This window comes from Phocoena phocoena, chromosome 4 (genome assembly GCF_963924675.1).
Source record: "Phocoena phocoena chromosome 4, mPhoPho1.1, whole genome shotgun sequence".
NCBI classification, from domain to species: Eukaryota; Metazoa; Chordata; class Mammalia; order Artiodactyla; family Phocoenidae; genus Phocoena; species Phocoena phocoena.
The window spans coordinates 87,155,168-87,217,410 of NC_089222.1; the positions used below are offsets into that span (position 1 = coordinate 87,155,168).

At 41.6% G+C, this 62,243-nt stretch overlaps 1 protein-coding gene across 1 annotated transcript; it reads left to right on the forward strand.

The window, feature by feature from the left end:
• The first annotated feature begins 18,520 nt into the window (after nt 1-18,520).
• CCDC80 (coiled-coil domain containing 80) lies at nt 18,521-52,803 on the forward strand. Its single transcript, XM_065876190.1, has 8 exons — nt 18,521-19,261; nt 19,676-21,576; nt 29,710-29,866; nt 40,575-40,711; nt 42,303-42,451; nt 48,558-48,661; nt 51,121-51,201; nt 52,300-52,803. Exons 2-8 carry the CDS (start codon nt 19,687-19,689, stop codon nt 52,635-52,637), a joined length of 2,856 nt encoding a protein of 951 aa, XP_065732262.1. The 5' UTR covers nt 18,521-19,261; nt 19,676-19,686; the 3' UTR covers nt 52,638-52,803.
• Nucleotides 52,804-62,243: the final 9,440 nt, after the last annotated feature.

Consider the following 62,243-nt stretch of genomic DNA (forward strand, 5'->3'; position numbering starts at 1 on the left):
GCAGAGTTAGGTGCTCTCTTTCCTATATTCTCCAGGCAACCTTTGCCAATTTCTATTGTAACAAACTTTCTGCCTCTCCAAACACACTGTGACCTGAGAAAAAATATTCTATCAGTATTACCACTGAGCATAATTCTGGTAGAGAGCTATTGTTGTCCACAAATATAATTATGGAATTTAATATAGGATAATGGTTTTTTTCTGGATGTTGAATTTAATCTTGCCTGAGTTTGTATCATAGAACCTCCATTTTCTGAACTACACCAGTTTTGTAACCTCTCTAAGCCTCAATTTCTCTGTCTGTAAAATGAAGTTAATAATCATGACTACCCCTTAGTCTGTGTGAGCATTAAATAAAATGTTGACTGTAAATGGCACAGTGCCTTGAGCACAGTGTGCATTCCATATTGTAATGCAGGGACTTCCCTGGTGGTCCAGTGGGTAAGACTCCACACAGGGGCCCTGGGTTTAATCCCTGGTGAGGGAACTAGATCCCACATGCATACCCCAACTAAAAAACGATCCTGCATGCCACAACTAAGACATGGAGCAGACAAAATAAGTAAATAAATAAATATTTAAAAAAATATATTGTAAGGCAGGCACAGCTGGGGATAGAATTTGTTTTTGTTCTCTCTGCTTCAACAAGAAAGAAGCTAGAAAAGCACTTGAACTCACTGATGCCAACATTTCTTAGAAAGAGGTTGAGATAGGAAATGTTCTCTAGAGTCTCTGTAGGTGGCTACCTTTAGAAGGTGACTGCCTCATTATCTGGGGAAGAAAAGATGGAATGAGACTCTCTGTTTTGACGCCCAGACTCTGGGCTAGAGGGGAGGAGAGGAAGATGGGTCCTGCGTTGGCAGACTTGAGCCAAACCTAACTCTGTGCTCTAGGTCTGACTTATGGCTAGAGTGGGCTGTGCCTAAAAAAGAGAGAAGAAGCACTGATTGAAAGATGCTGAAATAGAGGCCGGGCCTTGCAACCGAGTGATGGCCTCACTTCTTCTTATTTGTCAGTGCACAGAGCTCTGTGCGTGGTCTTTGCAAGATGCTTCCTAAAACCCACATTTTGATTTTGAAACAGTTAGTGGTTAAAATTAATTTACATAAATGAATGTTTGTATGAAATTTGATTATACCTTTCAACTGGTCTTCATGGATTTTCTGGCTTATTCCTCATCAATTGAAGGTATCAGAATTGTTCCCTTGGTATTGGCCTTGTGGTTTTGTTTTATCTCTTCTCTTTCACTTATTCTGATTCATACTCCTATATCAAAAGAAGAGTAAAGCAAAAAAGGGCTGGAGACACACAGAGAATAAGAGAGAAAGACAGAGCTTATAGGCAGTATAGGCTGTCTTATGATATTAGTTAGACAACTATTGCCTTCAAAAATCATTATCTCCATCCATTATAATGTGCACTCACTGGGTATATCTTGTCAGAATCTGAAGGATGAACTTCTTCTGTGTCAGTCACCTGGGGTTATATCTGCTTTGAGTGGGAAGAGGCATTAAATAGCTATTATGGTGGGAAATTCCAGTGGAAAAAGGGGACTAGAGAAGTTTACAAAATAGGCAGTAAGGATGAAGTAGGCCAGAGCTCTACAAAGACCAGAACCAGACAACTGAAGAGAAATGATGTTAAACTTGATGGCCAAGAAATGACAGTTAACATCAAGGTGTACGATAGTTATAAATCCTGAGAGGTCAAGACTAAGGACTATGGTAAGGAAAGAAAATGGTGCTCATCACATTCAGCCACAAGTGGCAGGGGTGATGGACAGAGCTCTAGAGGCATCTGCAAGGACGCCTTCTCTTGCCTTGTAGTTCTTGAAGGATGCTGATTTCTCTGGACCTGGGGACTCTGCAGAACTGACCTGGAGCCCTGGAGTATATGTGTGGATATAGGGGCCCATCAAAGAAAAGACTACTTCCCTATCTTCAGAAAAGGAACGTCTGTTTCTATTTAAACTGATGCAATTATTTAGAAAACTCTAATTTAGAAGGTACGTTTTTATTTTTTTACAGTTGGCATTTCCATGTCCCAAGCTCCCTTTGCAGATGTTTCTTTCAAGGTTCTCTTGCTATAAAAGGGCAATAAATTTGAGGTGAGACCATGAAGGCAGTAGTAAGAAGACATGAGATGATATGGTTTCAATAGTCACTTTGAAAAATTTGGGTTCACATAAGCATTTTGCACTGCAAGAATAGCTACAGGAACAGAAATTTCTATAAAAGATTCTCTGTGATGTCCATTTTGGATGCATTTTGAGAGTAATGGCTCCATCCAGGAATGATTAGATGTTGCTAATCTGTCATGTTTTTAAAAGCTTTCTTTAAATCCATATCATAATAAGAAGAACATGCTGTGGAAACCAAGCAGGCTCAGGGGAATATGGTGTTAGAGAGCAAAACTTTGGCCTTAAGCTCTTTTGTTTTGATCAAATAGACTGTGAAAACTAACTGCTTACCAGTAGTCTGGTAATTGAGGTCTGCACAGAAAAAGCAGAACACTCTGTGACTAAAGACACATTAAATATTAAATACTTATTAAATATTAAAGATGCAAATTAAATGATGGGTAGTAAATATAGATTAACGTAGATTTGTAAAATATGAATAAACTGAACTTCCTCTTAGAAATCATGTTGAAACCTTTCAAAGCAAGTAGTTTCAGTCTTGACTTCCCAAACGTGGGTTGAGAAGGAGAAGCTAAAGAAATATGCAGATCTTATGACAAAAAGAAAACAAACACATTAACTCACTGTCATCATCATCATCAGACATTACTTAATTCCATTTTTGCAGGCTTGTGTTAACCAAACACAAAATTTCGAGCCCAATGGCTTAATCACAGTATTAAAACACTATGAAAGAAGACTGAAAAAAATACAAATTTAAAGTTTCTCCTTTTGATTTTAGGTATGAAAAATGTTTAATCAGAAGAAAATCTTTGCCCAAATTTCACATAAAGAGAAAGCAGTATATTTGGACAATTGCATGATTAAATTCAATTTTTTAGTTGAATTTTAATAGATATGAAAATAAACTGTGCTTAGAAATAAAAGCAATACTGTCTTCCCTTGTAAAATAGAGGAGATAATAATACTTACTCATCAGGTATTAACCTAAAGAAAGTCCTGGCATGAGGAGATTGCTCAATATATGTTCATTTCCTCTCTTCAGTGACAGTGATCAAAATGTAACTATGAATATTCCTCTGGATCAATTAGGACAAAATAAATTGCGATGGGGATTTAATTATGTTTCATTCTTAGATCAAAAGAAGGAAACTACAGAGGCAGAGAAATCTGTAAAAACTTATTTCCTCCCTTCCAAGAGTGAACTCCCATCTACCCTCAATGATACTGTTGAACTTGGCAAGTGACTAACACACTATCCAGTATTTTGTAACTGTTTATAATTAACAGAGTTAAATATTTGAGTTAAGGTAATTTAACTCAAATTACTTTGAATTTGAAATTTCTTTTTTTTTTAAATTGAAATTTCTTTTTTTTTTAAATAGAATTATAAAGCAATTAAGGGTGAAAACAACAACAGCAACAAAAGAAAGACAACCAAAGGCACTGATGGTGTCATGATAAACACAACACCTATAATCATGAGATCTGGGTTTCAATTCTATTAAGCCCTGGAGACTTAATTTCCTTGCCTGTGCGATAGAGATGACATCCGCTGTGAGAGTAAAATCGTTCATATAGAACATTCAGCCCACTGCTTGTCTCACAATATTGACTCATTCATTCATTCAGACATGTTCAGTGAGTTTTTACACTATGTCCGGCACTGTGCTAGGCACTGGAAATACAACACTGACAAAACAGACACAGCTCTGCTCTCAAGGAGCTTAAAAATGTGGCAGAAGAGGGCTTCCCTGGTGATGCAGTGGTTGAGAGTCCGCCTGCCGATGCAGGGGACGCGGGTTCGTGCCCCGGTCCGGGAGGATCCCGCATGCCGCAGAGCGGCTGGGCCCGTGAGCCATGGCCGCTGAGCCTGCGCGACCGGAGCCTGTGCTCCACAACAGGAGAGGCCACAACAGTGAGAGGCCCGCGTACCGGGAAAAAAAGTGGCAGAAGAGGCAGACATTAAGAAAGACACAAATAATAGTTTGATAAATAAGTAAAAGTTAATTCTGACTAAAAATTAATTCCCTTTCCTCTCTCCTCATTTTTAATAAAGGGAACACGTGTGCTTTCTACTTTCACTTATGAGAATTAAGTGAGTTAATGAATCAAGTGAATCCACTCCGGAAACTTCAAAGCTCTCCACAAATGTCTATGGCTATCTCTGTAACAAAAATTTATCAACTATGCACTAATTGCAAGGACCTAGGGAAGGCAGAAAGAGTAACGGGATGCAGGTTCTCCCTGCTTCTGCCGGGGGAGGTAGGCAACTGGGCACTGTGAGCTACAAGTCCAGACATAAAGTATGCGGTAGCCAAATGGTTCATTCGGGTTTTTCTGTAACATGTTATGGACAAACCAGAACGAACTTTTTGGACTTCCCAATACTAAAATGTGCTTTGAGAGAGGGCGGGGAGAGTTATTGGATATCTGGAGGTGGCAGAGGTGGGCTCAGCTGGGAAGACTCTATGCAGCAGGTGCATTTGGACTTGACAGTTAGGGGACATCTGGACTTGAGATCAGCCAACAGAGTAAGCAAAAGTACAGAAGGGGGAGATCATCAAGGGGCAACAAAGAAAACATATGTGGTGTATTTTGGCTAGATTGAAGAAGGCACTAATGGCAGTAGTTGGCAACAAGAATTCGGACGAGCGGTTTAAGATCAGATCATAGAGGACTTTGAACGCCGAGCTAGAGTGTGACCTGTATTGTTGGCAGCTGCAAGTCATTAAAGGGGTTTGTGTAAGACAGTAACAAGACTGGAGCTGTGAGTCAGAAAGAGTAATCATCCTACAACAGTGTGTCAAATGGATGGTTACGACTACTGGTATGATTTGGCTCAAGGGTTCGGGGAAAGAGCTTCAGGGTCTTATACTTTGGTCCTCTTGAAAGCCAGGGTCCTGAAGCTATCAGAGTTGGAGTGGTCTGTGGAACTTGAAGCATTTGTGTATTTGCTGGTGCTGAGGCATAAAGAAAATAAACTTCCTTTTATGAATAACATGGAACTCATAATGTAGATCCAAAGAGCATATTTCCTTGGTGAAAATAAAGCACTCATTGCAACTACATCTCTCATTTGCCTTAGCGCAGGTCACATTATCTATAATGTATATCATAGACATAGGGAAGAGAGACACCAGGAGGTAAAAACAATTGCTCTGGGCTTCCCTGGTGGCGCAGTGGTTGAGGGTCCGCCTGCCAATGCAGGGGACGCGGGTTCGTGCCCCGGTCCGGGAAGATCCCACATGCCGCGGAGCGGCTGGGCCCATGAGCCATGGCTGCTGAGCCTGCGCGTCCGGAGCCTGTGATCCGCAACGGGAGAGGCCACTACAGTGAGAGGCCTGCGTAATGCAAAAAAAAAAAAACAAAGAAACAATTGCTCTAAGCACTAAGCGGCTATGACCCACCGTTTTAAAAGGCACAGACCAGACCCTCTGCCTGCTTCACATACACACAAAGTCCAGTAATGGCTGCTCAGAGCAGCTTAATTAAATATCCCCGCTCCTGGAACTCCCATGGGCTACAGGCACAGAACAAACTGACCCTGACTCCCTCCCTCCCCACCCTGGAGCCTCTCAGAGCCAAAACAGCTGTGGGAGACGAGTGGTGGCCTGTCAGCCAATCAACAAGCAGCTGACAGATGACAGGCTCCATTTGTGACTCTGCAGAGGTAGTGGAAGAAGCCAAGCTGCCCTGCCCAGCTGGGTTCAGAACCTTTAGACTGAAAGAGAATAACAGATGTTCATTTAAAAAAAAAAAACAACGACAAACCCCAAACATAATTTTATTACGCAAATTCATGCCAGTGAATATTTGGAGAATAAGAACATTTTTGCCAGCCCTCACAGGGTGTCTGGAAGACAGCACAAAGAAGGGTCTACATATTTCTAATCTCTATCACATTTCCATGATGAACTCCAGAAAGTGTGAGACACTGCCGTGGTATGTCCCACAGAGGAGCTTTCAGGGTTTGCTCTGGGTTTATTTAGAGCCAGGAGGAAACAGGGGACTGGGTTTCCCATTCCCAACGCAAGGAGATCTAATTAAGTAGGAGCAAAATAGGTAGCTGAAGACTTTGTCTTATTACTTCATGTAAAAGTCATCACATTAAATAAACACATTTGGCATGAATTTACCAACATAGAGGAAAATGACACTAAGCCACCCAGATAAGCTTTTAAAGAATTCAAAGTCCAGGATTTAAAATTCTCTTCATCCAAATAAGCAACCAGCAACTAGGTTGGGCCCTCAGTGATGAATGGATTATGTAATAAAGGAAGGCAGCCAGAGGTTAAACCCTTTCTCCCAATGATGAGCAAATAAGCGAAAAACTCCCACAGAGAACGCTACCTAAGGGCCCTTTTGCAAAAGCCTCACCTTGCTGCCTTGGCCCAGAAGCCAGTGTGTTTATGGCCAACATGTGAGGTCATAAGCTCTGTAAAGGGCAAGGAAGGTGCCTTGAAAGGCTGTTTGGGCTGGTCTTTGGGCTCTTGTGTGCATTTGAGGCTCTGTCTTTTCTGACTCTTCCTCCAAAGTCTTCCTAGCTCAATTATGAGAAGATCTAAATGTCCACCTCAGTACCAGGATTTCCTGACCTCCCAACTCTCTCCTGGGGTGTTACTCTGTAACTAGGAAAGAACCAAATTGGCTTCCGGTAAACTAGACGTTGTGCCTGTCCAAAGCAGTCTTTCTTGATAATTTACTGTTAAGATGGAGCCTTGGGGTAGAGATAGATTTACTTTAAGAACCCTAGGTAATACCGGTGGAAGAATTTAACCTGAAACTGGAGGATAAAGGGAGAATCTCACACACATGCCCTCAGGAAGACAAAACTTATGAACTAAGAGACTAATTTCCTATAAACGCCTGATTTACAGAAAACTGATAGTGTGAGAATTCTCTCAGATGATGGGGGTTGATCAGAGGTTGTCTCACATCAACCGTGAGAAGTTTTGCCAAAGGCACGAACAAGAGATGACCCAGGTCGTGTCAGTCTCACAAAGTGGGCTGGATCAAGCTTTGTTTGTGTGACTAGACTGATTTTGTCTGCTCGGAAGTTTTCAAGTCTGGTCTTCGTTTGTTTTTGATTTTAACTGACTCTAACTGAACTCTCCCCTCTACATCCCCTGCCTACAAATACAACCTGTTACAAACCCTCAACTGACTCACCTGTAGCTTGCTGTAATTTGCTTGTCCCAAATTGCAATTCCTCCACTATTCCCAAGTAAACTCATTTTTTTGAGTTTGCCTCAGTTTACCTCTTTATTTAGGTCAACATACCTGTGAGGATTGTGGCAGTAGAAATTGACTCTAGTAGGTACTCAGACTGATGTGCTGGACCCCGAAACCCCAGAGGTAGGTCAAGAGGCCAAGGCAGGGTTCATGGAGCAGAGGTCACAGGCAGAGGGGGGACCGACCTAGTCCAGGAGAAATACCTGACTGTAGGTATGCTGAATCACCTAAAAATATGAGCCATAGTCATTGCATTCAAGAACAGACATCCCAGGGGATGCTTCCTGCCTTGCGCAAACTGTTTTTGGTATAATTAATTAATGGAATTATCTTAGATTTCCAAAAAAGCTTCAGATTAGATTTTTTTTTTTAACAGGCTTAGATTTTTCCCTTTGAGGTTGACATACATCGGCTATTTCTGCTGTAGATTTGTGTACGGTAGGAAACTTTAAATAATTTCCTAAAAATTATTAGTACAATGCATCTCATTTTACATGTTTGTTTTCAGATTGTTTGGAGGAGCTCTTTGTGAAAGTGCAGGAGGTCCATGTTACTCAACAAAAATTTAATCCTGAAAAAAAGCCATTAGAATCAACCCATCTCAACAGGTACTAAATGTCATAGCAAATAATTTAAAGTTTGTTTGCAACCTTATCTTGAAATCTGAAAGGAAAATATGAAGTTTATTTCAGCTTTAATAAATTGAGTTGTAATTGCAAATGTGCGCTAAATTTCTTTTCTTTTTGGCTGCGCTACGCAGCTTGCAGGATCTCAGTTCCCCAACCAGGGTTGGAACCCAGCCATGGCAGTGAAAGCCCAGAATCCTAACCACTAGGCCACCAGGGAACTCCGTGCACTGAATTCTTAGGATGATGGAGTGACTCACCTATTGATTTGGGGGAGAGTAAGATTTTCCCAACAAAACTGCATAATGTGACCTAGTACCCATCACTTTACAGTTGGACTTTTACAGCACGGTCCCCATGAGGATCACATTTTTAAGCTTATTCAATAGCTTTTCAATGGCTTAACTGATATTCTAAAAGACTTAATCTGTTGATATCCAAATAATTTTCCCTTGAGGTACCATTTTTTTTTCCCATTCTTGTTGATTTTCTCTTCTGCCAGATCTATTTGTTAATATCTCTGCATGTAATTTCAGCAGTTCTTTATCACTTCTTATTAGATAAAGGTGCTAATTGATGGGCAAAGTTGTTATATGGAGAAAAATGTTTTGGAACTAACTTTGTAAGTGAACAGCCCACTAGTAAATATTTCTGTGTTATGATGACACTTGCTTCTCTACCTTGTGCCTTTAGAGGTAAACTCTGATGACAAACATTTCAAGTAAATTTTTCTCAGAAAGAAGCCAGGGAAATTCATCAGTTCATACATAGTAATCATAGTAACCGTAGACTCCTACAGGCTAAACTTTCACCTGAGTTAGCCACTCACCTAATGCTTAAATTCTCTGCTAAGGAGCCCCTATTTTAACACCTCCAACAGGGAGCTTACTGCTTCTGCATACATCTCTCTTCATCTTTGAACAGCTCTGACACTTATAACATTTTCCTTCTAGCAAGCCAAAATATTATCTAGTATTTGGGCATATGAAAGTACAGCTATCAGGATGCTGGAAAAACACAGTGGGGAAAGGGAGGAACAAAAAAATCAGTTGGGTTATTTTTTCCACTGAGATAAATTAGTTTGAAAAGTTGGATGAACATTTAGCTGGCTCTACTGCAGTTGAAAACACAGGAAAGAAATTGGTTCTTTTAAGCATTGGTCAGATTGTCATGCTCTGAATATCTGTGAAACAGGTAGTTTCAAATCTCTCACTAAGTACTTGTGTCATTTGAATAAACTGGGTGAATATTACTCATTTACACATAATAAAATATTTGTTTTTCAAAAAAAACCTCTTAAAAATAACATCTGGGTTTAAAATATTGTTTGATGCTATATTTGTATTTATAATCACTTATACAGAAATCTTGATAATTTAGACATACTAGCTCACCATGAATAGTGTACATATGTCATGTTATAATGTCCATCTATTTTGAGACATTAAATTAAAAATAAAAGTCAAAAATATAAATTAAAAAAAAGTCACAGTCTTTTAAAAATAACATAAATTATTTTGTTTATAAAAATAAAATTAAAATCACAGTCTTCTTCCTGCCTTTTTCCTTTTTCGAAGTTTTAAATATAGCTAGGTTAATTTAGGTCTACCGTGGTGAAAATAAATTATTTCCATCTTATTCCAGGTTTACACTCAGGCAAACTTTCTTATAGCCAAGTCGTTAAGACCCATAATTAACGGAATCAGTGCCCTTCAATTTCCAAATCATGCAGTTGAGCTGCTCTTTAATTGGAAACAGAGGCTCTGTGGCTCTGCTTTCCCTTCATATATGGTGGTGTTCTCTATTCAATTTACCCTGTGAGATGTGTCTCTAAGGGGTTTCATAGTTCCAGTAAACTCTGTGCCACTCACACTCAAAGTAGCAAGTGGTTTTTTTTCCTGAAGACCATGGCCTTGAGGCCATGCATTTCTCTTGCTCCTCAAGGCATCTTCTACACCATATTCATCTGTTGGTTAAAGTTCAAAACCGTCTTTGCAGGAGGAAATCTCAGGGTGCCAAGCTCCACTCGGGTGTTACATTGCAGGCATGAAGTCTCATTCCTCCTTTCAACTTGATCCAACTTCACACCACCACCAGTTTTCCATTGTTACTGCTAGCATCAGTGCCTACTTTCCCGTGTCACTTCTAGGCCAGGGGAGCCTTGAGCTTTCTCTCTGAAGTTCTCTGCTCACTGTTGAGGAATTTGCAGCAGGAATGAAACGTTGATGTTTGAAGAAAATTATAGTGACGATCATTTGGAGGATGGATTGGAAAGGATGAGTCTGGTGGCCAGAAGATCAGTTGGAAGACTATTACAGCCTTAGAAGTGAGAGCCAACAGGAGACACAAAGTGTAAACACTGCTCCGGCTTCTGATTTCATGACAGATTGGCACAAAATACACAACAGGTGAGTCTCCTTCCAATGCTTAGTCAGCCCTCTTTGTGTTTGATGCTTACCACCTCTGTCTGACCCTTTAGCTCCTTCCCACGTTGTTTCATTTGCCTTTTTCCTTAGGCTAGAAGTCTGAATTTATGACTGCTCTTGTGTGGATACCATTTCCCCCACCATTAAGCTGAGTATTACGCACGTTTCATACATTAAAACTAGCCATTCTCAGTCATAGAGACAGATTCATAGAGACAGAAAGTAGAAGAGTGGTTACCTGGGACTGAGGAAAGGGAGGAACAAGCAGTTATTGTTTAATAGGTACAGAATTTCAAATTGGGAAGATGCAAAAGTTATGGAGATGGACAGTGGTGATGGTTGCACAACAGTGTGAGTGTACTTAATGCCACTGAACTCTACACTTAAAAATCATTGAAATGGTAAGAGTTGTGTATATTTTACCACAATAAACAAACAAACAAGACTGAGAACTTTTGAAGCAAATCAACCCAAAAGCTCGCCGCACTTCAGGATGTTTTATTTGTGTGAGCTGACAAATTTCCTGTCATTTACAGCAGCGAGCCACGAATTTGCTGTTATTTGAACCGTGAAATACTGTAACAAAACCATCTTTAGAAAAACAATTGAATCCTATTATTTATATAAAAAATAACCATTCACATTTTTATAGATGAAGAAACTGAAGTTCAGGGAGGTTGACACTTTGCCCACGTCACGCAACTAGTAAACAGTGAAACTGGGATTCCAGTCTGAAGTTTGTTGGGCTGCAGATTTTGTGCTGCTTTCTCAGAGGCAAAACAAATCCTATCCAATGAATGAGTGAAATCTCCAAACATGGAAACTGTTCTCTAATTAGGAATTTTTTTTCAATCTAAGCTGTTCCTCTCATTTTGATGCAGTTACTAACATTTACTTGTACTGACTGAATTTTCCCAATAGTTAATGCCAAGGTTTCTGCCAAAATCCACCATCACAAATTATTTGTAAAGGGATCACATGATTTTATTTCCCATACTTAACTTGTAAATAAAAATATTATTTAAAACTTTAGAATGTTACCTGTTAACATATTCAGAACGAATTCGACTTTGAACTTTTAACTTGCTTTGAAGACCACATCGTATTTGATCTTCATTCTGGAGTTTTTGCAAGACTTTGGTTAAAAGCATTTAAGTTAGAACAATATCATTTTTTAACAGATTTTTGAGATGTGATTACAAATGAATGTGACTTTTTTTTTTTTTTAAACAGCAGAGTTCAAATTAATATCGTTGACTTCAAAGCAGTCATCTTAGGAGACTGTAGATAGTGACGTTCCAATTATTCATTCATTGAAACATGTAAGTACTTATTCTATGCCAGACACTCAGAGCTTTTTCCTCCAAAACCAATTAATGAACCACGTAGGAAACTTATTACTTTATAGTCATTTATTATTTTGACCCCAACCAGAATTATACAGTTTGGTCATCTACCTCATTCAATAGACTTAGCTCCTTCAGACTATGACTAATACTCAACTCCAAAATCAAAGGTTGAAGAATTGACAAAGTTGAAGATATGCCAAAGATTCCTTGACATGCAGCATATAACCACTTTGATGAGGCTAGCCCCGATCATGTCTGATCACCCCATCTTAAATGGTACATTTCTTCATTCACTATAACTTTTCCCTTCATTGTTTTTCTTTAGAGTGCTTATCTCTCACTAACAGAATGTGAATTCCATGAAAGGAGCGATTTTTATCTGTTGCCATATTCCCAACACTGGAATAATGTCCAGCACATAAAAGGTGCTCTATAAATAGTTTTTGAATAAATGAATGAATAAAATGAAGATTTATATTACTTTACATAAAATGTTTTGCCTCAATGTCACAATTCCATAATTCAGTGCAAGTATAAGGTTTAATTTTGATGGTTTATAGTGCTATGTCTTTTGTTTCTACTATTATTATTTAATAAATAGAGATAAAGGGACCCTCTGGTTCATTAAGTGTAGTTTTTTTTTTTTTTTTCTTTTCTTTCCTTCTTTAAAGTGATATGTTGTAGTTGGGTTATGTTCTGGGGTTTTGCCATTGCTCCTTTTAACTGTAATTTTTTGTGCCTTAACTATATGCAGGGTGCTGTGAAGGATGCAAAATAAATGTAAGGCTATTCCATGTTCTCAGAAGCTTAAAGATCTGCTTGGAAGGAAAGAACCCATATATGAAGGACAAAAAGATCAGAAGAGTGATGCTGTACAAAATACCGTCTCAGAGAAAGGAAAGTGATTCATATTGAAGTTTCTGGGAAAACCCCGTGGAAGAGATAGTTACAGGGCCTGCACATTGCAGAATGAACTGAATGTGGACACATGTAGTAAGGACTTGTGGAGAGAGGGCCAGAGGTAACATATGGTTCAAGTTGTGAGTGAGAATAAACCACCATGAGCTCCTGCCTTTCTCCCACCATGAGCTGCCCCTCCTCCCCGTCCCTTATCCTCTTCTCATCTTCTAAACATTGTACACCAGGCCACAGAACTCTTCATCTCCACCTATACTTGCTCCTTAAGTGATTTCTCCCAGCCTCGTACTTTAAATAACCTTCCAAATGTATAATCCCTGCTCAGTCCTCTTTGAAGTTTAGACTCATGTACCAACAGGCTAATCAACCTTTGTACCAGAGTGTTAAATGGGAATTAAAAAAAAAAATTGTGATTGTTTCTGCCCTTGTTGGCTCTACCTCCAAAACATCTACAAAAGAGGTTGACTTTTCTGCACCTTCACGGCCCCTGGCACCCCAATTCAATCTACCTGACCTTTCGCTTACACTAGTACAATAGCTTCCTCACTGGTCTTCCTGCTGCCATACTCCGTTCTCCATGTAGCACCCATTTCACACCATGTATCAGGTTTTTGGAAACTCTACTCAATATTTTGTAATAACCTATAAGGGAAAAGAATCTGAAAAAGAATCTGAATCGCTGTGCTGTACACCTGAAACTAACACGACACTTGTTAATCAATTATACTTCTAATAAATAAATAAATAAAATTTTAAAATGAAAGAGAAAAGCCCTCACCATGTATCAGGTTCTGACACATCCTCACTTAATGTCTTTCAACATCACTCCTCTGAGACACATTTGTGACATAGTCCCTGCTTCAGTGTCTATATGCTTGCTGCTCCCTCTTACTTAGACTGTTCTTTCCCTCCCCTGATACTTGAGTGACTTGCTCCATTAGCTTCACTTAGAATCATTATCCTTGACCCTTATCTAATACGGCCTCCTTCCTTTCATCACCTTATACTCCCTTCCCTTTTAAAAATCTCTTCCAAGCACATGTCTAGGTCTAGGTCTATTTATCTGTTCATATTCTTATAGTCTGTTTCCTATTACTGGCACAGAAGCTCCATGAGATCAGGATGTGTTCATTGTTATATCCCTAGTGACTAGAGCAATGCCTGGCATTGAATAAATATTTGTGGAATGAATGCATTACCATCCTTATGGCTCACGCCTCCTCATGTAAATAAGGTGATGTCCTGAGTGATGTGATCAAAACCTGAAGTGCGGGGTCAATACAGAGAAACAAGTGAAAGACAGGGCAATCCTAGCAGGACAAATGCAGGATACAGAGCCCAGATGGGAACTGGGAAAATGAGGATGAAAGGCCTGTCAGGCGATCTAGCACGTCCTGCGAGGCAGAGTATCTTGGACTCTTGTGGACCCTAGCGGACTTTAGAGCCAATGGAATATACCAAGCAAGTTTTCCAGGTGCCACTCAGGAGCTGCCATGGGAAGCCTCTTTCACGGTAAAGCCTGCTCCAGGAATCAAAGAGGCACTGAATTTTTACATGAAGATAAAGTTGGCAGTACTGCTGCAGAGAGTATAATGGACTAATATTTGTTTATCTTCTCCAGTGGGCTGTGAGCTTCTGAGGGGAAGACACTGCCTCATTCCCTACCATTCCTGGTATGAAGTCTGCACTCTTGCAAACATTTGGGAGAAAGAAATTGGACCATTGCTCTCTACTTGGTTATACCTAAGGGCATGGAGAGCAACATATTCAGAATTTTCCCCTTGAAACCTGATTGATATAAACTTTTGTATGCATTAAATGGCTAATAGCTGACTTTGAACTCAGTACAGGTCACCCCCTCCCAATTCACAACTAACCCTTCAAGCAGCAAATTGAGGGGTTAAAGACTTAAAATTTAAATGTTAAAGATTTTAAATGAGCCATTAAGTCATTCACATAGTCCCTTAATCTCTGCTATGGCAAAAACCTTCAATTTGCTCTAATTAGGACTTCAACATTTTCTTAATTAAACAACTTTCCATCTGGAAAAAAATGGCTTCAAGGTCCCTCTCACCCAAAAAAACCTCTGAAGTAATCAAAACTAAACGAATAAAAAAAGAATATTAAAACTGTTCTTCCCAATAGTTTTGGCCACTATGTATCAGGTAACTTTTATTTTTATTTATTTTTTTAAAAACGTATACACATACCTCAACTTCAGATTAAACCTGCGAGCTTGTTGACATTTCAGAGACAATTTCAGAGTGTTTCTTTTTGGGGATTACCCTTTCTCAGAATTTCTCTGGGTAGCCGCAGCAGCAGCGTCCTCAGATCATGGTCATTGTGGGCTTTCCCCTTGACTTTGCTGTTCATTTCTTCAGTTTGTCCTACACTGTGAATGCTGAGAAAGGGAAGAGTTCATTTTCATTCTGAATGACATAAATGTGGCTGAAGACTGAACATTGATTACAGTCTGCAGATGGAAAGGAAAACCACGTAGCATTATCCCCGATGTGAATACTGTTTGTGTCTCTGCCACAAAGATGTGAAAAAATGGCTCTGCTATTCTTCCTGCTGGGGGTACAGGACACTGAAGAGTTTGCACTGTTTTCCTTTTTAATTTTTTTCTGGTTTCCTCTTAAGCAAATGATTTTTTCGGGCAATAGAACAATGTTTTGAATCGAGTCGGTAAGATCCACCGAGGTTTACTCTGTGTAGGGGACCAACTATGACAGAACCCATAGTTCTTCTAGGGTGCCTGGGACAGGTTATTTTCCTGAGTCTTGGTCTCAGGTCGCTGCAGGCTTAGGTCAGCGTGGTTCTGATCAGTTAGCACACAAGCTTCTGAATGTCTCCTTACGTTTACTCTCATTTTCATCAAATAATCACCCCCATCCCAGTGTCTCTAAAGCAAATCTGTTTTTCACATTCTTTCCTTCCCTCCCTCCAAATTACTATGTGACCAATGTCAAGGCAGTGTCTTGTCAGTGAATCACTGAATTAGCATTTCTAAAATCTAGTTTTGAATTTTATTCTTTTTACCTTTCTCTGACTCAACATCAATCCCCCCCTCTCTAAAATCTCTCTCCTTTCTTTCTCTCTCTTCTCTGCAATTAGTTAATGTTTCTTTCTTAGGTTACAGAAGAAAGGGAAAGATCTAGGTGGGAAACGTTTAAAAACAGGGCTCTTAAATCATGGACTAGAAATTGAGAGTCATTGCAAATCCTACATCATTATGGGCTTTTTCAGAAAGAGGTGCATGCTAACTTGCTTCCTAGGCCCTTATCAGACATGTGCTCCCTGGTCTTCCCTGGGAGGTTTTTCTGAGGTCCCAGGGAAGGCTTTGGGTGTTGAGGTTGAAAAACCCTGAGCAGGCACCAGAAGTCGCATGCTGCCAGTATGTCTGCTGGGCGTGTGGGAGCTTTGGGGAGACACTGAGGTGGAGGTATTAGGTCCTCTCCCGCGTATGTGTTTAGCACGCCATCTAGTGGCTGAAGCTCACAGAAGGGAAGAAAGCCTAAGTACCCCAGAAGACCCAGCTCAGGGTTGGGCAGGCTTCCCCTCTGGGTCAAATCTAGGTCGCTAAAGTGGCTTTATTTCAACTTTACCAGTGCATAGGTGACAAATGTTGTGCACTTCGTTGGGAGGTTGGTGGAAGCCATGGGACAATCAAGAAAAAGGATAAAAGAGTTTAAGGATCTATTAAGAAAGGCAAAAAGTACTGCTAAACAATTATTCCAGGGGCTTCCCTGGTGGCGCAGCGGTTGAGAGTCCGCCTGCCAATGCAGGGGACACGGGTTCGAGCCTTGGTCCGGGAGGATCCCACATGCCGCGGAGCGACTGGGCCCGTGAGCCACGACTACTGAACCTGCGCGTCTGGAGCCTGTGCTCCTGCAACGGGAGAGGCCGCGACAGTGAGAGGCCCACGCACCGCGATGAAGAGTGGCCCCCGCTCGCCACAACTAGAGAAAGCCCTCGCACAGAAACGAAGACCCAACACAGCCAAAAATAAATAAATAAATAAAATTTAAAAAAACCAATTATTCCAGAAAGTAGGACTCTAAAAGTGTAAGTGCTCTGAGCAAAATAAATGAGATTCTTCTATGAATATGGGGAACACAAAAAGAAATTGAAGGAAGAGAAAAAAGAGAGGGCATGGGAAGAAAGTGAAAGGGAGAGGCAGGATAACATAATGCTTTGTAGACAGTTCTACACCTGGGTTCAAATTTCAGGACCACCTCTTAGTATTTGCGTGACAGTAGGCAGTTACTTAAACTCACTCAGTCTCAGGCTGTCCATCTGTAAAATGGGGATGATCCCACCTATCTCTTAGGGAGGCTGTAAGGGTTAGATAAAAGAATATATGGAAGTGCCAAGACCAGAGCCTCACGGGAAAATGCTCAATGAATAGGAGTTATCAGCAGGGAGAAGACAAAAGGAGGAGAAAAGAAAGAAGCGGGGAGACCTAGTAAGGGATTGTGCGGAACACATTATGGTATGAGAAAGGAAATCACATCTAGGACTGTCCAACTCAGCACAAGGCATTTGATCAACTTAACAGGTGAATCCCATGAAAGGGGAAATCTCTGCCTCCAGGGGACAGACAGACGGTCTCTGCCTGAAGCCCATCTTTGTTCTGGACTCACAAGGATCTGAGATGGCTCCACAGGGGGGCCTTCCTTCTTGGCACCCCTTGGTCTTCGCACTGTGGACTGAGAGCCTGACACTCAGCCCTCTACAGACCTTCAATTCAGTGCTGGGAGCTTATGTGAAGGAAAAGTCAATGACCAGTCGGAGATGGGGCTGATTAAAGGGAGCAAGCAGGGACCAGGTTTTATTCAGAGAAGGCAGCCATTAATATGGCCTAGCTTTCAAGGGACCTTCTGAAAACCCTGGCTCACCACTGTCCGTAGCAGTTGATGCTGACTGAATGCACTTGGAGAGGCTGGAAGAAATATCTGTATAACCCAAGGCATCTTCCCTCCCCACTAAAAGCTGAATCCTCATGGCAGATCCAGGCGGTGGATGCACAGAGCTGCCTCAGTATCTCCTTTGGAAACCCGATATGGCTATTTCTAAGGATTGCCTAAAGCCCTCTGGACACCTGAAGCCTCCAGAGAGCAAGATATTGCGACACACATACACACACACACACACTCATGCACATACACTCGTGCCCTCTGAGGAAGTTCTTAGCCTACCATCTCTAGCCAGAGCCCAGAATTGGAGGTCATAATGGCCTTTCCCTGTGTAATGGCTGCCCACAATCTCAGGGGAACAGCAGCCACTGCCTGCATTTCTAACCTTTTACCAGCTTCCTTTCATGCCAAAGAGAAACTAGGAACAAGAACACAGTAATATGATCCCCAGTTAGCATAAAATAAAAACAACCCAGCCATGTTTTCCATGGGCTTTTCCAACCTCAAACGAAATGCATGAAGCAGGGAGAAAGAGATAAAAATACATGCATGGAACTATAAATGTACATACTGTCTGTGTATGTACAGCCAATCATCCTGACGTAAATGAGTATCTGTCTCTAGGAAAACCAAGCAGTCAGATGTAGAAATCTGAGAATTTTCACTTTCCAGAGTGCAGTCTGTGTACAGACGGGAAGGGATAGTGCCCTGATGACTCAGTGGGGAAGGGGTTAAGTCCTCAGCCATCCTGTTCTAAAGTGATTTATGATGATGTGCAGTGTTTCAAAACTCTCCCCCACCCCGCCCCAGCCCAACCCCAAAGAACAGCCCCTCTCTCTCCCCCAGTCCAGGCTCAGGCTCACCATGCTGAAATGGGAAGGAGGCGGTGTTTTGCTGATCTGTTAAATTCTTAGTGAAGTTTCCTTGATTTCCAGTGGCTGCTGTTGTTTGAGTTTGGTTTGGATCAAAACTGAGGTTGTCCTGGCATTGCTGGGACTGAATCCAGGCAAGAGGAAGAAGAAAAAGGAGAAGGAAAAGAGGAGAGAAAAAGGTGGGAAGAAATAAAGGGAGGAGAGAAGCGTAAGGAAAAGAAAAAAGTCCTTTTTCAACATCACATTCCTGTGTTTTCCCTCAGCCTGGAAACTATATTAATCCCAGTGCTTTTACGCTCGGAAACAAAGGGACTAAGCCAGACTGTGGGGGAAAGGGTGATAAGAAGGATCCTGGAACTCGAAAAAGAGAAAGAGCGAGATTCAGAAATAGCTGGGGCTCCACTTTAAGGGGCGTCCAGTACTGTCGGCCGGGGGCATTGGCACACACAGACACACAAGCCTGGGCAGAAAGAAGCTGCAGACAAATGGAGATGCAAAGACTTAAAAGGACAGCTCCTTTCACCTCATTCTACTTGTCAAGAAGGTAAAAAGGCACAGCCAGAAAGAAAAGAAGAAAGCTCAGCCCTCAGGTCCAGACAGGCGGTGGTCTGCGTGTGGCTTTGGGAGCTGGAGCTGCAGTAGACCCCTTTGTATCGGACAGCCTCGCAAAGGAGAAAGAGAGTTGGGAGGAAAAGTATTTCATCTAGGAACTGTCCTGGGAGCACACTTCAGATTACATTTTAAAGCCTCTGCATTCCATCTCCATGAGCCACCATGTAAGTGTGTAATCCTGCCTGTCTTTGCTGTGCTTGTTTGTTTCTTTGTCGCTTATTTGAAGAAATGAAATGGGAATGTTGTCATAATTGATACGCTCAGTGTGCATTTTCTCTGGAGCATCAGACAGTCAGTTGAAACAGTGCAAGCATGTTGAATGGGTTTCCTGCTTAATATAGCTGTCTCTGCTAAGCACTGACAAATTACAGGGACTTAAATGCAACAGGATCTCATCCGACTTTCCATTCCCTGACCTGCCTCCTTCTTCTCTAACCGCCCCCCACCCTTCCCCTCCCCTTGGCCAAGATAGAGAAAGAGATAATGCCCAGCTCTGTTTGCAATTAAATGATTTTCTTTCTTTCTTTTTTTACTCTGCCCTCCGCTTTCTGTCTTTTGACCCTGCTGCCTCCCCAAAGTGGATTGCACAATGACATGGAGAATGGGACCCAGTTTTACCATGCTACTGGCATTGTGGCTGGTGTGCGGATCAGAACCCCACGCGCATGCCATGAATAGAGGGAGCCGCGGAGGGCAGAAAGCGCCTCCGGTTTCCCCCGTCAACAGAAGGCCAGCTCGGTTACTGAGGCACACGGGGAGGTCTCAGGGAATTGAGAGAACCACTCCGGAAGAACCAAACCTCCAGCCTCTCCAAAGAAGGAGGAGCATACCGGTGTTGAGAGTGGCTCATGCCACGGCACCGTCAGCCTCCCTGGGTATCCACGGGGCCCCAGTGAGAACTGTGCGGAGACCAGCAGCCCGGAGCTCTCCCCGTGAGATGGTCCGAGATGAGGGGTCTTCAGCTCGGTCAAGAATGTTGCGCTTCCCCTCTGGCTCCAGCTCTCCCAACATCCTTGCCAGCTTTGCAGGGAAGAATAGGGTGTGGGTCATCTCGGCCCCCCACGCCTCGGAAGGCTACTACCGGCTCATGATGAGCCTGCTGAAGGACGATGTGTATTGTGAGCTGGCGGAAAGGCACATCCAGCAGATCGTGCTTTTCCACCAGGCAGGCGAGGAAGGAGGCAAGGTGCGGAGGATCACCACTGAGGGCCGGGTCCTGGAGCAGCCCCTGGACCCCAGCCTCATCCCAAAGCTGATGAGCTTCTTGAAACTGGAGAAGGGCAAGTTTGGCATGGTGCTGTTGAAGAAGACGCTGCAGGTGGAGGAGCGCTACCCTTATCCGGTCAGGCTGGAGGCCATGTATGAGATCATCGACCAGGGCCCCATCCGCAGGATAGAGAAGATCAGGCAGAAGGGTTTTGTGCAAAAATGTAAGGCCTCCGGGGTAGAGGGCCAGGTGGTGGAGGAAGGGAACGATGGCAGAGAGGCAGGAAGGCCAGGCCTGAGCAGCGAGAAGAGGAAAGAGGAGCAGAGGAGAGCACAAGTGCTACCAACCAGGGAGAGTCGGCTGAAGGCGATGAGGAAAGCGGCCACCGCTGCGGGGGCCCCTCCTCCACCGCCCACAACCCCACGGGCCACCACCCTGCCTCCTGCTGCAGCCACAGCAGTGACTCGGGCCACCTATCGGCCGGTGACGGTAACTGCAAGACCTACAACCCCCGTGGGCTTTCCGACCACCCAGAGGCCCTGGACCCCCCCGGTGCACCCTTCCTCGGAGCCTCACAGGGCCTCAGCAACAGCCGAGGTGGCCACTGCCAGGGGCCCCGTGGCCTCCAAGAACCTCTACCCTCCACCCAGGAAGGAGCAGCCCAGGGAGAGGCCGCAGACCGCCCGGAGGCCCAGCAAGGCCACCAGCTTCGAGCGTTTCACGGCTGCCCCTCCCACCACCGTCTCCGAGCCCAGCACCAGGGCTGGCGCCGGCCGTTTCCAGGACAACCGCACGGACAGGTGGGAGCACGGCCCCCGGGACCCGAATGTGGGGCCGGGTCCTCACAAGCCTGCAAAGGGGAAACCTCCCCAAAAGAAAGCCCGGGACAAAATCCTTAGCAATGAGTACGAGGGTAAGTATGACCTCAGCCGGCCGACCGCCTCTCAGCTGGCGGAGGAGTTGCAGGTGGGGAATGTTGCCCCCAAAAAAGCGAAGGAGTCTAAAAAGCACGAAAAGCTTGAGAAACCCGAGAAGGAGAAGAAAAAGAGGGTGAAGAGTGAGAAAGCAGACAAGTTACTCAAGAGTGAAAAGCAAGTGAAGAAGGACAAGGCTGAGAAAAAGAGCAGGCAGGAGAAAGAGAAGAACAAGAAGAAAAAGGCGGGGAGAACGGAGAAGGACGGGCACCTGAAACCCACGAAACACTTCGCGCAGAGTCCCAGGAAGTCGGTGACCGACCTGCTGGGGCCCTTGGAAGGCAAACGAAGGCTCCTTGTAAGTAATCTTCTCCTTGGCATTGTTCCGTGGGCCGAGGCAGTGTCCGGGCTTGGTGTGTTATTTTTCTAAAATCACATTGTTGGATGGCAGCCTGTGGCTGAACAGGCGCTATGTTCATGCTATGATCATGAGGTTTGTCAAGGAAAGCCAGCCAGGCCAGTGGTTCCTTTTGGTTAAGATATTCTATGAACCTCTATCCACACAGACCCACAGCCCTAAGTACAGAATCAATGACTGGGGGATCTTAGCCATGAGCCCAGGGAAGCACCTGTACTCAGCTTCTTCCAAACCCATCAGGCCCATCCCCACTTTACTTCTCTCTTCCACAGGACAGTGGAAAGATACACAGGAGGATACCGCTCCCTTCTGCCAAGTGCAAAGAATACCTAAAGTGGAATGCACTGGCCGTGGTCACAATTTAGGACAAGCGTTTCTCTCTGCATGAGCTTAAAAACCAGAAGCATGTGCATGGGTAAATGGCAGGTGTCCTCCTTTCCCCCCTAATTTGGTATATATCAGCAGTTGGAAGACTCAAAGGGGAAAGTAGAGCAGCCTGGGTGGGGAGTGGTTATGACGGGAGTGGGGAAGGGTCCTTGCTGGTCTGCCCTCACGAATATACTTTTAAAACCAGCTGGCTAAAATCTTCTCCCCTAAAGGCTGCCTCCCCCACTGCTTTGCCACCGTCCAAAGAATGATACCAGAACCTAGTCAGACCCAAGAGGGCTTTGGACGGGAATAAGCACCATCTTAAACGTACAGGCATTCTCTCAATGTCTCTTCTCTCAATGTCTCCTTGCCCCTATTTTAGTGCCCTTCCAAGAAGGGCACTAAAAAGGGGCTAGGGGCCCTTTTTTGCCCCTGGCTTCCTAATGTTACATTTTACTCCAGGCTGCCTGGGAGGAAAAGTGCATAATGCAGTTAATTCGGAGAAAAAGATCAGCAAATGGATGTTGGGTAACCTGAGTCAGGAATAATTCTCTCAGCTAACTGGGTGGAAGGGAGCTGTCCCATGCCATTGAGGTCAGCATCTATCCTGCTGAAGACACAAGGTGACTCCATGCCCTGTGTTCCTGCCACCGTAAGGGATGGCATCTCTTAGAGGGTCTTATAGTTTTTCCAACTAAATTTGGATTAATGATCTGAGCAAAGTGACTCTGGCGTCCATGTCTCTTTAGTGGTTTCAAAAAGTTAAATGTGCATTTGAAATACTATTCAGAGCAGAGTCCCTTGTGATATTTATCATGGGTGGGGCATATCCCCAGATTCTCTTAGCTATTTCATCCATAGTGTGTGTATCTATGTATTAGAACAAAGCCTAAGTTTTGGTTGATTCTACAGGTTCATGTGTGTGTGTGTGATGTGTGTGTGTGTCTTTTTACATATTTTTTGTATGTTGTTACCTCGTTTTTCACCAGAGCCTTAAAGTAACTATGTAAACTTAGGTTAGTAGAGGATAGGCTGACTGTTAGAGTAGTTTAACAGCTGCTTGGTTATTCCCAGAGTACACAGGTTTCCAGTCAGAACCAGAAGAATCACTGATTTCAGAGTAGAATCCTACCTAGTACAGAAACTCTGGGGGCAAAGTGCTGTCTTTGGGGTATGGGAAAGCACTGGTAGTGTGCTCTATTGCTCTCTTCCTGAGTACCTGGGACTTTGTCCAGCCTACTAAAGCATATCACCCAACCCTGGCCATTTGGCCAGCAGGGCAGACATAGTGTTCCTCGTGGTCAGGTTTTAACCAGGGGGGAAATAATCATGGGTAAAATGTCAGAATTGTAATTGTGCACCCATCTGGCAAATACTTCCACCGCCCCTAGCTTGTGAGTCAGAAGAAAGGGGTTTTCATACTATATCCCTGATATTAGTCATGCCTTTCATTTCTCTCTCTTTCTCTCCACTCCCTTAGTCGGGGATTTGAAAGCCCAGCTGGGTCTTTTCTGCTTTTAACAGTATCCCTGATCATAAATTTCTAGCAAATGAAACTCAAACGGCAGGTTCTACTGATGTCATGTGAGGCAAAACAGAAACCAGCTGGGATTGCTCATGGCAATGTTGCTCTTTGGGGTTGGACAGAGAACTGGGATTGTTATTAGAAAGAAAATACCAACAGGAGGCATTTCAGTCCCACGTGTGCTCAGCTGATGATCATATCGGAACTGTGTTCTCTGAAGAGCTAATGATGTCTCAAAGAAGAATGGATTAGAAAAGGCATGATAAAAGAAACACAACATAAAGTCAAAAGATGGAGAGAAAAGTGTCTTTTTCACCAGACAGAGAGGAGACCAGTGTCTCTGGGTGAAAGATTTTGCTGGTGCCATGTATCTTTTTTCCATTCATTTTTCCTGTCAAGCATGGCTGATGTTATTCAGGAAGTTTCAGTGATTCAATTAATATTCATTAAGGCTCAGCAGCCCCCAAGCTGTTCAAGTACAGCTGACAACATAGCCCTCCAACTGGCCTCAACCTAACCCAGTGTGCTCAAACTGAAATGAGGTTTGCATTCCAAGAAGTTGTGCTGGCCCTTTAGCTCACCTTCCCAGATTTTCAGTAACTTGGTGCCCAACTACAGTTAACCTACTGCTTTGCATTTATTTATATCATTCTTTAGATGTGAAAACATCACATAACTGCTACTTAACTACTTAGAGAAACACTGGCAGAGATGGTATAGGTTATGGTCAGGTGAACAGCATCCTAATGGGCTTCAAAAGGAGCTTCAGGTAGAGCCAGGTGTCCTATTCTTAGGCCAGAGGTCAAGCCTCCAAACCCTCTGCCTCTCAGCCTGTCAACTGAAAGGGGCACATCCTGCAAGGTGCTTTGCTGAGACTGTGGATTAACTTTCACAACAGTCCCACGAGGAAGGACTAATCAACTCCATTTACAGAGGAGGCAACAGAAGCTTAGACAAGCTGAGAAGTTTCCCAAGGTGTATAGCTAATACGTGACAAAGCCAGAATTAGAACTGAGGTCTGTTTGGTTTTTAAAACTGAGGGTCAAACCATGGGTGTGAGCTTATCATGGACATATGCCATAAAAAGAAGGGGAAACTGAGAAATGAACGTTAGTAATACGGATGTTTTAAAATTCATTTTCAACCTTGAATTACTCACATAAAGGGTGAGGTACACCAACTGTCAACACTTTGTGTTGAGCACCAATGTACAGTTTCTGTCTTTAATAAGCTAGTTCTTTGCACCTCAACTCACCGGCTTTCCACACAGTCAGTGGAGAACAATAGATTGAATCCCAGTTAACCTAATCCCTCAGACTGGTTGGTGTTGGTTTGGGGGTGACAACAGTGAGAATATAGGTGAGCTGTTTATCACTAAAACACTGGAGTCCGGAGTGTAGCTGAAAAGCCGTCATGCTGTGCCCTGAGATCTTCCTACTTGTCAATGAGCAAGAGGGCTCATCACGCCAAAGTACATAGATTCAAGTTCAAGTTTAAGCATTCTTTGAAGACTGAATCTCCCGCAATTCAAGTACGTTAATACTTTTAACCTTACCTCAGAAATCTGGATATTGGGACAACAATCTACTTATTTGGTTTAATTTTAGAAAAGGATATAAAGCTCCGGTTTACTAAGGCAGACTACCAGCTGGGACGCTATTTCTCAGAATCCTGTCCTAGTATTTTGACCTTAACACAGTATTTGGAATAAGTTGAGACTTAAAATGTCTTCCCTCTGACATCTTCACATTCCTGTTTGTGCCCTTTACTTATGCAACCTGGCTTGATTATACTCTGAGGCTGCTTGTGCCAACATACCAGTTGGAACAGAAACATGAAAAAGAACAACACAATTCTAAATTCACTTTACATGCCCTGATTTATCACCACCAAACTGGAAAGAGGCCAAGTGCTAGACAATAATGTTTACTGAGAAGTTCTAGAATGCTCTTTTTAGGAAGCGGGGACTGGATACCATTTTAAACACTGTTTGAAGTAGTGCCACACTAGAAAATGAATGGGACGTAGATGTCAACACACAGGGAAAGAGTCGCTGAAATACGTTTAGATGATCAGCCTCTTTTACTTTCTGTGCTGCAAACTCGAGGAGCAGATTGAACATAAGGGAGAGTGTCTTTACCAACGGTTCGTGGGCTGCATCTTGACTTTCATAACCAGGAAACCACTCCTCTGGCTGGAATGATCTGTGTAGCCAGAGGAACGTGGGCCAGAATTGTGCTTCTACTGTCTGCAGGGCAATGGTGGGGCTGGAGCTTCAGTGCCTTGAAGAATGGATCCTCTGGTTGGGGAGATATTACATAAACATGAAACAAAGAGGTAAAAGGAAATACATAAATTTCAGGTGAGCCGTGCAGGCAATAAGGACAGTAATTAAAAGGAGAAAGTGAGCATTGTGGGCTAGAAGACACTTTAAGAAGGATGCTGCATTTGAAGAATGACTCAGATTCTGATAAGATGGAAGGGTGGGGAGGACTTTCTGGGTGAGAAGGGTGGCATGGGTGAAGGCAGAATGTGAGTGAATTATTCAGAGGCAGCATACATCTATGATGCTGTGGTGCACGCAGGCTGTATATATATTATACATAATATATATACTAATGTATATGCTTGATTCTCACTACTTTATGAGCTCATAGGGAAGTTGTTCCACAGTAAAGATGAGAAAACTAAGGTTCAGAATGTTAAGTGGCCTTGTTGAGGTTACAGAGTAGCCAGGGGTTGAACTAGGACTAAAATGCAGGCCTTCCAATTTTGACTGCAATCACCCTTTCTCTGTGCTACACTGCACAGATTCCTCTCATTTCACAATTTAGGCCAGTCTGGCTACAGGGTGAAGAGGTCACGTAAGGGAGGAATAGGAGGAAAGTTAGCTAGGGAAAGCCGGAGGCCAGGTTGTGGAGGGCTGGAAGCTAGGAAATGAGTCATGCTAAATGAATGTCACCTCACGGGTGGGTTAAGGCTTCCTTGGGCAAAGGGCCTGAGGTGAAAGTAAACATCAGAGCCCTTTATTTATTTAAGTACAGCTCCCACTGGGTATCCAGGGCCTAAGGCTACTGTATTCAGAGATACATGGGAGAAGCTGCCAGGCAGGGGAGAATGAGGTTCTATTTGATTACATATTCTCTGAAATTCTCAATTATGCACAAGGGGGAGAAAAAGACCAAAGGGGGCTTTGAGGACTCTTAAAATCCTGTCATATCATGGTCTGTCCATGTACTGTAAGGGTCCATGAATGGAATGGAGTCTATGTATGGATTTGAAGTTACAGAGGCAGGTAATTATCAGTCATCTAGCATATATTCTAAATATGGGCCTATCCTTCTTTTAGCACAGGGAATCCAGACTCATTACCAGTAAATCTTACCTTCGTTTTTTTTACTCTTTTGTGTTCTCACTTAAACATTCATTTTATTTATTTTAATATAGTGTATCTGTGAACAAAAAAAAGCCAGAAAGAAAAACCTAAAACATACCAACAAAACAAAACTCCTGGATGTGGGCTACCATGAAAACCTAAAGAATTATTTTCAAATGTCATGTAGCTAATTAAAAAACTAACAAAAACGAAAATACCATCACTATATCTTTTTATAGCCACCTTAAATATTTTTTAAGACTAAGTATGAATCAACAAATAAATAAGGGGAAATTTTATTATTTTCCTCTTGGGAAGTTATTTTTCTAAAACAAGCATTTCCTACTCGCCCTGTCCATCTGAAGAGGTATATAAATACAAAATCAAAAATAGATGAAATCGGGGCTTCCCTGGTGGCACAGTGGTTGAGAATCTGCCTGTTAATGCAGGGGACACGGGTTCGAGCCCTGGTCTGGGAAGATCCCACATGCCGCGGAGCAACTAGGCCCGTGAGCCACAACTACTGAGCCTGCGCGTCTGGAGCCTGTGCTCCTCAGCAAGAGAGGCCGCGATAGTGAGAGGCCCACGCACCGTGATGAAGAGTGGCCCTCGCTTGCCACAACTAGAAAAAGCCCTCGCACAGAAACAAAGACCCAGCACAGCCATAAATAAATAAATAAATAAATTTAAAGTAGCTAAAACCATTTACATTCCCACCAGCAGTGTATGAACTTCCAGTTTCTCTGCATATTAAAAAAAAATAGATGAAATCATGTCTATTTAAGATAAATAACAATCTGAGAAAAACAAAACAAAACAAAACTTCATTCTGGATAAACTTTGTTAATGTTCCACTCAAAAGCTATTGAACTCATTTTTTTTTTTTTTTTTTTTTTTTTTTTTTTTTGCGGTACGCGGGCCTCTCACCGCTGCAGCCTCTCCTGCTGCGGAGCACAGGCTCCGGACGCACAGGCTCAGCGGCCACGGCTCACGGGCCTAGCCGCTCCGCGGCACGTGGGATCCTCCTGGACCGGGGCAGGCGGACTCTCAACCACTGCGCCACCAGGGAAGCCCTGAACTCATTTTGATTTCCATGAAGCATAGTATCTTCTCAAGCACAGAGAATTCTTAGAAGGGAAAGCCTGCAGGCAGCAATAAACACATCTCTGACAGAGCAAAATAAACAGCAGGATGAGCTGGGAGCAGATTTGTTACCATTTTGATAAAGTATTCGATAAAGAGGTTAACAACATGGTGACTTTCCCTCTGCAAAATGCCAAGCTAATAGCCACAAACTTCAGAAATATTTTATAAGGTTAGATGGGTAAGTAGAAAAGTGGTTGACGAATTTGAATTGGTCAAATGAAAGAAACCGTATAGACGGTGGTCCAGTGGTTAGGACTCCATGCTTTCACTGCCAGTTCAATCCTGGCCTCTGAACTAATGATGAGCCTGCAAAGGGTGAGTAGACAGTGTTTACTGCAGACATCAGCCTAGTGAGCTAATGGGGTTAGAGAGGTCAACAAAGACCTGGTCATCATCAGCATAAAACTTCATGTCCTTCCACTTCCAGGGTGAACAGCACATGCCTACACACTCATGGATTGTGGTACACAGTTCTGGTTTCTGCTCAGGAAGAACCTGGCAAAATTGGAGAAAGCTCGGGAAAAGGCAGCAAAAACAATCACCAGAGTCAAAAGGCTTTTATTTGGGGCTCGATTAAAACACTGAGGCAGTCTTAGGGAGAGGGTTCAAGAGGAGCCCTAAAAAATAAGAGTATCCTCATTTTATCCAAAATAATGAAATATGTTTTCCCAGATAGCTGGTGACTAAATCATCTCTTTCTATTGCTGTATCTTCTCTTTCCCCAGAAAAAGTCAAGAGTTTCAAAGTGAGTGTGAGAGACACAGGGGCTAGGTGAAAAATACAGTTTTGAATTGGAGAGAAGGCTGAACTGAAAGAGTAAAACCCATCCTGTTGGAGGACTCCAACATCAGACATCCACCACGAGCTCTATGCAGGCCCAGTGTGACAATGACTATATTCTGTGACAATACTGGGCCAAAAGGCTGTCCTAAAAATTCTCTGCAAGGTTGCCCCATAAAAATTCTAAGCCGTCGAATGTTCCATAGTGCCTAAGGCCTGTCTATGAAACTCAACACCGTGAGACATGAAATAATAGTGGTAACCACTGAATTCATGAATGCCTGAGCAGCCAATTAAGATAATGAAGATCAAAATAGAGGAAGAAATGGGAATTCCCTGGCGGTCCAGTGGTTAGGACTCTGTGCTTCCACTGCAGGGGGCACGGGTTTAATCCCTGGTTGGCGAACTAAGATCCCGCATGCCGTGGGTGGCACAGCAAAAAAAAAAAAAAAAAGAGAGAGAGAGAGAGTACAGTCATTTAAAAAAAATAAATAAAACATAAAACAAGAGAGATAGCATTTATTGAACAATTGTTGCATGCCAAGTATCATGTAATGCTTACATCAGCCTTGCGAAAGAAGCATTCCTGTGCAGAGTTCACAAATGAGAAAACCAAGACATGTGGAGACTGGTAATGAAGGCAGACAATAGTGGAAATGAATAGAAAACTCTAAGCTGTCTGGAGTCATTAAAAAAAGGCCTTTCCAAATGGTCTCTTTTGGCCTTAATTATACTATCTATTCAACAAAACAATCTAGTTTCTTCATTTAGGTGTCAGTCACTACCAACCCTCTATTCCAAATCATCCCTTTGGCTTTTGCCTCTGTGTGAAACTATCACCGTGAGTCACTATTTTCTTGCTTTCACCCTCCTCCAGCTGATCACTGCTCCCAAGGCTGAGAACAGTATGTATGTGCAGCAGCGAGATGAGTATCTGGAAAGTTTCTGCAAGATGGCCACCAGGAAAGTCTCCGTGATCACCATCTTTGGCCCTGTCAACAACAGCACCATGAAAATCGACCACTTCCAGCTAGGTTCTCTGAAACACTTTATTATATTATTGCTTTTCTCTCAGCTAAGGTGGGGCACACCTTATGGGAGAGGTCGGTGGGGAATCAAAAGGAAAATTCAGGTTTCAAGAGGGCTCTTTTCTTGTGGTAACAAAGGTCAGTCTGCCTAATTACTGATATGTAGCCATTCTGAATGGTTCTGGTTTAAGTTTTGGGCACTTTAAAATGAAAAATATGCAAACACTGTATGGTTTGAAAGTCAGTAAGATGGAGGAAAAGGGGAGAAGTAATAACAGTGTGTCGGGGGCAGCCAGAGAGGTATCCTGACACTTTCTTCTGGATCCTGAGTCTTCTTTTTTTTTTTTTTTCTTGCGGCACGCGGGCCTCTCACTGCTGTGGCCTCTCCCGTTGCGGAGCACAGGCTCCGGACGCACAGGCTCAGCGGCCATGGCTCACGGGCCCAGCCGCTCCGCGGCACGTGGGATCTTCCCGGACCGGGGCACGAGCCCGTGTCCCCTGCACCCGCAGGTGGACTCTCAACCACTGCGCCACCAGGGAAGCCCCTGAGTCTTCTTGCCTGTGAGCAGCACCATCTGATATTCCTGTAGCCTTTGTGCTGCAGGCGACTCCCTCACAGATGGGGTTCCTGCAGACCCTTGGGGGTCCTTGACTCTGGCCAGGCTTGGGGGGAATGAGCCGGGGCTGAGAGAAGCTGTGAAGCTAAATGAAAAATCACTGGAAATACAGACTGAATGGCGCCCACGTCCTTTTGGAAAGCAGAGGGATTTGGCTAATGTAGAGTTTTCACAATTTTTCATATTAATGATGCGTGTGAGGCGTACAGCTCAGCTTCAGGCAGCTAAGGTCTAACTCACTGCGTTCTCATGGGAACATGGCAAGGCTTACTGTGAGTAGTTATGCCTCATGGTCAGAAGCCCCACCTCTAACCCACCCAGTTTCTTTTATAACTATTACATCTCTAGAGCTTTATTTTTTTTTAAAAAACGTTTTTTCTTACATGATTTCTCTACTTTTGTTTATTGTTGTTTCAACTATAATGAAAATCCTTTTCTTGTACCATTTGCGTATCCTACATATTTTCCATAAAATATATTTCATCTGAAAGCATACAAAACATACTTTTTCCATTAGTCAACTTTTTTTTTTCTGGCTGCACCACGGCATGTGGGATCTTAGTTCCCTGACCGGGGATCAAACCCGTGCCCCCTGCAGTGGAAGTGCAGAGTCTTAACCACTGGACCACCAGGGAAGTCCCTCCATTAGTTAACATTTAACTTCATTACATGTAACGTTACCTCACATATTTTTTTGTCATGTGATCTTGGTATCATTGAACACGTATCAGTCATAATTATGTCATGATAATGTCAACTTGATTTTAATATAGTCTAGCTTTCTAAATCATATTTTTTTGTTGTCGTAAAAACACTCAGCATGAGGTCTATCCTCTTAACTAATTTTTAAGTGCACAATACAGTATTGTTTAGTATACATAGGTACAGTGTTGGCCAGCAGGTCTCCCAAATTTATTTGGGTTTGAAGTTTCAGTTATGCATTCTCTATTTTTATTAGCTCACTTTTCCCTGAGATAGTTCTAAAGGAAAATAAATAGCATCCTTTCCAATGTCCTCTCATAAATCATTGTGGATCAGTGATTGGTTTGTGGACATTTATCTCTGTGCTGTATGTATGTCTGGGAGGGAGAACAAAAAGAGAGAGAGAGAGAGAGTGTGTGTCCTTACCAACAATAACAATAATCATACAAACAAAAGACACAGAAGAAGTTCTAGAGTTAAATAAAGAGGTTCAAATCCACGGTCACAATGTATTTGTTGTGTGACTTTGGGCAAGCTATTTCCTAAGTCTCAGCTTAGAACGTAGTTATATACATTTCACAGGTGATGGTGAGGATTTAATAAGAAGTTATATGTAATTACCTGTCACATAATAAGTACTACTATTGTGGTCATCACCACCATTTGATCTGGCAGGCATCTGGAGATCAATGCGCTGTCACAGGGACTAGAGCACGTATAATTGAAAAATACTTGTAATTGCTTTCTGCTAATTACACAGCGTTGACAGGGAACCCTCACAACTGCTTCTCAGGGTCAGGCTGCATTACTACTCTTGGTGACAAAACTGAAGCCCAAGAGGGACTTCCCTAATGGTCCTGTGGCTAAGACTCCACGCTCCCAATGCAGGGGGCCCGGGTTCGATCCCTGGTCAGGGAACTAGATCTTGCATGCATGCCGCAACTAATGCTCCCACATGCCGCAACAAAGATCCCATGTGCCGCAACTAAGGCCCGGCACAGCCAAAATAAATAAACTAATATTAAAAGAAAAACAATTTTCAATGGTGTATTAAAAAAAAAAAACTGAAGCCCAAGAGACTAATACTACAAAGCCACATATTCTGTGGTTAACTGGGAGTCAACCATTGGCTTCCTGGATTTTCAAATAGTAGCATGAGCCAGTGAGCTTGGTTATAATCCAGATGTCTAGAGAGGAAGTAGGTATTCAATCCAGTACAGAAACATGCTGGCTGGTGATGAAACCCTTCCTCCACCAGGTGTTCCCAGTGTCAAATATGTTATGCACCAACTCACACAAAGAATTGTCATTCCTTACTTCAGAGAAGTTTGGAAAAATCATTATATCTTCCACCTCAACCTCTACATGGTCCTAACTGTTACAAGCATTTGGTGCTGCCTTGGCAAAATGTTAACATTAATCCTGCTGTCTTTTAGACATCTGGATTGAATATGAACTGTAGAGGACTGAGATTTTCTTTTCTGCCTTATTGGAAATCAGGTATTGTGATTTGGGTGTTTGCCACTTACTGAATGGCAGCTTGGACATGATTTGGGGGCCTTTTATTTTGTTCCTTATCTAATTCCTGGAAGGCCTTTCTCTCCTTGTGTCATGTCCCAGGTTACCCTTATGGGAAAGGCTGTAGTACTTTCGGCCAAGACTGGGAGTCAGCCATGGGAAAACAGGAGTTGGCATATGCCATGGTCTCAGTGAACCAATCTCCAGCCTTGACCGATTTTCAGCTGGAAATCTATCAGATGGCCTTACTTTCCTCAAAATAAATCAGGCACTCTCTACTCTTCCAGTCTTTTACTGGTCCTTAAAAGCAGAGGCCCACATCCAACTACAGTGTGGGCTGTACTCATCAGCTGGCCTGTCTTGCTAAATGTATTTGAGTTATAGATGATGGACCTACAAACACCAGGAAACTTACTTTAAGGTTTCAGTCATTATTCGTTCTTGAGCAAATTCCAATGCAGAATAAGCCCATCTGGTTTTGCCAGCCCAGAGTATATTATACGTGATGGTTTAGAATGACCTAACACAAAAAGAAAATAAAAATTAAAAAAAAAAAAACCCAAAACCAAAAGACGAAAAATAGAATGACCTGACACGTAAAGGCATTCTTAATTGTTAGAGATATTTAAAGTATCAATCTAAGATAGGAATATTGGTGTCTATGTTAAGTGTATGAATTATAGACAAAGTTTGTCAGGTGGGAAGCAGTTCCTAGCTAAAGGCATTTATTGCAGAATGAAAAGAGAAGTGAGGAAAGCACAGCAGACATGTATATATATATATATATTTATGTGCTTAGCAAAATGTAGAGATGAAAAATATTTTGACACTGGTATTGATCACCAAATTTTAAGAGTTAGAACACAGGACATTTTTATGGGCAAAGGCAGTTTTTGATAGTTTCTTTTTTTTTTTCGGTACGCGGGCCTCTCACTGCTGTGGCCTCTCCCATTGCGGAGCACAGGCTCAGCGGCCACGGCTCACTGGCCCAGCCGCTCCGTGGCACGTGGGATCCTCCCGGACCGGGGCACGAACCTGTGTCCCCTGCATCGGCAGGCGGACTCTCAACCACTGCGCCACCAGGGAAGCCCTGATAGTTTCTTTTGAAAGAAGAAAAAAAGGGAGGTGGAAGAGTTTATGGAAGTGTAATGTGGCAACAAGGAGAGACAGTGTTGATTCCTTATTCATGTGAGTAGAGAATTCCTAGGTGAATCTCTAACACAGCTTTCCTAAGTGAGACTGATAGAATACATTTCAGCCTAAAATACTCTACCTTCGATCCTGTTGAAGAGAATTGTTCTTTATGAACAGCCTCACGACCATCAGGATCCATAACAATGCAGAAATGCTGCTTTCCCACAGGAGCACCTGAAAAATTGACCCTTTGCCCCAATTCCTCCTTTCTTCAGTGGTGACTATGCCCGGCAGCTGCCTTCTCTAGAACCTGCCACCCGGTGCCGGGAGACAAGGCTGGGTGAGTGATCAGATTTCCAGACACTGCCTGTGGTCTCGCTCTCTGTTTATTCAGTCTTTGATTATCTATCACTCCGTGCCCTAGAGGCTGGAGAGGCTGCCCCCTCACTTGTCCAGTCATCCCATTCAACAGCAAGTGTACCAGTGTCAAGATCAACCCCTGCAAGCAAGGGGTGAAAAACACCTGATAAGTCAAGTGCATAAAACAAGTGCTTGAAGAATGTGGTAGAGGAATAAGCTCTTCCAATTGCAGTCATCACAGTACTGTATGTATCACAGAATTTTGAAAAGCGGGTGGATTTAAAGGAGGGGCCTTGAAACTGAGTAGATTGTTTTTGATAGATGATGACTCTATCATAGGTGCTTTTTGTTTTTATTCTTTTTTTTAAACAAATGATACATTTTTTTGGATTCCAAAGTCAGAGCTACATAAAAAGGCATACACAGACAAGTCTTACACCCGTTCCTTATTCCTTTACCTTATTACTCTCTGCCCCCATAGGAATATTTATGATTCCTTGTTTATCCGTTTAATGCTTGTTTGTGCAAACACAAATAAATATAAATACCTATATTCCTCTTCTCTCTCTCTCTCTCTTTTTTTTTTTTAACAGGAATCTGTTTTATTACCTTGGCTAGGAAAGACCTTTTTTTTTTTTTAAATTGAAGTATAGTTGATTTACAAAGTTGTGTTAGTTCCAGGTATACAACAAAGTGAATATATATATATTCTTTTTCAGATTCTTTTCCATTATAGGTTATTACAAGATATTGAATATAGTTCCCTGTGCTACAAAGTAATTTCTTTTTGTTTTCCCCTTCTATTGTATACAAACTGTAGTATACCGCATGGACTACTTTGCGTTTTGCTTCTTTCATTTAAATATATTTCCTGGAGATCTTTTCTTATGAGTACATAGAGATCTTTCTCATTCTTTATTAAGCCATTGTGAGATTCTACCACAGTCTCTTTAACCATTCCCCTTGATGGACATTTGGATTGCTTTCAGTATATTGTTTTTATAAACAATTTCAGAATTAACCCGTACACATGTCACTCTATGTATGTGGGTATATCTTTACAATAGATTCTGAGATGTAAGATTGTTGGGCCAAACAGAAAGTGTATCTAGTTTTGGTAGATATCACCAAATTTCTTTCCATACAAGTTGTATCATATTGCAGTCCCACCAGAAATGTGTAAGAACGTCTATTTCCCCAAACCTCTTCAATAGACTGTGCGATCAAACTTGTGAATGTTTTTAAGGAATGCAGTGTGTGAAAAATGGTATCTTAGTGTGATATAGTGTTAGGTTGCATTTCTCTTTTTATGAGTATGATCGAAGATATTTTCATATGTTTCAGGAACATTTATGCTTTGTTTTTAGTGTCCTTTGCTTATTTTTCTATTGTGTTGTTGGTCTTTTTAATCTCAGTTTATAGGCGTTCTTTATAAAACAGAAGGAAAATTCAGACTCCCTGGTCTTCTCTCCACTCCAAGATGCTGACCCAGTTTGGGGATGGGGTCCAGAAATCTGTTTTTAAAATGTTGCTCAAGGGATTCTGATTTGCAGATAAGTTTGATCTAGAGCAGAAGGTTGGGTGTAGGATAGAAGGGAAGAGAGGGCTAGAAATATAGATTGGCACCCGATTTTAAAGGATTTCAAATACCAGGACAAAGGATTCAAACTTTATTTGGTAAACCATGTGAAGTCACTAAAGATTTCTAAATATATTTTTCAAATAAATTTTAAATAACTTTTAAGGTTTAGTAGTCAGTCTGTAGGACAGAAAAGCACCTGGCAGGACACATTCTTCATAGACAAGACAAATTGGCAAATTGGTCTTTCTAGACAATTGAGACAATTGATTAAGGCAAAGGAATAGTGCCCCCCAGGGAGCATGAACCAGATTAGATCTGGATTCAAGGATTGTAATTTTTAACATGCACTCCAGGTTCATGATGAAGGTAGAGAGTGACTCATAATTTGAAAAACTGCAAGAGGAAATTGGGAACTTCTGAAGCAATAGGGGAGCTGAAGTGGTCCCAGGACATAGGAGGAATGGCCTGAATTTAGGGATGAAGAGAAAGAGGAGAAACCATGGATGTCACAGAGATGCAGCAGTCACAGAGAGAGGCTTCAGACACAATGCCTGGCACACAGTTGGTGTTTAATAAGTTGTAATTGGAGCTGAATTTTTCTGCAGTGTCATTGCTGTCTATAGTCAGACATGGAAGAACGAATACATGAAGAAACTTACTACTACCTGAAGACCACTGACCACTGACTGACTTTTGGAGTTGGAGTTCTGAAAGGGTGGGAAACTAGGCAGGTGTTTCTCTTCTAGAGCCAGTACTCATCAGCACACAGCAGAGTTCATCCTCCCCGCCGTCCCTCCTCAAAAATCTTAGGTCCAGGGGCTTCCTTGGTGGCGCAGTGGTTGAGAGTCCACCTGCCGATGCAGGGGACACAGGTTCATGCCCCAGTCCGGGAGGATCCCACGTGCCGCGGAGCGGCTGGTCCAGTGAGCCATGGCCACTGAGCCTGCGCGCCTGGAGCCTGTGCTCTGCAATGGGAGAGGCCACAGTAGTGAGAGGCCTGTGTACCGCAAAAAAAAAAATCTTAGGTGCAGGGGCAGGTTGTGTGGAATGACCAAATCCTACCAAATGGGCTTGGATCTGTGAATCATTTTAGGTGGATCAGGACTATATGGACAATTTATAGGATGTATTCTAAAGAATGTTTGCTTTAAGCCCTGCCACCCTTGAGGAGGACTAGAGATCTTTGGCAGAACTTGGATAAATTTAATAAGAAGCTGTCAAATTGATGTTGCTTTTCCAGACTGAAGAGAACCTCTTGTTCACCCAGCCCTGATTTAGACAGAATGCAGAGCGTAACAGAGACCTGTGTCAGGAGTAGGCATCTGGAGACAGGAACTGGCCTCACACTTACCCTCCTCAGAATTCAGCCAGAGGTAGACTCTGTCTTGCTCTAGAGCTGTCCCCATCCCAGATGGATCCAGTGTTCATCAGGCCTTTCATTGTTTTTCTTTGGCAGATTCTCTCAGCACAAACAGTGCTTCGGGATGTATCTTTCTGTAGGCTGGGAGTGCAAAATGTTCTGTTTATCATTTTTAGTTTGATCAAATCATTTCAGAAAATATTCTAGTTGAAGGGAGAATCCAGACCATGAAATTGGTTTTTTTTTTTTCCCCCTCCATATCTTAGTAGAATAAAATTTGGTTTAAATCTTGTTCTTGGGTCATCTCTATCCTTGAGTGTGGTGCATTTTGTGAAAGTAGAGAGAGGACTGGATGGGAGTGAGGTCATGTTACCTGAGTCCTAACCTGCAGTCTGTTATTAACTAGCAATGTGAACTTGAGCAGATTGCTCCCTTCATGGTGTCTGTGATAGGTTGGTTCTCTGGGAAACAGACTCAGATTTGCATGCAAGAGGTTAATGGGGAGTATTCTCAGGAATAATGCCTATGAGGGGTGAGGGATGCAAAGTGACAGAGAGAGAATTTGAATGCAATTGGCCCTTCAGCGTTGTTCACTTTGAGGCAAGGGGGTAGCTGTTATATCTACTGCCTCCCCCCCTGCAGCAACCACTGAGTGTGGGCTGTCTCTTTGTAAGGGTGTGATTTGGGGAAAGGCAGCACTTTTCTAAGGAGAGCAGTTTTCAGAGGGTTTCAGCTGCTAACATTCACAGCAGCTTTAGTCTTGAAGGTAGGATCTGGCCAGCACTGCAGAGTATCCACTGCAGTCCTGGGTTTCATCTTCAGTAATGTGACTGGGTTGGGCCAGATAATGTCTGTAGCAGTTATCTATTGCCACAATAAGGCTATGTAATAAAGACCCACACACCTCAGTGGCATACGACATTAAACTTTCATTGAGTCACAAGCCTGAAAGGTTCAGCTTTGGCTTGCCCATGTGTTTGCAGTCAGCTGCCTGTTGGTTAGGTGGTTCTGCTGATCTTGGCTGGGCTTGCACACATGTTAGGGGTCAACTGGCTGTCAGTTGATCTGGGATAGCCCTGGCTGGGGTGAGACGAGAGTGACTTGGCTTGACTTATCCTCTACGAGGCTAGTATGGACGTAGTCTCATGGTAATGGCAGAAGCAGCAGGAATCCCAAATGTGCAGGCCCATTTCTAGCCTCCATTTGTATCACTTATGTGAACACTGGCTAACCCTGACTGAAGCAAGTTATATAGATGAGCTCAGAATCAAGAGGTAGGACAGTTCAACCCATCCACCATAACAGGCAGCTACAGCTACTGGGCAAAGTGTAAGTATAGGGAAGGGTGGAGAATTGGGACCATTTTTTAATTTTTTTTTTGCAGTGCGCGGGCCTCTCACTGTTGTGGCCTCTCCCGTTGTGGAGCACAGGCTCCGGACGCGCAGGCTCAGTGGCCATGGCTCACGGGCCTAGCCTCTCCGCAGTATGTGGGATCTTCCCGGACCAGGGCACGAACCCATGTCCCCTGCATCGGCAGGCAGACTCTCAACTACTGTGCCACCAGGGAAGCCCTGGGACCATTTTCGAAATCCACTACAGTCTCCAGTTTCCTTTCATCTCAGCCATTCAATGGTTTTTGTGACTTTATCTGTTCGGTAGATGTAAATGTTCTAATTGTGATTCTACTTAGGAGCTTGAACTCTGTTCAAGTTACTTGTCTCTGAATTCAGCATCCAGCACAGAATCAGCTTAGGACACTGGCAGCAAATATTTTGTTTAATGAACAAAAGCAAAAATGAATGTATGTTACGGATTAAAAATAGCAATTCCTAGGTTCAAGATAAAATCTGGTTTGTAAAGTCTTAGAATCAGAACATTAGTTGTTGAGGACATTTACAAATCAGTTTTTTTAAGATTTCCTTCATTATTATTATCGTTATTAATCACAAAGTAAAATATGCTCCTTGTTAAAATTTAAATAATATAGACTTACATGGAGTAAACAGTGAAATTTTCTACCTCACCTCTTCCCACTCCCCAGAGGCAACCATTTTTATCAGCTGTATGTCCTTCTGGACGTTTTCCTATGCATATTCCCATATGGATGTATTATGTTTTCTTTTGCTTTATTTCCTTTTAAGAATAACATCATACTATGTACTTTATTCTGCAAGTTGCTGTTTTTATTCAGTGAGCTATACTAAACAAAAACCAACACCATGAACCTAACAATTCTTTTAAATTAATTTATATTTTATTAATGATAGCATTCTCTCCCCTCTCATTATGATCTGCTTGGGAGAATGAAGCTTTTTGTTTATATACTTTCAACTTATATACTTTCAATCCTAATCAAATAAACCAAAGTAATACTTAAATTGTAATTGTCCCCTTTATATCAATAAAAGAGTAATAGTCTGTGGTACTCAGCTGTGTAACCTCTGTATCTGCAAAATTGTGTTTTTTCTACTGTAGTACTATTCATTGGGTAGCAGTATTGATAATAACTGATAGATTCCCTTCTGTAATAGATCTGTTATCATATATTTGCTAACTTTAACTTTTGCACATTTTTTTTTAAATACAGGGGATTATTTGCAGATAAAAATTTTAATAGGGTTGAGGGAAACACTGTGACCTGTATGGGAGAGAAGAAGTAAATAAAGCTGTCCTATCCTTTCCAAAATGCTTTCCAGACATAGTAATTTGCCATGTTCATACTTCCCATTAACCCAGTAGCACCTTTAGGAACCATTCTGAATTATAATAATTTGTTTTCAGGGTTTGATATTTGAAAAAATACCTAACACTAAAAAGTTCCATAAATTCAGTAACATTTTACTTAAAATTGTATTCACTTACAAAATTTATATTATGAATAGCTTGACTTGTTTTGGAGCCAAATGACCAGATTGAACATAGGCTTTTTATTTTTCTCTATTGCAATGACATAGTTCACTGAGTCCCAAAGTGATTCTCTAAGTGGGAGGAACAGACACTGATTTTAGACTTAAACAAATAACTAAAACTAAAATAAAATTTAAAATGGAATAAAACTTAACCAAAGAATCTGGGTCTGGTTCCCTGGTGAGTTAGGGTGATGACTCATCCCCAGAGTGAGTTGGTAATCTTCTTCCAGGGATGACTCAGCAGCTTCACTCTCACGTTGCTCCTTCTGATTCACTGTGACCAGGGTGGGCAGAGATGGCAGTTTGATCATCTTTGGAAGAGTGATTTTCAAAATGAGTTTATTCACTTGTTTCTATATTTATTTGTTCACTTTGGAAACGCTTGTTCAAACAAAATGTTAGTCAAATGTGTGCAACTAACAAAAACTGTTCTAATTAACTTGAGATGAAGGCTCAGGGCCTCCACCCTTCGGTTTCCCACTGATTTCTGTTTTGTCACATCCATATTTATTCACATTTCATTTGCCTTAAGATAATGAGAAACCTATGCGTGTTGTGGATGATGAGGACTTGGTAGACCAGCATCTTATCAGCGAGCTAAGGAAGGAGTATGGAATGACCTACAATGACTTCTTCATGGTGCTCACCGATGTGGACCTGAGAGTCAAGGTATGGGTTCCTGTTTTGGATGATGCAGTGACATTCCTTAAGATAGCAACTCAATTTGTTGTCAATGAGTCTATTAGACATATGACTAAGCACAAGTTATTTCATAAATGGGAAGGTTTTGAAATGGTCCAAACAGTTCCCACTGTCCTGTAGAATTTGTGTCTAGAAATGTGGTCTATGGAAAATATTGGATTGGATGACCACCTATGGCCCAGCTACTTGACTCAGACTAAATTCTTCTGTAACATCAAAGTCATGCATTCACCAGACAATTGTTGAATAGCTATGATGTTTATCACCAGCCAGGCCCTGGTGATAAAAAGTAAAGAGTATTTAGCTTCTGTTTTCAGAAAACCCAGATTTAACATAGGTCTACTTTGAAAGGGCCTGGAAGTTTACCTCCTGATCCAACATGGGCAAGACAGTAGGGTTTTACACCTACGTTCTTCCTATGATAAGGACAGAGATTCTGAACCCTGAAAAACTGTGCCATGTAGTCATAATGATATTAACAATAATAACTAACTTTATTGAGTGCTTTCATTATGTCAAGCGCTCACCTCAGATGTTTACAATCCTTGTCTCAAACCTCTAAGATAAATAGCAAGTATTATCATTGTTTCACAGAGGACAAATAGAGACCCAGAGTAGTTAAGTAACTTGCCCAAGTTCACCCAGTTAGTGTTGGGCTTCATACCCACGCAGGTTGACTCCAGAGCCCATACTTACATGAAAATCCTTTTGAAAAAAAGCTGCCTGGGCTATTAGAATAGCTGATTCAACCTGCAGTCGTTTTCTGGATCTGGAGAGAGATCCCTTCAATAATTCATTCCACATTTGTGTTGTGCCACCTCTAATGTGAGAGGTTGGACTAGATTATCCCCAAGGTCTCGGCCAGCTTTCACATTCCATGATTTACTAAATTCCCATTGAGGGCACTTATGCTGATCAGCCAGCCCTCAAATCCACCTCAGGTTGCTGTTCTAAGTCCAGACAGCTTTGATGCAGGAAACTGAATTTCATTATCCCCAAATAAGTTAGATCCAACTTTTTTTCTGAGAATACATAAGCAAACATGACCTAATTTTAAGTAATGCTCACTCAATAAAATAGTCTCTGGGAATCACGAAGAGTTTATGTAGATTTCTGATGGCCACAGAGCAGCCCTCCTTCTGGTGGAAAATTACCCTTATTGCTCAGGTCAGATGCTCTAACATGTTATTCCATTTGTTTTCTTGTGTTTAGTATAGTGTTTCTGACCTTCTCTCCAGTTGTATAATGAAGAGGAACCAGCTTAGTCCCAGAGGTAGGGAAGTGAGCCTAGAATATGTGTGGTGAGGAAGGCATGGACCCTTCCCAATAAAAAGAGTGAAGTTAAGACCTTCATGGAAGGTAAAGGCTTTGGTTTCATGGATTCAAAACCTCAAAAAATCAGCAGAGGCCCTACTGCAGGAGAGAATTTATAAATCAAAGAGCCCTCCAGGCTCTGATTTCCCTGGAGCCACCCAGAATTCTCTCAAGCTCTCTATCCTCTGGACATAGGGAAGAAACACCTTTATACATTATATACTTTTTATTTTTCCTTCAACAGCAATATTATGAGGTGCCTATAGCAATGAAGTCTGTGTTCGATGTGATTGATACCTTCCAGTCCCGAATCAAAGACATGGAAAAGCAGAAGAAGGAGGGCATTGTTTGCAAAGAAGACAAGAAGCAGTCACTGGAGAACTTCCTATCCAGGTACATCACCTTTGGAGACCCCGAGGAGGCAGACGGGAGAGTGTTCTGAGTGAGCTAATGAAAACCCCAGAGAAACACAGAGCAGACATGTGTGTGCAGAGTGACCTTCCCTGTGAGATGTCTGTCCTCTTCATGGCACTCTAGCCACCAGGCTTAGTCTTGTCCTTTTGGAAGTTGCTCTGGTTGCAAGGCTGGCTGGGGTCAGCTCCAAGCTTGAGTGTTAATTTGGTGGCTTTGGATAGGTCTTTTCTTTTTTTTCCTGCCTTTTTTTTTTTTTTTTTGGCACAGATACAGAATTCTGAACTTCTGTGAGGGTTAGTTTATTCAGTCAGTCAATTTGGAGGGCTTTGTATACTGTACTTTTATTTTACATATTTATTGGGCCTTTTCTAGTTCCAAACAGGATTTGGAACACTGCTTGATTTTCTGCTTCCTTCCAACTCTGCAGAGAACAAAAGGTCCACTAAGACCTCAAAAGGAGAAATCCTCTTGACCCAGCTCCCTGATTCCTTGGGGAGTATGGTTTATTGAAAACCATTATAGGGAAACTCTAGTACATACACAAAGAAAGAGTGTAAAAAAAATCACTCTACTTCTTCCCTTCTCCATCCCTTCCCTCATGTTGGATGAAAATTCTACAAATCCTTGGGACCTTAAGAGGTGCAAGGATGCAGAAATTTCACCTAAGCATCAAGAATTCTGTGATTAGGAAATGGATAATCTGAATTCCTCTAGATTCAGGAAGCTTGGGTCTTTTAAGGGATAACAACATGATGTGTAAAGAGCATAGGACTTGCCATTCATCCAAATTTTCAGTTTACAATTTTCTAGGTATGTTGCCCCTATGCTTCCAATTAACCCTATCTTAAAAATCACTCACCCATGAGGATAACGACAGCAAGTAGCCCTACTTCCACTCCAGGGTTGCTGTAATCACCTTTTGTGCCAAGCACTTCTTCTTCCCTCCTGAGTTTAATCTTCACAACAATCCCATGATCTAAATGCTGTAACTACTGTCTTGCTGCAGACAAGACAACTCAGGCTAATGGAGATGAAATAACTTTCATCACCGAACTAGTGTCAGTTCTAGAACTTAGTGGCCCCAGGATAATCTGGTTCCCAAAGTCCACGCTCTTATCTAACACTCGTTTTGAAAATATAATGTGAATTAATTTTAGTGTGAACCCAGAGCCCCAGAGTTTGAAGTGAAGAAAGATACTCCTAAAACCACAGAATTTCAGAACTGAAAGGAGCCCAAGATTCTGCCTTCATCCAAATTTCCAGTACAGTGCAAATACCTGGAGTGGAGGTGAAAGGTGCATGCCTCCCTAAGGACATAAGGCTCATTCAGTCTTCTGGCCAAACGGCTCTAGGGCTCTACTGGGCCGATGGCTTCTTGTCCAATCCTGGGGGCTCTGAAATATCAACTTTTAGTTCAAGGTCATCCTTCTAGATGTCAGTGATTTAGAAGATTGAGGATAAGAGCTTGCTGTTGTCCTTGAGGTATTTTCTTCCCCTCCCCTTCCCTCTCCTTCCCTTCCTTTTATTTCTTTTACCTTTCTTTCCTTTTTTAGGCAGAAAAGATTCTTTAGAAGTTTACTTTTGATTTTAACCAATAGTGTTAAATATATCCAAGTTATAAATTCAAGACCTTAGTTTTCTCTTAAACTTTTAAGTTAGGCTTTTAAATCTTGTCATTTTATTTATAACCTGACAAATTTTAACTATCACTCTTAAGGGGCTTTGAATAATGTTTAACCTCACTTATGAGCTCAGTAATTAAACAATGTCATTATGCCAAACAACCGTTTTACATTTAATATGTTTCTTTCAATTCCTTGAAAGAAATAAACAAAACCTTTCTGAGTACTTAAATGAGCCATAAGTTTAATAAGTTAATCTTGTAAATACAGTGAATCTAAAGTTTTCTCAGATGTTCCAATAACTGTATACGCTTAGTAAGATTTCAACCTAAAACTATACATCTAAACCAAATACTCAATTACACATTCTAGTTTGGAGCTTCAAGGCTATCATTTTAAGCCAAATTCTCTTAAGTTTCACAAGAACATAAATTATATAAAGAAAATCAGAAATGTATATTATTACTATGATTTTGATTCTTTGCAAACTTCCTCTTCTTAATTCTAAATCTTCTAGGACTGAAAGAGGCTTACCCACTGAACCAACCCATTAAACTCACATAGCCTGATCTCTAAAGCAGTAACCATCTAGTTCATTGATATATTACTTATAGCCAAGGATTTAGGTCAGCCATGAGACCGGCAACTACAGACATTCTGAGGGATTATTTTCACCATTTCCAGGCAGAGGGTCTTTTTTTTTTTTTTTTTTTTTATGCATTACGCGGGCCTCTCACTGTTGTGGCCTCTCCCGTTGCGGAGGACAGGCTCCGGACGCGCAGGCTCAGCGGCCATGGCCCACGGGCCCAGCCGCTCCGCGGCATGTGGGATCTTCCCAGACCGGGGCACGAACCCGTGTCCCCTGCATCGGCAGGCGGACTCTCAACCACTGCGCCACCAGGGAAGCCCCAGAGGGTCTTTTTATAATCACAGTGTCATGGGTTTCAAAACTTGAAAAGGAAAACTGACATTATCTCACTTTTATTCACTCACAAAGCTTGCAATGCTCATTCAAGTTGATCACTGACTTGAATTTGTATTTTTTTGATTCTTAAGACATTATACATATTTTGCATCTAAAGTCTTTGGAACTGGATAGGGCCCTACATAATGTAAATGTATCTTCCTTCTAATGTTAGAGACTGTGAGCTCTTATATTCACTACTGTTTCAGGAACATACATCTTTTATGGATATTCAGAATGGCATATGATTATAAGTTAGATGTCCTATGGCTATCTATGACCTGTGGTCATGGAATCATCGTGCTGACAATTATCACTGATCTTAAAAATTAAAGTAGAATAGTGTATTACTTAAAGGCATGCATGAGTAAGACAGCCCTGAGGTTGATTCCTGGTTTCTCCACTTATTAGCTGTGCGACCTTGGGCTAATTGCTTAATCTCTTTGGGCTTTAGTTTTTTCATTTGCAAAATGGGCATAATAAATTGATCTATTCTTAAGATCCTTGTGAAAGGTAAATTTGATACTAAAGGTACTGAGCTAGAACCTAGCACAAAGCAAGTAATCAATAAATGGTGGTTATTAGTAGCATTAGGGCCATTTATTCAGGTCCTAGTTAGAGAACTTTGTCATCAAAGGAGAGCTAAGAGGAGATTTAATAAACACCTTCAGAACTGAAACCCAGGCAAAAAGAACTGGAAAAAAATGTTTTTTCTACCTAACTGTTCTATAAATAAAGGAGTATCCAAATGGGAATTTTCCTTCATATTTGCTGAGTTGTTAGTGGGTCTATACAGCCTGGTTTCAGCTGACCAGACTCTGAAGCCAGTCTAGTTTTTAGTGACACTCATATGATCCAGGCTATAATTACCTTTCTCTGAGACAGAAGCCCTAAAGAGTGGACAAATGCACACTAATTTGGAAATGCCAATTAAAAGAAGCAAACACATGCATAGCTTGTAGACTTTCTATTTACTGACAAAGTAAAGTGACGGAAAAACAATTTGTCCAAAATAAGGATCTGGGCCACATTCACATCTCTTGTTACTTCCCACAGAAGTTAGTTCCATTAACGTTTGTCCTTCAGTGCTGGGAACTGGGGCCTTGTATCTTAATGTAAAGGTCTGTGGGATAAAGAATCATCACTTAGGGGAAATGACCTTCTCTTGATTGTGTCTGGGACAGGGAGTCTCAGATCCCATCCTTTTCCAGTCTGACAGCATTCAGTGGTGCACACAGGTAAACAAGCCAAAATAGACCTCACCCAAAATATCTCCCTCCAGGATACTCTGAAGCTCTGTGTGAGGCCAGGAGGGCTGGCCTGCTTTGGGTGCTGGCTGGGGTGCCGGTGCTGGTCTGGCATGCCTCCTACGGAAGCAGGGAATATACAGGAGACCCTTTTCGTGATCCGAGAGCAGTCACTGTTCCGTTTCCCAGGAAACCTCAGACAGTCTCAGACTCTCCTCTCCCCTCCTTTATGCAAATACATTCATCTTCCTATCCTCAGTGGAGATTTTAGTTTTTCTTTCCCTTTGAAGAAAAACAAGCAGAGGAAGCTAATGTAATGTCACAGCAAGCAATTCTTGGCGAGCCTTGCTACAGGCACCCATTCAGAGGTTGTATTTCATCAGACTATCATTTTCTCTCATTCATCCAAACCACTATTCCCCTAAGAGGCCATTTTCTTTGGGACTGAAAACTCTCCTGTTCACTGTGAGGCTTGAAGGGGCACAGGGAGAGAAGCCATGAATAAAATCAACTGGCTTCCGGCTCCATGAGTGCACTGACACCCCGCAGTCACCAGCACTGAGGGCAGAAAGCAAAAAACCCTTCTCCAGTGAAGGTGGAATTTGAGACAAATGCACGCAGCGGCCCCTTGGACGCACACCCTCTCTCCTTCCTATCCTCCTTGGGACCCTGATGTGGCAGCCAAGCATCAGCACCTCTGAGGGGGTAGACTAGGGAAAGCACTGCACCAGGAGTCAGAGAAATCTGTATTTCGGTACCACCTCTTAGATTTACTAGTTAGGCAAGTTACCTCACTTCTCTAAGCCTCGTCTTGTTATCTGTGAAATGGGGAAAACAAGTCATGCCCTCACCGAACTCTAGTGAGAATCACATATTGTGTAGGTGAAAGTGAGCTATAAAATGATACACAAACATAAGGATTAAGTGGGTTATTGTATGACATCATGACAGATAATGTCCAAGATCTGTTAATGGGGAAATGGACATTAACCATCAGTAGGACAAAGTTCTAAATCAAGAAGCCTGCAGATTAAGGCATGATCTATATCCATGCCATCACATGCATAACTTCCATTGATGGGTTTTAGAGTTTAATTCTTATAACACCTCTTTGAGGTGGATGCTCTTTTCGATTCTAGAGCTAAGGAAAAACTATGACTTAGATGAACAGAGTGACATGCTCAAGGAACCCAAAAAGTGGCAGTGACAAAATGTGGACCAAGCTTCCTGGCTGTAAGACAAAAGCTCTTTGCACTGCCCTGCCGTGTTGGAGCTGTAAGAGCAGAAACAAGTTTATCATATAATCTAAAATCCTATGGCTCTAGGTTTAGCCCCATTCTACTTCATAGGGGTACTCTGTAAGTGGTGGTTCTTACTATGATGATAGGGTACATTTTAGAACTAGCATTTGCCCCTGGAAGAGCCACTGGCTATTGAGGAAGGTACATAGGGCTTTGTTTTTCCAGGAACCCTCCTTGACCCCTTAAGACACTTTCCTATTTTCCTTCCTCCTGTCACTGTCATCTACTTAAAATTCAGTTCTTTTTCTCCATACTATTTCCTGTCCATATATTCACTAATCCCTGTACCACCCAAAAACCCTAGGGAACTCTACCAGAACCTGAGTTTTCTTTCTTTTTTTCTTTTTTTTTTTTTTTTGTGGTATGTGGGCCTCTCACTGTTGTGGCCTCTCCCATTGCGGAGCACAGGCTCCGGACACGCAGGCTCAGCGGCCATGGCTCACAGGCCCAGCAGCTCCCCGGCATGTGGGATCTTCCCGGACCGGGGCACGAACCCATGTCTCCTGCATGGGCAGGTGGACTCTCAACCACTGCACCACCAGGGAAGCCCCAGAACCTGAGTTTTCTTCAGTTATTTTCTGATTCCCTTATTTCTGTTGCTACAAGTTAACATACAATATCGGCTAGTTTTCATTGTATCTGAGAGCTTCGTCTCTCCCTAAGTGACCTCATCGGGCATGGGGACCAGACTCATGCCTGATGACCAGACTCATGCCTGACACATCACGCAAATGTCACAGTATGGCAGACTGTGAAGTTACAAAAGAAAAAGTGCAAGAAATGTGGTAATACCGTTTAATATTAGGCTTTGAGGAGCTATGAAATATTTCTAAGGGTCACTGTTTTCTATTCTGGGCACAGGAAAAAAAATGACAGCCAAAGTTCCTCTGCGTTTTCACACTGGCCTCTATTGTTTGAAGCAGCAACTGTGGGCTTCTGCTTCTCTTCCAGGTTCCGATGGAGGAGACGGTTGCTAGTGATCTCAGCGCCTAATGATGAAGACTGGGCCTATTCACAGCAGCTCTCTGCCCTCAGTGGTCAGGCATGCAATTTTGGTGAGTGGGAAGCCTCACTGACCTGCTTGTCTTAAAGCATCACTGCTTTCCCATACCACTCTCTTCCTGGTCTGTTCTAAAATGGAACATTAGGTCATCCAAATATTCCCCAGTCCAAACTGTAGATTCCTAGACACTTACTTAGTTATACTGAGGATAAAGTTGCTTTCAGACTGAAATCTTAGTCAACTGTGGTCTGTTTTTCTTTTTTCTCAATATTCTGCCCTCTCAGGTTCTTCGTTAAAGTGTTTGAAAATACCTGCTGCTTTACTTTAAGTGATCTCTGTTATGTTGTCTTCTTGTTTCCTTTTTAAAAACTTGCCTCAAGATCATAAAACTCAGGTATTATCATTTACTTAGGTAATAATTAGGTACCAACATTGTGTACTTCTCCATAGATTAAATATCTTTTGTAAAACAGGAATGGCTTTGGGAATTAATGAATGAATTGAAGCACACTGTACTATATTGTCATTCCCTTAGAAAGGATTTTGATCTATAACTGGGCACCAGGAAGACAGCAAGATCTGTTAAACAGAACCTTATGCTTTAAGACAAGCAGGTCAAAGAGAAATGCAGTTTATTATTACTATCATTATTTGCAGTAAATTGCTCAGTGTTTTGAAAACTAATGTATGCTTTCTTTACCAAACATTATTATCCTAGTGGTCAGAAAGAGCTAGTATCATTTTGAATATGGACACATAGAAAGGAAAGGAAATGCATAATACAGAGAACTTATTACTAAGTTCTGTTTTGAACCAAAGAGATAATGGCAATTTCAAAAGTGGAAATCACAACTGAAGTCTCATGTAAAATACACCTCTGCAGAGGAAGAATTTTGAGAGAGTCATTAGAGGGGGGAAGAGTAGCTAGGGGGCCACAGATTGAATAATTCATAATTGGAACATAGATGAATCTTTATTGTTTTGATACTTCTATTAGGAAGAAGAATCATTTGTTAGTTATAAAGCTGTGTTTGATTTATAAAAGGTGGTGTGGTGGCATAAGTCTTGTAAGGCATTACCAGAGCCTGGGCCCTTGCTGTGACCCAGTACCTGAACATTATAAATACATTTCAATTTTAAGATGTGAAATAATAACTCAAAAGAAGGCAGAAAATTAGCTCATAACAGTAAAAACAATTAGAAAGTTTGTGAATTTTTATTTATACTCCTATTAACAAGGTTAATGCTTTAAGAACTTATATCAATATATGTAAAGAAGATTTGATTGTGCCAGTATTCTTAGGCAAAATTTAAATTATGTATAGCCACCAACAGTGCTGGGTAAGACAGAAGTTTTTAGAGCAGTTAATGACCCTCCACAATAAGAGTGTAAATAAAATCATGGTTTGCTAATTTTCTAAAGATGTCTTTGCAGCAGCTATTAGGTGATGTTTCATTTTGAATCTCTGCACAGAGCCCAAGTCAAACACTTTTGCAGTAGACAGGAAATGTGAACACGTCATGTTTTTAAGGAATAATTACATTCATGATCTTCCCTTTTGAAAATATGACTCAACAACATGTAGAATAGAAATGCTTCACTTCTCTGGGAGAAGAGTAAAGGCCACAAAACTTTTTTGTAATAGCATTTTGCCTGGATTTCAACTCTTCCTTAAAAAAGCCCTCCATGGTGGCTTTCAGTTTTCTCCCCTGGACAGTCAACACCGTCAACATTCATATTTCGTTCCAAGTTGCTACCATGACTAGGCTCGGATTTTGTCTAAAACCACGAAATCTGAATAGGATGAATCTAGAGCCTCCTTGTCCTCTGGTGTTCTTTCTCCTGAATCTTTTCATATGCCCTTCATCTTCAAAAGAATTCCAACAAGCTACCAAGGCATGACCTTCTTTCCTTTCCTGAAACTTTAGCTGAGGCTGGGAAGCAAGCTGTGCCTGCTGTGCTACCCCTTTGAGTCTTCTAAAAAAGTGCTAAGAACCTGCCCTTTAAACTGACAAACTTTTCTTTGAGGAAGCCAGAATGATTTCTTAAACAATCACAACGGCTAGGGTCTGTAGTCTTTTCTTTGAGAGAAAATTAAATTATCCATGCAAGCTGTTATAACTTTAGGCATGACTTTTTTCCAGAACACTAATCAGCTTAGATCATCTTAGATATTTTAAAGTTCCGATGGCTTCATTTTTGTTTTGTCATTTAGTAGAGTGAGAATCACAGTTTAAAAGTAAATTCTTCTATTTCAATCTGCAAAAACAAAACAAAGCCAGACCACATCTGACCCTGTTGTTAATCCTAAAATCTGCAATTAGTCTTTTTTCAAGATGTTATAAGTATTTAAATATATTTTTTAATGAAAAAACTTTAAAAAATGAATTATTTTATGTAATCAGGTTATGTTTTATATTCTTTATAAACTTAGAGATTTTTAATTCTCAGACATCCAGTCTTTGGAAGTGAAAGACTTACAGATTCTACGGCTTTCTTTTTTCTCTTAGGTCTGCGCCACATAACTGTTCTGAAGCTTTTAGGTGTTGGAGAGGAAGTAGGGGGAGTTTTAGAACTGTTCCCGATTAATGGTAAAGTGTTGTTACTTTAAAACAGTATAAACTACTGATAAGTTCAGTTAAATTATGTTAATTTATATGTAAGCAGTGGGTGTACCCCTCAGGTGAAAAAAGGTCACAAAATCCTCCCTCTTCATGTTTGCCCATGTGTGTGTGTGTGTGTGTGTGTGTGTGTGTGTGTGTGTGTGTACACAGGATGCATGTAGAAGAAGGGGAAGGAGAGCACAAGCACTAATATTGTTTTTACTAAAAGAATCATAAGTGACAGCAAAAGTATCCATTTTCTTAACTGAAATAAGTAATTCATTTTTGTCTGCATGGGGCTGTATTGGCTTACAAAGCATTTTCATCTATGTTATCTCATTTAATTCTCGAAATAGTTTTATGAGGCACAAAGGTCATATCTCACTGATTCCCTTGCAACAGATAAGGACATATACTAAAAGGCTCAGAGAAGCTGAAAGAAAATGACAGTGACTAAAAGTTTCAGAAAGTAAACCCAGTCCTTCCATCCAAGATCAAGCGCTATACCTGAGATAATGTGGATAAATCCCTGGCACAGTGCTGGACAGAGCAGATACCCAGAAAGTGTCAGTGCCCTTCTCCCTTCCCTTTCTTCCTTTCACTAATGATAATAGTTTAAATATATTCCCAGCTCTTAGATAATTGGTATTTTTCACCTTTGACAATGAAATAAGAGTTTTGTTATAAAGACAACAGCATCAAAAGTAAAACTGTAACCGCAAAGAAGAAACTAAGCTAATTGGAAGTAAACTTAGAAATATAAACAATATAATCTTTGTTAGTGACAAATTTTAAAGCAGTTGATCTTGCCAGGATTAAATGAAGGGACTGGTTTTATACTTTGTAACATTCCTATAAGGAGACATTATGTGCCCCAAAGTTGGATACACTAATAATGTTGTAGAACAGCAGGGACATTTCTTTGCTAATAGAAAAAACAAGCAAACTTTTTAAATTGGATTTTTGAGCTGAAGAGAAGAGACTCCTGGGTCCTCTCTCTATTCTCACAGTGGTTCCTTCTCACTTTGATGCTTTCCTGAGTGCTGCCTCTTCAATCCGCTAACAACTTTTCTAATCCTATTCCAGGGAGCTCTGTTGTGGAGCGAGAAGACATACCAGCCCACTTGGTGAAAGACATACGTAACTATTTTCAAGTGAGCCCAGAGTACTTCTCCATGCTTCTAGTTGGAAAAGATGGAAATGTGAAATCCTGGTATCCTTCCCCAATGTGGTCCATGGTGATTGTGTACGATTTAATTGATTCGATGCAACTCCGGAGACAGGAAATGGCTATTCAGCAGTCACTGGGGATGCGCTGCCCAGAAGATGAGTATGCAGGCTATGGTTACCATCAAGGATACCAGGATGGTTACCAGGATGACTACCGTCATCATGAGAGTTACCACCATGGATACCCTTACTGAACAGAAATATGTAACCTTAGCCCCAGCCAGTTTCCCCTGCAGCTGTTGAAGCCACATGTGGCCAGCTATGTAAAGGAGAGTTCTTCCACACTGCCTACATTCCCTGCCTTTTTCTTTCAGTGTTCTTCCAAGATTAAATAAATAGCAAACTTTTGCCTACTCTTGAGTTGTTACTGAAGCCTTAAATCATAAAGATGTTTAAGAGAATTGTTTGTCTAACTGGAGGGGATCTGGTGCTGAATAATGTTATTGAAAATGGATATTTTCCTTTTCTTAATATGGTGGACGTGATTGGGAATACAGTATTCTATAGCGTAAGTATTTGTACCTCTCTTTTTAGTATTAATTGGTAAGTGAAAACCATGATTGTTAAAGAAAATTAAAGATCACAGCACAGATATTTTCAGATGAACATCTGAGCAGATGGAACAGACAGAGCAGATAGCTTCTTAACCCTTTTTGAACTGTTAGTCTAAAAATGATTAAGACAGCTCTGCCCTATACTGTGAATTTCTTTCCTGAAGTTTGATACTACAGGAGTCCGGTGATATTGGCTACCAAAGCCAGAGCAAGTACCAAACTCAGCTTTGTTATCATAGCCACTTCCTGCCCTGTTTCTGTTAACTTTTAGTGTCTTTTCAGGGAAAAGGAACTTCTAGATCACCACCAGAATCTGGCTCTGCTGCTAGAGGTGCTACTTTCAGAGTTCTATCAGGTACCATGGAATTTCCAGCATGGGAAACCTTGACTCTTCACATTTGACTCCCTAATGGGCCCATTATCATACTGGCGCCTTGTAAAATAAAATTACAAAGGAGATTATTTTTAGGGGTTCTTTTTGTTTTCAAAGGAAAATGTTACTAAATTAACAGTGGATAAAATTGTAACTGGATTGCAGAATATAATCCTTGTCTTTGAAATAGAGCATTTATTTTTTACATACGGCATATAAACTAAATATTCTCCCTTCCTCGCTCCCTCTTTCCCTTCCTTCCTTCTTTCCTACTTTTCTTTGGTTTTCAGCAAAGACCAAGTAATATTAACTAATATGTATGAGCTTGCCCTAAGGTGATCAGATTCCCCAGAGTTTAGCATCCGGACAGTGCCAGCCTCTATCAGTAATGGGGATGCTTATTTTTTGTCACTGTTATTAACAACTAATTCTCCAAATAGTCTTGAAATTGGTTATTAACTCTAGTGAGCCTAGATGTTAATAACTGCATTCAAGCCACATGTGAATACTACTAGCGTTTAACTTATCTGTGCCTATTTGTACAAGTTTGTCTTTACATCATCTGAACTTTGTTATAATTATAGTAAAAGTGGAATTTGTACCTCAATGAACCTGAGGAATCACTTGTTTTGTCCCTTATTCTCTATGAAGACCATTCATTCTTACCTGTTTTACAGGTAACTGAGGTCCAGAAAGTACAAGTGACTTCAGAACACAGTTTTCTTATTATATAAACTATGCTCCCACCCTACCCCCCTCCCATAGTGGAGAGCTTTCCTCCTCTCTCCTAGAACAGTCTGTACCAGCTGCCTGAAGGGTGAAGGTGCAAGAACCAGGTTGATGTGCATTGCTCTTGCATTTTTGCCAAGGTGAAGCACAGCTTAAAATTGCCAATAAGAATGGTTTTCTCTATGATTGTTTCTGAAATTACACAGGGACAATTTCTAAGGGCCACAAATTGTCTCAATTTCAGGAAATATAATAATGAGGGAGTTTCATCTCCCAAGGAAACTAGGTAGGGATAATCGAAAATTTACTTATAGAATAATATGAATAAGGTTCTAGCTCCTATACCCAAAGAAAGACAACACTTTTTCATAACCTGAGATTACTTTTTCAAGAATTCTGGTTTCAGGGACACTGAAATGATCATTAGCAAATGCATTTGAAGACTCCTTCCTCTAATGAGTGGAGACAGAAGTCGTGTAGAATCATTTGGGGGACTGTAGTATAAGCCATGGCTCAGCAAAAGAACACATTCAGAGGAAGATGTTTTTGGTAAATGTCCTCAGATTCTATAATCTGGAAAACTACAGAGTAATTCTCACCAAATGGGAGGATTGGAGAACTAGGTAACCTGAATCTCTGTCTTCCAGGGGTATAGACCAGGTTGTTTGAAATCTGAGTATTGTTTTTTTCCTATAAAAGCATTTCCTTCCCAAAACAGCAACAACAAAAGGTAAGAAATAAATAAAATATAGTCTCTGAGAAAGTTTATAGTATTTAGAAAGAAAAGCACCCAGTTGAGTTAGGAAAATCTGGAAAACTCTGTAAAGGACACAGCCTCACCAAAGTTGCTGGTTGTCGTAATTCCCTTCCATGAATTTCTAAGAATTGGTTTCCACTAGAGAAATCCCAGGGCTCTAAGGTGAATATTTTTTTGTTTGTTTTGTTTTTGTTTTTTTGTTTTTGCATTACGTGGGCCTCTCACTGTTGTGGCCTCTCCCGTCGCGGAGCACAGGCTCCGGATGCGCAGGCTCAGCGGCCATGGCTCACGGGCCCACCTGCTCCGCGGCATGTGGGATATTCCCAGACGGGGGCACGAACCCGTGTCCCCTGCATCAGCAGGTGGACTCTCAACCACTGTGCCACCAGGGAAGCCCTCTAAGGTGAATATTAATTCAGCAGAGAGATCCTTCTCCTGCCTGCTACAGAGGCTGGTGGCCCAGACGCAGCAGAGTCGGTGGAGCCCACTGGTCTCATTTTCTGGATTATAGTTAATAACGAAGCTCACACCTTCTCAACTCCTAGAGCCTTGAGGATAAAAATAGCTCAGGACCAGGGTGAATGATGGCCTCAGCTGACCCTGATTGATGATCTCAGTGCTCAGCCCTGTAGGGAGATTCCAGAAAAGGAGAAGCCTCTTGAAAAGAACCTCTGTCCATTTCTGTGCCACCACGAATTCCCCTTTCCCTGCTGAGGAATCCTTTCTGCTCCATGGCTGCTCTGTACCTGATGGTTTGGTGTGTGTGGACAGAGGGTATGGTTGCTGAGTACTCTTAACTCCAAGTGAAGCTCAGTTAAAATGCTAACTACTTCTCTTCAGTCCTCTCAGAGTTGGTACAAAGCCCCTAATGCCAGACTTTCCTCTTCATTTTGTACATGTTATTAGTTACTAAGAACTCAAGAATCAAGGTCGGAGTGGTGCTTCCTGATGGTCTCAACCTGTCGACAGTGATGCTATCAGCCAGGAATGCCCGGGGGCACTCACCTGGGCCTGTATTACAGACATTTCCCCATAGGAACCAATGTTGTGGCTGGACTGGCCTTTGTGGTTCTTATTATGATCGCAAAGTGCACTTCAGCAACAACCATGTTGATGAAAAATTAATCAATAGCAGATCTAAGAAAGAAATGGAAATTTTTATTCAAGCCAACCTGAGGATTATAATCTGGGAGACAGTCTTTCAGAAAGCTCTGAGGTTTGTTCTACCAATTAGAGGTCAAAGCTCGGTTACATACTTTTTTTTGAGACAAATAGTAATGCATCATTTGACAGTTTACAGATCAACATGTACAAAATGATGAGTAGTGGGTCATGGGTCATAGTGGCCCCTTACGAGGTTAGGAAGGAAGGTTATCTCCTAAGGAGGTCTGGTTAGTGCAAATGCATAATACACACTAAAGGGGAGGGAGGAAGCCGAAACAGGCAAAGAAGAATTTTACGTTTTTTTCATCTTGCCATAAAATATGAATTTTATTTCATCAACCATCACGAAACTCTGTAAAAAACAAGATTTATTATTCACAGGTCCTGGAGGATACACACGGCAAGGCTGCAGGTAGAGAGCAGAGACCTGGGGTTCTGCCTGTATTGGGGTTGAGGGTGAGGTGCCTAGGGTTTCACGGGTTTACTTTTTATTGGTGAATTTAAACCTAAGAGTGGGAATTTAGGCACATGAAGGGAAAAGTAGGGTCACTCAAGGGGTCAGTTATGTAGGTCACCCAGGGCTTTCCAATAGGGGAACTTCATGGGGGTTGCTGGATCTTTAGGTAGTTGTGTAGCTGGCAACATGTTTATTCGAGATGGATTCTTTGACATGGATGCCTTAACAATCAAAAGATTAATGTTAAGCCTTTACATTACTCTCAGAAAAGCTAATTGTCAGGCACTTACACAGAAGGTGATGAAGCGCAAAGGGCAAGTTGTAACAGAATTTGATGGGTGTTTTAAAAGGGCCACTGGACTTGGGAAAACTACTGGTCCTTGCCCTGACCTGAGATGAGTCACTTTACCTCTGGGACTCGGCTTCTTATCTCCAAATGAGAGAGTGGGACTAGACATTTAAGTTTCTTCTAACTCTGTGACATTTATGAATCTTTCTTGGTCTCTAGGGAGTAGAATGCTAAGCTCAGAGAAGCTCAGAGATTTCCTATGATCCAATCAATGTTAATTCTCAGAGAACCCAGACTTCATAGTTCAGAATCCAGTTCCAGATTGTTATGGGAATTGGGAAAGGTATTAAGCAACTTCACTGAATTCTTCCCGGCACAGTACTGCTGCTGTGGCTGTGCTCTAAGGCGGTCATCACCTCTAACACGCAGAAACCCTCATCATCACCTTAACAGCCAGGCTGGAGCTTCCAAGGGATTCAGGCTGGCAAGGACTGTGGTCCCCAAATTAGGAAATTTGTGTTGCACCATATGTTTGTACTTCAACACAAATTTCCTAATTTGGGGACCAAATGCATCACCTGAAGCTCGGAAACTGGGCAGTCCCTGGGCAGACTTCAGAGACCTTAAATATCAGTACTTCCTTCTAGAAAGCAAAAGGATGGTCCTCCACCCTCCACTCCATGGGTTGATACATGTGCCCAGGAGGCTGGGTGAAGGGGTGGGGTGATTTTAAACAGCTAAAACTGACCCTGGGCAACATTTTCTTTGGCTTTCCTCCTCCCCCATAAGCATCCCTTTCCTCTCTCCTGGCCCTTTTCTCCTTTCCCTGGCCCCTCTCTCATGAACCATTCTGGCTCACAGATGACTACAACTGATTAGGTATATAACTGACATGCTAAAGGCACCACCCTTTCAAAGGATACCTGCAGCGCAAAAGGAGATCCTTGAAGAAGGGCCATAGGGAACAGCTTGACAAACCATTTCTGAAAGATTGCTAATCCCTGGAAGCAAGCCTCACTTTCCTTCCCAAAAATGTTCGAGAAAGAGTAAATTCCTCCTATGGATTTCACCATCATTCTGTTTGTCTCCTTTAGTCCTCTTTTCTATCTTTGGCTTGCCTCTTTCTGTGAATACTCTTTAGAGGGCCAAATTAGAACAGGGTGGGCAGAGGCAGGAATACACCCAAATTTGGCAGGACTTGATCAAGAATGGCTGAAAGCCTTGAAGTGCGAAGAGAACCATCTAGTCATTCCAGGTCTTAATCCAAGATACTCATTTTCAGGTTATGCTCAAGTTATATGATGATTCCAACATTTATTGTATTTATATTATTTTCTATGTACTTTGCTAGAAACGAGTAATACAAAACTGACATTTTCCAGTACAGATTAGTAGAGAGCAGCCATGTACACAGTCGATTATAAGATAGTATATATAATCAACGATGGGGGGAGAGGTATAAAGAAGGGACCAGGGAGATATAAGTGATGATAGTTCTTCAATCTTTTGGAGACTAGAATTATTACATTGCTCTTCCTGTCAGCCTCGACATGATTTGAACAAGTACCTCATGTTGACTCCACTGTCACCATAGTCAATGGCGTTTGGATACTCACAGCGCAGGCACTTCTTCTCCTGGGAACTTCTTACCGCCCCCAGATTTAAGAAGTTGTCCGGATGTCCATGAAAGGATGCTGGCACTAATATTAATTCATTCATCAACACTACCCCCTCACTGAAATAAACTAAAATGAACAATAAGCATGAATTTCTAGAAGAAAACTTCATCAAGATTGAAACTAGGGAATAGCTTTAATCTCAAAGCATGAGCTTTGAGTAATGTGTGTCTCCTTACTATCCCCAACTGGGGAAGTTGAGCACTAGGAAAGATAAGAAATACACTTGTAGTCTGTTACTCAGGCAAGGATCAGCTGTAGCTGAGAGGCCAAAGTTAAGTGACATGGCTATGCCCTGCCGTTCTTTCCCCCTAACTTCCTAATTGGAGGAAGGAGGTTTGGAGATAAGGGTATATATATATGCAGGATGTAGTTGGTTTACAGCTAGACTGGAAAAGCTCTATCTCTGGGGACATGATGGTATCTTTTTCGACTCTTGGCCAAACTAAGGGCAGTGGGATTTATGATGTGCTGTTTAAAGTTTGAAACTACCCCGGGGATCCCCAGGGTTAATTTCTTTAATGATGGTTTCCAACTGGCTTAATAGATTACGAAAACCTGACTGATTAGCTGGCTAGAGAGGCCATGAAAAGCCTGGGAAATTCTACTTTGAGCTCTCCCAAAGTCAAGATTCCTCCCACAGATCTTGGTAGTTCCAGCTGGAGACAGTGGAGACAGTGCGGTCTCTGTGTAATAAGGACCCTGGGGAGCTCAGGCTTCGGCTCTCTTGGAACCCCAGTGTCTACACTCTCCTTTTCTTGCAGCACCATGTCCTTTGCTTTAAATGAAAGTCTTACGTGAGTGTCCTCTGTGGAGCCTGGTGAGTCCTTTCAAATATATGAACGTGGGAAATCTTTGTAGCAGGGCAGTGTGTATAAATTTTACATAAAAAAACTTACAGATATGAAATGTTAAAATATTTTATACAATATGTTAAGTGTCTGTAACATATTAAATGTAAGAATATATACAAATATTATATAATTATATATAAGTATACAATAGAAACATTCTAGTAGCAAATTTCACAGTTGTAGAGAAAGTGTGTGCTGCTTTCAAGGCACTTCACTTAGCCTGACTTCTTATCAAAGCAGGGGGCTCAGTCTCAAACAGAGGAACAAACTAAAAGTCAAGTGATACCCTCTCCTCACAACAGGAGACAGTACTACCCCTATCTCTATGGAACTGGCACTCAAAGCAGGCATTTCAACTGAGATAGAGGAAAAGTACACACCCAGAAAGTTCCCTCGTTGCAATTTTCCATGGTCCTACTTCCCTTCCACCTTCTTAAAACACCTTCTAGCTTTAACACAACTTCAAAGATGCCATTCAGGGTCCAGGTAAAGAGCAACTGGGTAAGGGAGATTTCACCTACACCATTTTGTGGGAAATAATGGGGCTAATTAAAATTTTGTTTAAAGATGAGTACACAGAAATCTTAAAGAAAAGATCTATACAGAGGCATCCATGCACCCAGGCTTAGAAATCAGCTCCCCTACAAAAATGGGGGAAAAAACCCTATATATATATATATATATATATATATATATATATATATATGTGCATATATGCATACACACACACTTAGACATACATATACACATACATACGTACATATGTAATAGAGCAGGGAAACAACTTTTTGGCAACACTAAATGATAAAAAAGGAGATTTCTAAATGGAAATAAAAGGTGACTTAAGAATTATTTTTCAGACAAGCCATTATTTATATTATATTAAATAGCTATAGAAAGTAATAAAAATGCAAAACCTCTGAACAATAATATGACTCGAAAAAACCTGCGGTTAGTAGTTATTAGACACCAAAAAATATTAAAACCTCAGGAAGTGTATCAGTCGAAAACACTTTTGGAAGAGAAAAATCTATTTTAAGACAGCTCCCAGCTGAGAGATGAACTGGCATTTAAAGTTATGAATAAACAAATTATGTCATGAACGAATAAAGTTTAATTAGCTGTGATAATTGGGATTACAAACTAAAAGGCAAACTATTAATTCTTGAAGGAAAAGGTGCATAATAAAACATTTTAAAAAGAACTTCCAGGGCTTCCCTGGTGGCGCAGTGGTTGAGACTCTGCCTGCTGATGCAGGGGACACGGGTTCGTGCCCCGGTCCGGGAGGATCCCACATGCCGCGGAGCCGCTGGGCCCGTGAGCCACGGCCGCTGAGCCTGCGCGTCCGGAGCCTGTGCTCTGCAACGGGAGAGGCCACAGCAGTGAGAGGCCCGCTTACCGGAAAAAAAAAAAACAAAAAAAAAAACTTCCAAATTTCATCATATCCATGACAACATCAAATCTAAGAGACACCACTATTTCATGTCCTGCTAAGAAACAGTCAATTAAACATTACTTTCTTGTCATTTAGAATTTTCATTTTATATCTCTTTTTAAAGAGCTTTTAAATATTTTGCATTTATCACGTAGCATTTTCTGATTACATAAAAAGGGAAACTATAAGTTAAATAAATTAAGCTATTTCTAGAATATCTTCACATTTTGAGCCAGAATCTCTTGAATCCCTTTTTGACGCAGAGTCGTAGATGTCTGAGGTTTTCCAGGCAGATAGTTCCCAGCACCACTGGGAGACATGAAGATGATGAAGCATTTTAAGAGAGTTTCTCTGCTGTCTCCAGGGTCTCCTTCCAAGCTATTGACACTTATAATGTAAAAACTGATGCTGGCATGTTCTTGATCTTACCAGGAGGTACCAATGAAAGATTTTCAGACAACAACCAGAACCCTTATCCTCTCCTCAAATGGTCTTTTAAGTGGTTTGTTGACTGAAACATCAAGAAGTTGTAGGCACGTGCCAAATGCCTGCATGTGCAAGCAAAGACAACTTCATTACTGCCAGGAGGCAGCAGCTATATTAACATGTCATTGCTTAACACACCCGAATTTCAGAGATGGTAATGTGAAAACATAGGAGTCCTAAAAGAGATGAAATACAGTGTAGCAGACCTAGATAAAATTCTCAGGGCTTATTAAGAAAAAGGAGGAGTTGGGAGGAAATATAATAACCTAAGTTCCTCATCTTTCAATGAAAGGAGTCAATGACCATATTTTAATTTTTGAGGTTTAAACATTTATAAATAAGGTTCTAAGTTTGCTTTTAAAAATGTAGAAGTAACTACTAGCAGTGAAACAGACTAGAAATGAAAGTTGAATAAATCTAAAATATGACAAGAAACTTTCAAACTGGTTCAAAATATCAAACCAACATCAACTTTCTCAAAAAAGTTTTTACACAAAGGATGAGCCAAACTACAATAATAAATTCAATAAAAATATGCAAATAACAACAGGAAGAGCACAGATCTCATTTTCCAACCAAGTGTATAAAAACTAGAAACTAACAAAAGTATGAATAAAATCCTCAATGACACGACTCTTGACTCGAAACAGAATTAGAAAAAATAACAATGATAATGCTGTATTTTAAAGTCTTTGGGGACCGGCCTGGAGTCTACTTACTTCAAGGAATTTTTCTACTAGTTATAAACATGTTCATTAACAAGCAAGAAAGAAAACAAATACATTTGAAGAAGATGGAAAAAGAACAAAACAAACTTTAGAAAAACAGAACATAATAAATTTTAATAAAGTAAAAATTAGAAGCTGCTCATTAACCTATTCTTTAAAAAACCAAGAGACACCATTCATACACAAAATCAAAAATGAGAAAGAAAACAGAACTATATAAAAGAGGAAATAAGTAAAAGAATTATGAGCATGAGTCACGAATTCTTGTGCAAATAAATTTGAAAATCTGGATGGTTAA

Bases quoted from the DNA above. Each gene is read 5' to 3' on its own strand.
- CCDC80 (XM_065876190.1), top strand. From the start codon at position 19,687: ATGACATGGAGAATGGGACCCAGTTTTACCATGCTACTGGCATTGTGG. The intron at 42,452-48,557 runs GTACATCACCTT...CTTCTCTTCCAG, and splicing joins CTGGAGAACTTCCTATCCAG to GTTCCGATGGAGGAGACGGT. The intron at 51,202-52,299 runs GTAAAGTGTTGT...ATCCTATTCCAG, and splicing joins AGAACTGTTCCCGATTAATG to GGAGCTCTGTTGTGGAGCGA.